This window comes from Lithobates pipiens, unplaced genomic scaffold (genome assembly GCF_037356315.1).
Source record: "Lithobates pipiens isolate NorthernLeopardFrog02 unplaced genomic scaffold, aLitPip1_a1.2 Scaffold_22, whole genome shotgun sequence".
NCBI lineage: Eukaryota > Metazoa > Chordata > Amphibia > Anura > Ranidae > Lithobates > Lithobates pipiens.
Window position 1 is genome coordinate 10747875 of NW_027507784.1, and position 72089 is coordinate 10819963.

General features: G+C 46.9%; 3 protein-coding genes across 3 annotated transcripts in view; 1 reads left to right on the top strand and 2 right to left on the bottom strand.

Moving 5' to 3' along the window:
- The first annotated feature begins 26444 nt into the window (after window positions 1-26444).
- On the top strand, window positions 26445-27158 carry LOC143925588 (taste receptor type 2 member 40-like). The gene has a single exon (XM_077450062.1). The coding sequence runs from the start codon at window positions 26445-26447 to the stop codon at window positions 27156-27158; it is 714 nt and encodes a 237-aa protein (XP_077306188.1).
- A 21162-nt stretch (window positions 27159-48320) lies between these two features.
- On the bottom strand, window positions 48321-49229 carry LOC143925590 (taste receptor type 2 member 40-like). Its single transcript, XM_077450063.1, has one exon. It carries the CDS (start codon window positions 49227-49229, stop codon window positions 48321-48323), a length of 909 nt encoding a protein of 302 aa, XP_077306189.1.
- Window positions 49230-71306: 22077 nt separating this feature from the next.
- The window catches only part of LOC143925591 (taste receptor type 2 member 9-like), a 909-nt gene continuing 126 nt past the window's right edge, over window positions 71307-72089 (bottom strand). The window contains exon 1 of the mRNA XM_077450064.1: window positions 71307-72089. This exon is cut by the window's right edge and continues 126 nt beyond it. Within this exon, the coding sequence (XP_077306190.1) occupies window positions 71307-72089 (783 nt within the window).

Genomic DNA, 72089 nt, shown 5'->3' on the forward strand with positions numbered 1-72089 from the left:
GAGGGGTTTTGTGTTATCATCACTGTATTTAGTTAGTGTCATATGCCTTTACTACACTTGGCACGCTCGGTGTTTAGTGTCCACTAGGGGCAAGTTCCTGCCCATGCATGAGGTGGCGGGTGATATCGTTCGGGAATTGGGTAAGGTGAGGTTTCTTGAGGGGGAAAGAATGGGTAGGGAAAGGTGTGCTAGGTTGTGGAGAGGGTTCTCTTTCCGGCCACCTTGATGATCTCCCCCTTCTTTTCCTTAGGTGGAGGTCTGTCTATCCTTTCACCCCCTTTTTTTAGCTTTTGGGCAACTTAATTTTAAAAACATGGTATGCACCGTCAGTTTCGTTACGTTCCTGCCTATAGGGGGTATGTAATATAAATGTACATAGTTAGAATAATGATTGGAAATTGTTTGGATAGGTTTTTTTTTTTTTTTTTTTTTTTTTTTTTATTAGTCCAGATGATCATGGGACTAAGGGTCATCCGATATGGGCGATATGGGCAGTTTGAATAGATCCTGTCTATCTAAAAGCATTTGTACAAGTTGTTCTTTTGTTCTTTTTTGCTCAAGTATGAGTCTTTCTTAAGTTCTTGATTATGTAAATCAGTAGCAGTTTTATTTTAATAAAAATTTCCACCTATATAGCTAACTATCTTGCTTGTTTTGAATAGAGCTTGCAGTCAGTGGTAGGAGATTGTGCGTGCTGTCTACGTGCTCTGAACCCAGTATACTCAGCTATATCCATCTATATAGCTAGCTATCTTGCTCGTTTTAAATAGAGCTTGCAGTCAGTTGTAGGAGTTAGTGCATGCTGTCTGCGTGCTCTGAACCCAGTATACACCGTTATATCCACCTACATAGCTCTTCTCTAATTGAGACATCTGCCATCTGCAGGAGTTAGTGATTGTTGTGTGTGCCTCCAGCACAATATACACTACCCAATTGCTGGTTTTCCCAACTCCCTTCAGGCCATTACCATGTCTGGAAGGCCAGCAAGGAGAGGCAGACAGGCGCGAGCCGATAAAAGAGGGCAAGCAGACTCTGTGTCTAGAGACAACAGTGCTGGTCGTGGACGCGGTGCATCTTCATCATCATCAGCATGTGGCCATGGGACACGCTTGTCCTTATTTTCGGCAGCTAGACATGTTGAGCCGCAACATGCCAACGACTTGGTAGAGTGGATGACCAAGCCCTCTTCATCCTCCTCATCCTCTCTCACCCAGGCTCAGGGTACTAGCAAAGCAGCTGCCAACGCATCGTCTTCCCTCCTCTCAATGTCATCATCAGTGACTCCTTCCCTAGACCCACCATGTCCTCCTGAGGAGTCTCCTGAACTCTTTGAGCACAGTGTTGGGTACATGCTCCAGGAGGATGCCCAGTGTTTTGTAGGCTCTGATGATGATACTCAGCTAGAGGAAGGCAGTAGCGTGAATGCAGAGAGAGGGGATGCTCAAGAAGGACAGCAATCTGGCAGTCATGTTCCACAAGCTGCTGCATACTGCCAGGTTTGCTCCAGTGATGAAGAGGGAGTGGATGATGAGGGCACTGACTCCACCTGGGTGCCTGGTAGGAGAGAAGAGGAGGAGGAGGAGGCACATGTCCAATGAGGCAGGATGCCCTCCAGGGGCCAGCTTAGGGGCAGCACACCGACTGAATCACACCGCAGAGCTCTGCCTGTGCAGGGCGCTGCCTCTGTGCGTTATTCTAAAAGTTCTTTGGTGTGGGCCTTTTTTGAGATGAGTGCATCAGATCGCACAGCTGCTATTTGCAACATATGTCTCAAGCGTATCTCGCGTGGCCAAAACATCAGCAGCTTGGGCACCACATGCTTGACCAGACATATGTTGACCTGCCATGCAGCTCGTTGGCAAGCGTACCTCAAAGACCCACACCAAAGAACAAAGCGGACCTCTCCTTGCTCCTCATCAGCTGGGATCCCCAACCCCACTAGACCTTCAGTCCTCTCTGAAACCTTCTCTGAGAGGAATGAAGGTGTAGAATTAGGTGTGTCACAGCCACGTGCTTCCGGGCACTCTGCTAGCAGTACACCCCCGTCCAAATATAGCAGGCAAATGTCCCTGCCCCAGCTGCTGGACCGGTGAAAGAAGTTCACTCCCAGCCATCCAAATGCCCAGCGGTTGAATGCTAGCTTGGCTAAATTGCTAGAATTTCAACTGCTGCCTTTTCAGTTGGTAGACTCGGCCCCCTTCCATGAGTTGGAAAATGTGCGGTTCCTCAGTGGCAGGTCCCCAAACGCCACTTTTTCTCACGGAAGGCGATTTCGGCTCTCTACCGGCATGTGGAAGGCAATGTCCTTGCCTCGCTGGACAGGGCTGTCAGCGGAAAGGTGCATATTACCGCTGACTCATGGTCCAGCAGGCATGGACAGGGATGTTACCTGTCTTTCACGGCCCATTGGGTCACTCTTCTGGCAGCTGGGAAGGATGCAGGACAAGGTGCAGTAGTGTTGGAGGTTGTTCCGCCACCACGCCTCCAAAATGTGTGACATGCCCACCAGGTGGAACTCAACGTTGGCCATGCTGCAGCGGCTGCACACGCAGCAGAGGGCCATCAATGAGTACCTGTGTGACTACGGCATCAGGACAGGGTCAGGGGAGCTCGGTTTTTTCTCACCACGCCAGTGGGACATGATCAGGGATGCATGCACTGTCCTGTCACCGTTTGAGGAGGCCACAAGGATGGTGAGCAGTGACAGTGCATGCATCAGTGACACTGTACCTCTTGTCCACCTCTTGGAGCATACGCTGCGTGGAATAATGGACAGGTCACTTGAGGCAGAACAGAGGCAGGAAGAGGAGGACTTCCTTGCCTCTCAAGGCCCCCTTTATCCAAACAGTGTTCCTGCTGTGCCACCCATCACACAGGAAGAGGATGGGGAGGAGGAGGAGGAGGATGATTGTGTCAGCATGGAGGTGGAGGCTGGCAGCAGCAGTCTTGTAGTGATGATTTACAGTCCCAAAAAATCCGTGGACTTGTATGTGGCTGGGAGGAGGTATCTGCGGATCATGTTGTCCTTAGTGACCCAGAGGACCCCGGACCGAATGCCTCAGCTAACCTATGCTACATGGCCTCCCTGATCCTGCAAAGCCTGCGGAAAGATCCTCGTATTCTTCGGATCAAGGAGAGGGACCATTACTGGCTGGCCACTCTCCTTGAAGGTTGCCGACCTTATCTTGCCGTCACAGAGGGAGCAGAGGATGAGACATCTCCGGGAGGCCTTGCAGAAAGGTCTGTGAAACGCATTCCCAGAGACTGGGAGGTGACAAACTCCTGGTCCTGGACAACGTGTTGCTGAGGCATTGGTCAGAAGGAGCGGTGGAGAGGGTGACCGTCTGACCGATGCTTTCAGACAATTTTTTAGTCCTCAGCCCCAAGGTTTGATCAGTTCCAACAACCATCGCCAGTGTCTGATTTACATGTTGCAGGAACACCTAGGGGCAAGGTCAGACTTGGACACCTTTCCCACCAAAAATCCTCTGGCTTACTGGGTCTTGAGGATGGATCACTGGCCAGAGCTTGCACAGAATGCAATTGGGCTACTGGCCTGTCCTGCATCCAGCGTTCTTTCGGAACGCACCTTCAGTGCTGCTGGTGGCTTTTTTACCGATCACAGGGTGCGCCTGTCCACCGAATCAGTTGATCGACTGACCTACATCAAGATGAATCAGTCTTGGATCACCCACAGCTACCAAGCACCTGAAGCTGATGTAACAGAATAATTTTTTTTGAAATATCACATCCCTTCAAGACTGCCTATGCTGATGTTGAGTGACTGTCCTGTTATGTTGATTGTCTATCCTCTTCCTCCTCCGCTGATATGTTGGAAGAACATTTTTGGTTCGGGGTGATGCCATCAGCCCAATTTTTCTGCCCCTGTTTAACAGGGGCGTTTAATTACAATTTTTGATGCAATGCTTTGCGGCAGGGCTAATTCCTGCACTAAAACTAGAGTATATGGGAGAGGTTGCAGTGTCGTGGCACCAGCACCAGTGCCTAAGGCCCAATTTTTCTGCCCCTGTTTAACAGTGGCGTTTAATTACAATTTTTGATGCAATGCTTTGCGGCAGGGCTAATTCCTGCACTAAAACTGGAGTATATGGGAGAGGTTGCAGTGTCGTGGCACCAGCACCAGTGCCAGCAGCCCAATTTTTCAGCCCCTGTTTAACAGGGACATGTAATTACATTTCTTGATATATTATTTCACAGGAGGGCCCGTTCCTGTGCCCACCCAGAGTAATTGTGAGGACTTATAGTGTTGTGGCACCAGCACCACAACCACTAAAGTTCAATTTTTCTACCACTGTTCAACAATGGCATGTAATTACAATTCTTGATATAATTGTTCACAGCAGGGCGTTCCAGCGCCCACCAAGAGTCACTTTGAGGGCTTACAATGTTGTGGCAAAACCAACACCTTGTTCCGCCATTTCTGCAGAGCATATAGAGCAGGCCCCTACTTTCAAACATCCAACTTACAAACATCTCCTACTTGCAAACGGAAGGAGACAACAGCAAGTGAGATGAAAAAAGATGGATGACAAAACTAATTATACAGGGGTGATAACCCTTCCCTATGTTTTCCAAAAAGCTTAAAAATAGTTTTTTTGACTGGAGCTACACTTTAAAAATGTACCAGTTGAAAATGACAAACAGATTCAACCTAACACAACAAATCTACACAGTCCCTGTCTTGTTTGCACTGCCTGTATACTGCTGTTCTGAGTATATAGGGCCTGGGGGCCACACGTATTTCTTTTTTTTAATATGGGTACGGGGTTCCCCTTAATATCCGTACAAGACCCAAAGGGGCTGGTAATGGGCAGGGAGGGCTACCCATGCCATTTTTCTCAATGATTTTCAACCATATTGCAGGAACCAGATATAACATTAAAACCGCAAGCAGTTTTAAATGACGTTATTTCCGTTAAATGTAATTTTGTGCAGGGACTGTTCTAAACACGGGAAACACGTGGCACTTCACAGGCATACTACAGACACCCCCCAGGCATGATATTTAAAGGAATTTTCACTTTTTTTCACTTTAATCGTCATTAAAATCAGTACTCCCGCCAAAACGGCAGTTTTTAAAACTTTTTTTTGCATTGACCCATGTCCCCTGGGGCAAGGAGCCAGGTCCCCAAACCCTTTTTAGGACAGTATCCTGCATATTAGCAGTTCAAATTAGCACTTTTAATTTCGAACGTTCGAGTCCCATAGACTTGAATGGGGTTCTAAGGTTCGTATGAATTTGGGGTCTGTTCGAAAGTTCTGGTGCGAACCAAACCGGGGGGGTGTTCAGCTCATCCCTATGGGTGGTAATGTTATGTCTAGGGATGGGCTTTATGTTAGCCACGGAACACCCTTTAAAAGTCTATAGGAGGAATCAAAAGTGATAATTTTAAAGACTTATATGCAATTTATTGTCCTAAAAAGTGTTTGGGGACTCGGGTCCTGCCCCAGGGGACATGTATCAATGCAAAAAAAGTCAGTTTTTTCGGGAGCAGTGAATTTAATAATGCTTAAAGTGAAACAAAAAAAGTGAAATATTCCTTTAAATTTGCACATGTTTCCCAAGTTTAGAACAGTCTGACAGCAAAATGACATTTCTGAAGGAAAAAAAATCATTTAAAACTAATCGCGGCTATAATGAATTGTCGGTCCCGGCAATACACATAAAAGTAATTTATAAAAACGGCGTGGGATTCCCCCACAGGGGAACCCCAAACGAAAATGTTAAAAAAGCATGTGTGGGGTTCCCCCTAAATTCCCAGATATTAAGGGGAACCCTGCGCCAAAATAAAAAAAAATGCTGTGGGCCCCCCAAAAATCCATACCAGGCCCTTATCTGAGCACGCAATCTGGCAGGCCACAGGAAAAGAGGGGGGATGAGAGAGCACCCCCCTGATTCATACCAGGCCACATTGGGAGGGTACTTTGGGGTAGCAGCCCCCCAAAGCATCTTTTCCCCATGTTCATGGGGAGAAGGTCCTCATCTCCACAACACTTGCCCGGTGGTTGTGGGGGTCTGCAGGCAGGGGGCTTATCGGAATCTGAAAGCCCCCTTTAACAAGGGGACTCCCAGATCCCATATATATTATAAAAATAATAATGATAAAACAAAAATCGCACAAAACTAAATGCCTAGAAATAAAAGTCCAACATTAGGCACTCATTCCACTATGTTGATGGCATAGGAGTGACCAAACCGTCACAGAGAAGGAAAATGGTGTACTGGACGAATGTATTCATGCGGGTAAACTTGATTGTAAACATCAGTGAAAAGTAGATAAATACTTCTTACTTCTTACCGGAACAGTTGGACTCACACAGTCATATGACGGTTGAGTCTAGAAGGCTTGAGGTCACAATCTGGGACCAAGGAGTGTAAGGAGAGAGGCCAGTTGAGCTGGTGGAGGAGCTCCGGGCGGTTGTAGGCTCAATGGTGGATCCTTTCAGATGGAACATCAAAGGTCAAAGTAATCAAGCTCAGACGCAGCCCGTTGTACCAATACTCCAACCTCCCCCGAATACTCCAACCTCGCCCGACCTGTTGGTACCCCACATTGCTTTTAAGTTCATTTTGTTTTTTATGTGATCACCAAGTCATTCATTACCTTTTGACTTCAATAAACCAACGTTTTTATATCGTTTGACCCGCACCATGTGGAGCCTTTTTTTCTTTTTCTCCATTGCTTTGGTTTAAAACTTCACAAACACCCCCCTCCCCATTCGGGGGAGGTTGGAGTATTGGTACAACGGGCTGCGTCTGAGCTTGATTACTTTGACCTTTGATGTTCCATCTGAAAGGATCCACCATTGAGCCTACAACCGCCCGGAGCTCCTCCACCAGCTCAACTGGCCTCTCTCCTTACACTCCTTGGTCCCAGATTGTGACCTCAAGCCTTCTAGACTCAACCGTCATATGACTGTGTGAGTCCAACTGTTCCGGTAAGAAGTATTTATCTACTTTTCACTGATGTTTACAATCAAGTTTACCCGCATGAATACATTCGTCCAGTACACCATTTTCCTTCTCTGTGACGGTTTGGTCACTCCTATGCCATCAACATAGTGGAATGAGTGCCTAATGTTGGACTTTTATTTCTAGGCATTTAGTTTTGTGCGATTTTTGTTTTATCATTATTATTTTTATAATATATGTTGATTACATTTATTATTATTGAAGCGCTACACTGTTTTTATTATTTTATCTGTTGAACTTTGTTTGTTTTTGGTGTTGGCTGCTGTTGTGGCCGTTGTGGCCATCTTTTCACAAACTATAGCGCAGTGTTTTCTCTCTTTATATGACTCCCAGATCCCGCCCCCCTGTGTGAATTGGTAATGGCTACCATTTCACAAAAAAAGTGTCAAAAAAGTGTCAAAAAGGTTAAAAAACACAAGAGACGTGTTTTGATAAGTCCTTTATTAATTTCTTCTTCTTTCTGCTTCTTCTTCCATCTTTTTCTTCCTCCGCTCTTCTCGTCCCGCATCTTCCTTCGGCTTCTTCTCCGCTCCGTCCGCACAATCTGCCTCAGTGGGAGTCTTCCGCTGTGTGATGCTTCATTCTTCTGACACTTCTTGTATAACGGATAGCAGGGCCACTCGGTGACCCTCTTCCCCTCTGACAACCTGCCGACAGTTAGTGAAACAGCTCTGACTTGACAAGATTTGTGGATGGTTCCAAGTAGAGATGGCCTTGCGGTTCGCCTCGGTTTGTGGCAAATTTTGATCGTCTACGATTCCCCAAACCGGCAGACTTCTGGCGCTGTTTGCACGGCGGACATATGTGTTTACATTGTGAAAGAACTTTGATGCATGATGACACATCCATCATGGGGTACAGGACTAGAGATGGACGAACTTCCGACGGGACGTTTCGCGAATGCGAACCGCGAACGCGTCCAAAAGTTTGCGAACCACAAAGTTTGCGGCGGGCCCCATTGACTTGGCACATGCGTAATTTTGCCCTGTTTCAATGCGCTAAGCAGATTGGCACCGTTGTCACACACCACTTTACCAACTGTCAAATTGAGCGGTGTTAGCCACTGATCTGCCTGTGAACGCAAAGCTGAAAGGAGTGCAGGGCCAGCTGGGCTCTTGGCTTCCAGGCACAACAGACGCAGAACAGCATGGCAATGTCTCACCTGGCATGTTGAATAGGTTCTGGGGAGCTTGGGCGGTGCAGCGGAAGAGATGCTAGCAGCAGAAAAGGAGGAGTCAGCCGAGGAGGAGAGGGAGGAGGATGAAGTAGGAGGAGTAGACGAAGAGCCAGGCCTGCATGCAATCCGTGGCGGTAAAACCAAATCTACTTGGGAACCAGGGGTTACATGCTTGACGGCCATCAGAAGGTTTACCCAGTGGGCAGTAAAAGTGATATACCTTCCCTGCCCGTGTTTTCTAGACCACGTGTCTGTGCTCAGTTGTATCTTGGCACCAACACTGTATGCCAGAGATACATTCACTTGCCGCTGAACATGGCCATATAGCTCTGGGATGCAAATCTGTGAGAAATACTTCCTTCCTGGGACCTTCCATTGTGGTGTTCCAATGGCCACAAATTTTCGAAAGGCCTCCGTGTCCACCAGTTTATATGGCAGTAGTTGGTGGGCTATCAGTTCTGACAAGCCAGCCGTCAACCGTTGGGCAAGAGGGTTATCCGACATCATCTTTTTTTTACGCTCGAACATTAGGCCCACGGAAGCCTGCCTTTTTGCAGAAAAACGTGAGGATGGCATGATGGAAGGTGGAGTGGAGGACAATTGTGTGGAGAGAGGAGAAGGAGAAGTAGAAGACGAGGCTGGACGGTGAGAGCCTGGAGTGTGGCTTTGTGGGTTCCATTGCTCCCACTGGGCTTAGTGATGACAGCTCATGTGCCTTCTTAAGGCGGTCGTCCCTAGGTGAGTGTTGGGTTTATCGCAACTTATGTGTTGACTGCAAAGATTGCAGATGGCAACACTATTGTCAGCAGCGGACACGTTTAAAAAAGCCCACACTGTGGAGTCATGTGCCGGTGTCCTGGGAGTGCCAGATGTGGCCATACATGGTTGATGCCTGGCTCCTGATACATTCGCAGTCTGCTTTGTCCCTCCTGTGCAATGTAAGTTATTCCTGCTTCTCCTCCCTATCTGCTAGTTCATATCTCCCTCTGAACTCCCCTCCTCTTCCTCTCTTGTGGGCACCCATGTGACATCACTAGACACGTCATCATCGACGTCACCTTCCTGACCACTATAATTAGACATCTCGGAGTAGACAGCAACAGCGGGGACCAACCTCATCCTTGGGCTGATCTGGGTACTGTCGTCAGACTGCTGAGTGGCGGTTGTTGCTACCTCCTCTTCCTGATCCAATACCAAAAGTGGCTGCGCATCGTAAATGTCTTGATATGGATCGGAAAATAATTCCTGTGACTCAAGCGGAAGGTATATGGTGGTGGTGGTGGTGTTGGTGGTAGTGTCTTTGGGGGTGCACATAGCAGAGAGTGAAGAAGAGGGTGCAGATCGAGAGGATGATGAGGGTGCAGAAGAGTAAGGCTGAGTGAGCCACTCAACCAAGTCTGGTGCATCCTTTGACGTATTCGCACGCACCTTCTGAAATTTGCCACTTTGGCACAAGCCTGTTGCTTCTGCCCTACCCCTACCACCCCTGCGGAAGGGCCTGCCTCTTCCTCTGCCTGTCATTTTTTAAATGACCCTGTGACAAAAGTCTCTAGAAAAGTGCAGTATGTATGTGGAAGAAGGTATATAACACCCCGCTTCAATCTGTTGTTTTTGGGGGCCACTGGTCTATCACACCAGTTATAATACTTTTTTTTGATTGTGTCTGTCACTCTTTGTAGTATCGCTGCAGAACCACTCAGCAGTCACAATGCTGCACAGTGGAAATGTACTATACTATGTTTTCTATATGTGCAAGTATTTTATATGTGTATTACACACCTATATACTGCACACCAAATAGTACACCTATACCAGTCCTTACAAGGACCTTTGTGGACCTAGTAGCTAGTGATTTACAGACTGTCCCTCAGTCCCTACACTGATAAAAGACTGCTGCAGAAACTAACAGTAATCTGCAGCACAGCCCTGCACCAGCACCTTATATATTGTAAACCTATACCAGTCCTTAAAAGGACCTTTGTGGACCTAGTAGCTAATGAGTTGCAGACTGTACCTCAATTCCTACACTGATAAAAGACTGCTGCAGAAATGAGCAGTAATCTGCAGCACAGCAGTGCACCACAACCCTATATATTGTACACCTATACCAGTCCTTAAAAGGACCTTTGTGGACCTAGTAGTTAGTGATTTGCAGACTGTCCCTCAGTCCCTACAATGATAAAAGACAGCTGCAGAATCAGGCAGCAGTCAGCAGCAGTGCACCAGCACCCTATATATTGTACACCTATACCAGTCCTTAAAAGGACCTTTGTGGACCTAGTAGTAATAGCTAGCTAGTGATTAAACTGACTGTCCCTGTTCCACACAGCGTCCTGTCCCTACACTGACAAAAGACAGCTGCTATCACCAGCACAGCAGTGCACTGAACCCTATATACTGTACTACATCTGTACCAGTCCTTAAAAGACCTCATCTGGTAGCCATTTTACATTCTGTCTTATGTCAGTGTAGGGACAGAACGCTGTGTGCAGCAGGGAGAGACTATAGTGACACAAATCACTAGCTATTAGGTCCACAAAAGTCATTTTAAGGACTGGTATAGGTGTAGTACAGTATATAGGGTTCAGTGCACTGCTGTGCTGGTGATAGCAGCTGTCTTTTGTCAGTGTAGGGACAGGACGCTGTGTGGAGCAGGGACAGTCAGTTGAATCACTAGCTATTACTATTAGGTCCACAAAAGTCCTTTTAAGGACTGGTATAGGTGTACAGTATATAGGGTTATAATACACTTAGAACATGCTTTCTTTAAATTATACAAAGCATATTCTGGTGCACTGCTGCTGACTGCTGTGCTGCTGAGTGCACTGCTGACTGATTCTGCAGCTGTCTTTTGTCAGTGTAGGGACAGGACGCTGTGTGGAGCAGGGACAGTCAGTTTAATCACTAGCTAGTACTATTTGGTCCACAACTGTCCTTTTAAGGACTGGTATAGGTGTACATTATATAGGGTTGTACACGTATAATATACTTTCTTTCAAATATAGAAAGTATATTATGGTACACTGCTTACTGCTGTGCTGATGAGTGCTGCCCAATTCTGCAGCTGTCTTTTATCAATGTAGGGACTGAGAGACAGTTTGGTGTTTTGGAGCAGGGACAGTCTGCAAATCACTAGCTACTAGGTCCACAAAGGTCCTTTTAAAGACTGGTATAGGTGTACATTATATAGGGTTGTACACATATAATATATTTTCTTTCAACTATAGAAAGCATATTATAGTGCACTGCACTGCTGTGCTGCTGTCCGATTCTGCAGCTGTCATTTCTCAGTGTAGGGAGGTACAGTCTGGTGTTTGGAGCAGGGACAGTCTGCAATTCACTAGATACTAGCTAGCTACTATTAGGTTCACAAAGGTCCTTTTAAGGACTGGTATAGGTGTACTATTTGTACTATTTTTCAGTGCTCTCTATCACAGTGCTGATGTCGGTGCTCTCTATCTCGGTGCTGGTGTCAGTGCTCTATATCACGGTCCTGGTGTCAGTGGTCTCTATCTCGGTGCTGGTGTCAGTGCTCTCTATCACAGTGCTGGTGTCAGTACTCTCTATCTCGGTGCTGGGGTCAGTACTCTCTAACACGGTGCTGGTGTCAGTGCTCAGTCTCTATCGTGGTGCTGGTGTCAGACAGTGAGGGAGATAGCAGCGGAAAAGCCACTCAGCAGGCAGTGCCAGCACCATGGCTGAAGATCAGCACTGGACTGGCACCTCCGGATCACCACAGTGGAGCCCTGCATAGTTGGGGGTAAGGGCCGGGCAGAGGGAGGGGCTCAAGCACAGGTTGGCACACTGTAACACTGGCACAGGACTGCGCTGCCCTGACTGTGGCACTGATCATCTCCTGCACCCCCTTCATAGCCTGGCCTGACCTTGCCTCTTCTCCATGCCTTCATGCGCTCCTGAATTGTCAAAATTTCACAGATAAAAAAAGAATGCTTGTCGTTGTCGATCCCAGATTCACTTCATACTTTTGTTGTCAGTGTCCATGTTGTGGGACTATGTGTGCACAGCTAGTAAGTATTTTGTGGCTGAAAATATGACCTGGAGGTTTTTAAGGTTCGCCTGCCATTAAATTCAATGGGGTCTGCCGCGAACCTTGTGGTTCACGAATTCTGGCCGCGTTCACGGTTTGCGCTTGCGAAATGTCCCGTTGGAAGTTCATCCATCACTAGTTCCAGGTATACAGACAGCACTGGACGGACCACACAGGATACGTAGTCACCACCGAAGATACAGTTCTTCAGGCTTTGACATTACCCTCCTCCATGTCATCCCAGGAAGCAGAACTCTGGGCCCTAAACATGGCATGCAAATTGCAAAACCAGAGGGTTCCTGACAGCAGCAGAAACACCTGTGAAACACAGTGCAGCTATCAGAACTTAATGGATGCCTTACTCCTCCCTTCACAAGTGGCTATACATAAGATGAAGGCACACAGCAAATTGGTATCTCAAGAAGCACGGAGCAATCACCTGGCAAATACCGCTGCAAAACACGCTGCAAATGGAACGCAAGACGTGGTCAGCAGAGTGAATGCGCCCATCCTGGATGACCTGATAGATAACCCTGAAAAGACTGTGCAAACGACCGTGATTCTACAAAACCCTGCTGTGGACAGGACTCATCTCAAGGAGCCACAGAAGTTCAAGGAATCATGGAATTAAACAAGAGACCATGGCTGCCACAATCAATGTTTCCTGCAGTGGTACAGTGGGCCCATGGTGCCCGCCCATCTGTCGAGGCCAATCCCGTCACCAACATGACAGCAAAGACCACAGCCAAAAGACTTCTAACAGAAATTGTGTGCAAATATGGTGTCCTAGAGGTTATAGAGAGCTTTCACGGCCTCAGTGACCAAGGTAATATGGGCAGCTTTAGGGGTCACACTAGCTTTCCACACCCCATACCATCCTCAGAGCAGTGGAAAGGTGGAAAGATTGAATGGTACAATAAAGTGCAGAATGATAAAAATGTCTCAGGATAGGAGAATGAGTTGGCCAGACAGCCTACCCATTGCCTTATTCGGTGTTAGGTACACTTCAAGGGGAAACCATGGCTCGTCACCCTATGAGATATTGTTTGGTTCAGCCCCCAGACTAGGTTGTTATTTCCCACAGCAATTGCAGCCCCAATCTGATGTATTAATTGATTATGTGACTGTTTTATCCTGAGAATTAACCGTATCCGTTCGCAAGTGTTTTCTTACATTCCAGATCCTGAGCTAGATACAGGAACACACAAGCTGGTTCCTGGCGATTGGGTCCTGGTAAAGAAGTTTGTGAGAAAGCACACCCCCCTTGAACCCAGATGGTCCTTTCCAGATTCTCCTAACAACTGACAACTTCCCACTGCAAGAAAGTCCCCGAACCTGAGGAAGAGGCCGAAGGGACCAAATCATGATCTTGTATATCCTTCTCATTGTAATCATTGCTCAGGCACAGGAGGTAGCCATATAACAAAAAAGATGGTATAACACAATTCTGGTATAACTCATCCAATACACATGTTGCCACTTTTTATGCTCTTATGAACAGATAATTCCAGGTACTATGTACAAGATCCAGTCCTGGGATGAAGCAGTAAGACCCATGACTGTGTATGTATGCGTCACTGACACCTATTGGGGTAACAGCTGTGATTCCTGGGGAGCAGTGGGATGAATAGAATAGATAGAATGACAATCAACAAACACACGGATCAGTATTTCACCAAGGAGTTCAGGCTGACCATTGAGAATCCTGGCAGCCCAGGAGACAACGGGACCTATGTTCTGGGCCTATGGTGGGGGAGTGGGTATTCCAGTTTTAGAAAACCTTTCCATCTGAAAGATATGTTCAACAACCCAGAGCGGGGAGTTCCCCAATCTACATCTGACTCCAACACCCTGAGGTCCCATATACAGACATTAAAGGACATGGTGGCCATAGCAGACCCTACCATTGAGGATACTATGGCTGCAGAAACCGGGTTTTCAGATATCAACCTTTGGCTCGAGTGGATGAGGTACAGTGCAGTAAAACATAATAAGACCAATAGCTATGTGTGTGTGTGGGGGGGCTAGACCATAATAGGAATGGTACCCCTAAACATACCCCCCCAAACATGAGACATGTTTCCTCAGCCTATTTACCAACACAACCACTAGCCACTCCCTGTGTGAACATTGGAAGAAGGAATATCCCATGGTCACCAACACCCCCAAGCCAGGAGAGGGTATCACCATATATCCTGGCAATTACACATGCTATGGATGTTATCAGGGAGTGGGGAAATCTCTTGGAAATTTCACCAAGGGTTACTGTGGGTCTTATAGTAAGGCCTCTTCAGATCTGGTGCAAAATCAAGTCCAGTCTTTGGAAGACGTGTACTGGATCTGCGGAGACATGAAAATTAGAAGCAGATTGACAGGACAGTGGACAGGAGAATGTGCACTGGCCAAGGCTATAATGCCTCTACATATTCTCTCAGAGAACCCAAAACCAGATGCAAACAACACACCCCGACCTAACAGGAGACGTAGGAGTGCCCCACCAGGAAGCTTTGACCCTCATGTATAGACATCATAGGAGTATCTAGAGAGGTCCCAGATGAGTTCAAAGCAAGAGACCAAGTAGCAGCAGAAGTTGAATCTCTGATCCCCATCATCACTGGAAATAAGAATGTAGACTGGATAAATTACATCTACTACAACCAACAAAGGTTTCATAATTACACCAGAGATGCACTCTGATGTTTAGCTGAACAACTAGAAGCCACTTCACATATGACCTTCCAAAACTGTATGGCCTTGGATATGGTGCTAGCTGAAAAGGGGGGTGTGTGTAAGATGTTACCTGAAGCGAGTACATGCTGTACTTATATCCCAGATAACACAGGCCCAAATGGTAAAGTGACTTTAGTCATCCAGAAACTTGAGGATTTGTCCAAAGAATTAAAGAAGAATTCAGAGCTCTCCAAACTCTGGGATCAGTACTTCGCCTGGATCAAGGGGGGATGGCAGGGAATTTTAACACAGATTGGAATAGCCATTCTGATAATTCTAGTGACCCTAGCTGTCATGGTCTGCTGTGTTCTTTCCTGCTTTAAGAAGTGTGTAGAAGAAACTGTTGACTAATCTACTCTCATGTTCATGAACCAAGAAATACCAGATGGTGATGATGAAAATTACATAAGACTTGATGATGACTATGTGTTACAATCCGTTGCAGTCACTTCCCCCGTGAGATGCAACACCATAAGATTACAGGCAGCACCTGATTGCCCCTCTTCAAGCTGTATCGAGGGGGGTAGTGAATTCGTCACTGCTCTTCTCCAAATATAGCCCAAAAGAGTGGCAGAGGAGAATGGGCCAAGGGAGTAGGACTTTTAGTATGATGGACAGTTTTAAATAGACAGTTTCAAGGGGGGAACTGTAATGGATGTGATTAAGGTAATCATGAAACATCTATTCCAATGTCTATTCCAATACATGCTTTATATACCTAATATATTTAATCTTCTATGCTTAATAAACCTTAAAAACCATATTCAGATATTTGCAAAGCTTAGCTTATCCCTCCCTTGCTGCTGTGGAACCGAAGAGTTAACAGAAGGACAGTTAACAGAAGAATCGCACCTCTTCTAAGAATACACTCAAAGTTAACACCATTTCAAAAGAAGCAAGACTACAGCTGCAAGAACAAAGCTACTTCCTCAAATGAGCACCCAACTAAAACCAATGTTTTAGCACTATATGTATTTTTATATCCGTTGTTTGTATGCACCAGTCTTGTTGACGTGTCTTAATCTTTAATGGAGTTGTATAAAAGTCTTGAGAAGCGGAAATATTAAACAGAAAGTATTTTACTCTGAACTGGTGTCAGCGTATTGCTTCAGAGCATGCATGCTTTATATTAAATCTGATCAGAAGTAGATATACCGTATTTATCGGCATATAACACATACTTTTTTCCCCTTAAAATCAGGGGGAAATCGTGGGTGCGTGTTATACGCCGATCCCCCCCGCCAATCTGCCGATCTGCGCTGTCTGTGGAGCGCCGCCGACATTTATCGAGCCGAGTGTACTGTGTACTCGGCTCCACTCTCGGTCATGCCCAGTCCCGCCTCCTAGCCTTTATGTCCCGCCATTGGCCCGGTGATGTGTCCATCACAGGAGCCAGGACAAGGGGCGGGATGGGGGCGTTACTGCGAGTAGAGCCGAGTAGCCGAGTACCCTCGTCTCGGTCTATGTCGACGCCAGGAGGGGCTGAAGATCTCAGCGGCGGCGGGAGGAGCCGAAGATCTTGGCAGCGGAAGGGAACCGCAGATCTCGGAGGCGGTGGGAGGAGCCGAATGTCCCAGAGGCGGCGGCAGCGGGAGGAGCCGAAGATCTTGGTGGTGGCGGCGGGAGGAGCCGAAGATCTCGGCGGCGGCGGTAAATTTAAAACTAAACCATGCTGCAATTTGGGGGAAAGCTGCAGGGGGACAGTGCAAGGCTGCAGGGGGACAGTGGAAGGCTACATTGATGGGCATTTAAAATGTAAGGTTTTTTTCCTTAAACTTGCCTCCTAAACTTGGAGTGCGTGTTATACGCTGGCGTGTGTTATAGCTGATAAATACGGTAATAATATCTGACTTTTGTTCTGATCCAAAACAACATCACAACCGGAAGTGAGCAAAAGCTGCATGACCAGTGTAGTCTAAAGGTCCCCTTTGATTACCCATTATCATTCTCTCCAACCCCACCCCTTTTGCACATAACCCGGAAAGATAAGACCACACTTTGCTTTTGGAGTAAAATGGCCATAACAGCCTTTATTAACATTACTCAAACACTCCAATGAAAATATATATCTATATAATAAATAACCATAAATATATATATATAACCATAACAAAAACATCCAGTCCAACGAATTGCCCGATCTGGTGATCTCTGACGGTGACCCATAACTTTAACCAACACCAACTCACTGCGGTACCCACTTTCACTTAACCAGGCCTCCAGCTGTGACCGCTCGGAGACAAACATCTGACAGTGATAACTATAACGGTATTCCATCCAACGTTCAGGAACACACCGGAGGGACCCATACTAGCAATGGGCCCCCCACCCCTTTCAGATGACCTCTGAATTTACCGCCAACCGTCAAAGACCACCAGACCAACACCGCCACAGCCCAAAAGGATGCCTTGAGGGCCACCCTACACCCTCAAAGCCTTCTGGATGGACCCTCCTGTAATCCCAAAGACCACAGATCAATCCCGACATCGGAAAGATGCACCCCATCCCGCCAAAGGTACAAGCCTACATTGCATTCCAGCTCCCGGTGTTGAATCACGATCCCCCATGTTGAACCACGAACTGCCCAACCACTTTGTTTACCCGAATCCTTGTTTTGTTAATGCTCTCGATGGACCGAGCCCAGCGCCACACCGTTCTGGCCACAATGTCCGACCAAACCATCACTGTACCCGGGAACAGGAATTGCAACCGCATAAAATTGGACTTGATGTCCGCCATCAGATCCCTTACCTTATGAACTGCAAGGTCATTCCCCCCAGCATGGATCACTAACACCGCCGGGGGCCCCTCCCGTGCCGCGTGACTCCACACCTCCCACAGCACATGGTCCCACTTCATCCCCAGGATCCTCAACCATCTCAGGCAAGCCTCCCTCCGGGAAATACCAAGTTGCCTGCCATCTGGTCGTTGGTCTCCCCTCCTGGCCCCCCAACACACGTAGGAGTGCCCCACGATCCAGACGAGGCGAGCCGGACCTCCATCTGAAAAGAAAAACGTACATCAGATCACATTAACCCGACCCACAGAACCCTGCATAACAAAAGCAAACCTATCAACACTGCCCTGCAACCCCACTGGTTGCTTGCACACGTAACTTGTCCGTGTGTTCCTCATGTTTTTTTTTTTTTTTTTTACAATCCACAACTCAATCCAACGCCAACTGTGGCCTGACATATGATCTAAACCGCCTACATTCCCACCGCCAGATCCGGCGTACCAATGCTTCGTCCAACCCATACCGGGCAGCCTCCGTGGCCACCCCGATACAGAAGGAGTGCGAAGCAAATTCCTTACCATCCAAACCCACATCCAGCAAACATTTCCGGAACACCGAAACAAATTGATATCTGGATAGGAAGGACCCGTCCTCATGCCGCAGGAAAGGACCCCCACCCCTCCCCCCCAATGCCCGGAAATCCCGAATCGCTGCAACTGGGCACACCGTTGATCCAGGAAGGGCAAACAGTGATACCAACACACCTTTGCCCCGCTGATCCGTCTTGGACCTGCGCAGCCAAAGCCCCACCCGGTCCCCCTGCAAGCGAACCTCCTCCTCCAACAAACCCCCGGCCACTCGCTTGCTCGGGCACACTAACTCCCCAATCCGAAATGCCCCATAAAAGGCCAGGGAAAAAGCCGCTGTAAACAGCCGCGCTTTGTAACCCGAAGCACAGATGAACTGCAGCCGGGTGCAAATCGCCTGCAAAATCACAAACGTGACCGGCAGCCGACCATCCCTTGTTCTGTTACGTTTCCGATAGCCCTTTAACGCTTGCCGTACCCAAAAATCTTTGGTCCAGGCCTCCACCCTCAACAATTTAAACAAAAATGTCAAACCCGCCAGCTTCCGGGGCAACCAAGGACACCGATACCCCCTGTTCCATATTCCGGGCAACAAAGTAGAGTACCAGCAACTGTCCCTCAGGACCCCGCTCACTTACCCCAGCTTTGCGTACCAGTCCGAACCATTCCGTCCACACCTTGGAGTAGGCCGACCACGTGGACGCACTTACCGACTGCTCGATCCATCCCGCGGCGATTCCAAAGGCAGCTTCCAAATCCACTCCGGGCAAGTGACCCCTTCCACGTCCGCGCCCGGAGCCAGTTCCCTGAACCTGTCCCACTGGAAACGAGACAAGGAGTCAGCCAACTCATTATCCACGCCCCGGATGTGTACAGAGTAAATAAACACGTTCAACTGTAAGCACCGAAAAACCAGTTGTCGCATCAGCCGAACAACCGGGGGAGAAGTGGCCGACATGCGGTTAACCACCTGTACCACCCCCATGTTGTCGCAATTAATGCGTAACTTAAGATTTCTACACTCTTCCCCCCAGAGCTCCAAAGCCAACACCACCGGGAACAGCTCCAACAAGACCAGATTGCCCAGGAAACCTGCCGATTCCCAAGACCGCGGCCACAGCCCCGCACTCCACCTGCCCTTGAAAAACGCACCGTACCCGGTGGAGCCTGCCGCATCCGTAACCAGATCCACATCAAAGATACTGACTGGGCCCGACATCCACATCGCCCTCCCATTATAGGAATCCAAGAATTCGTGCCAAACCCGCAAGTCCTCCCTATGTTCCCTACACAGACGAATGAAATGAGTTGGAACACGGACCCCCGCAGTAGCCTCCGACAGCCGCCGGCAGAAAATCCTTCCCATTGGAATGATCCTACAAGCGAAGTTCAGCTTCCCCAGGAGGGAATGCAACATCCTCAGCTTGTTCCTAGGCAGCCGGCACTCCATCACCTGGGAATCAATTACAATCCCCAGGAAACTGAGCTCCGAAGTCGGGCCTTCCGTTTTATCCTCCACCAAAGGAACCCCGATCCTGCCTGCGATGTGCTGCAATGTGGACAGCAGAATCACACACACAGCGGAGGCAGGCGGGCCCACACAGAGAAAGTCATCCAAGTAATGGATAACCGACTCAAGGCCCGACACATCCCTCACCACCCATTCCAAAAAGGAGCTAAAAGTCTCTAAGTAAGCACACGAAATCGAACAACCCATCGGCAGGCACATATCCACGTAAAACTTGTCACACCAGTGGCACCCCAACAGCCGAAAGCTGTCAGGATGGACCGGGAGCAACTGGAACACCGATTCCACATCAGCCTTAGCCATCAGCGCCCCCCGTCCGTACTTCCGCACCCACCGGACTGCCACGTCGAATGATGTGTAAGACACCGTACACGCATCCGGGTCAATGAAATCATTGACCGAGCCCCCCTTAGGGAATGACAGGTGATGAATGAGTCGAAATTTTCCCGCTTCCTTTTTGGGGACCACCCCCAATGGGGAAACCACCAAGTCGGGCCAAGGCTTCCCCTCAAACGCCCCCCCCCCATACACCCCAGCGCCACCTCCTTGCCCAGCTTCTCATCCACCACCCCAGGATGTTGCAACGCCGACTTCAAATTCTTCGCCACCAGCGGCACCGCCGGCAGTGAACAGGGTATCCTAAAACCATCCCGAAACCCCGCCACCAGCACCCGCGCCGCCTCCCTCTCCAGATACCCACTTAGAAAAGGAAGCATCCTTGCCAGCATCACCGGCATCCGCCCTTTTCTGAGTAGCACCCTATGGGCCTCCCCAATCGCATCCATATAACAGAAGAGCGCTGAGCAATGCTCCGGGCTCTTCTCCCTAATGATGCTTGCCAGAATGGCAAACGCCTGCAACCAGTTAGAAAAAGTGCGCGGTATCAACCGATACCGCCTCTTCTCCTCGTCCTCCTTCTTTGGAATCATCAGGCTTAACCCTATCCAAATTAAACTTCTCCAATGGGAGAAGCGAGAACATCTCCAAATACTCCCCCTTCGCGATCTTCTCCCGCACCTCCTGTTTCAAGTGGGCCCCCAATGGCCCCTCGAAACACACATACACCTCACAGTGCACCGTATCAGCCAACCGAACTATGTCCGATCTAACCACCGCCTCCTTCTTACCCGCATCAACCACTGGCTCCTGGACCACCCCTTCCCCCGTCGAGGCCGGCACAGATGGGGCCAGAGGCACCGATCCCCCAGCGGCCCCAGGGCTCCCCTGAGCCTCCCAGCCGGGGGAGCAGCCCACGGGGCCACCGGCGCTGGCTGTGTCAACCCACCATCAAACCGCCCCACCAGCGCTCCCGCAAACCCTCCAGCAAATCCCGCATCTGAGTGGCAGGCTCCGCCACCCCAGGGGCATGTCCCACCGCAGCCCCCGTGCCCGCCACCCCCTTGTCCTGCCCAACAAGCGGCACTGGCCTCACCCTACCCGCCTGCACCACCCCCAACAGACCCCGCAATGAAGTTGACAACAAGGCAGCATCTTGTGACTCACCTGGCTGTCCGGGGGCTCTCCCCACCATCACCAGCAGACTGTCGGCATGACCCAGCCCTGCTAGCCTCAGGAGAAGCGGACACCCGGGCGCCGCTGCTGGTCTTGTGACTGGAGCAGCCCGCAGGCAGTACCCGCACCTGCCCAGGCCTGGACGCAGCTCCTCTGCCTCTGGTCAGCGTCCCCTGAGCCGATCCATCCCGCTCAGCCATCCCTCCGGGAGCATGAGACATCGCAGCAGCAGCCCCCCTCCGCCATAGTCCACCACCAGAGGGGAGCCCCTGCCTCGCGGTGCATCCGCCCCGCCCCCCACCCCCGGCCCGCGGCGTGTATGCTGCTCAAGGCCCCCTGTATCCCGCTGCGAGCGTTTTGCCGGGGGGATCGAACGATCCTCCTCAGGGCTCCTTACTACATGAGGTGGGCGAGTAGAAGGCCCCGGTGAAAAACATGCCGGAGGCCGCGACCTCCACGTGCACTGCGCCCGCTCACCGCTCCTCGATGAAGGTCCTGCCATCTCTGCCATGTCGCCCAGCCTGTCCCACAGCCACTCCAGTCCATGTTCCACCGCACGCCTCTGCAAGTCATCCAGCATCGCCTCAATGTCGGCCATTGTTAGAGGAGCAGTCGAGCAAAACTGCCTCCTCTCACTGTTCCTTCCTTCTGCACTGCCTGTAACTCCTCCCCTTCCTCCTTTTATACCGCTCCTCCCATTCAGCTTCAGTTCTTTCTCTACTCCTCCCTCTATTACCTCATACCATAACTTAACCCTTCCAGCTCTTATCCTCACTGTCTTGCCCGGCCCTTCGGTCCATACACTGCGGGCCTCTCTGGAATGTAAACAATCATGGCTCTCACAGAACATTGTACTGTTGTACATTGTACATCCCCCAACAAAAATTTCAGACTGTTTTTATCTCCTGTGTTGGAGAACTTGTAAGAAGTTATCAGGCTGATAACAGAGGTACAGAGCAAGATAAAGCCACTGGACTCAGTGCTTTGGAGAGAGATAGGAAAACACTACAGATATACGAGCCCAGCTCACATTTCATGAATCAGTTTACATCCACTTTACAAAATGACAGGCCTTTAATGAGGGATCTGTCCCCTCTGCCCAGTCAATATCTGGATAGTTGAAGTCCCCCATTATAATGACATTTCTCTGCCTCACTGCCATTTCTACCTGTGCCAGGAGATCCAACTCCTCCTCTTCCTTCAGATTAGGGGACCTGTAACATACCCCCACTATTCATTTCCCACTTGCTTCTTCCCTTTGAAGTTCCACCCACATGAATTCCACCTCCCTCTTGCCCCATTTTATCAGATTTTTGCTGCACCCTCATTGCAGACTGGGTGGAATATGAATCCAACAATTCAGCTCACAAGGACAATCCCGACCTCTATTGGGAGGTTGACAAATCCTTACAAATCTTACACGGCATCCTTTATAAAACACTCAATGGCGAGTTCCCGGGAAGCTCAGAGTGTTCTCCAGTCACACAATACCCCTGAGAACTAGAACTAGATGGCATAAAGAAAAACAACAGTTTGATCAGTGGGCAGAACAGTTGGAGCTGGTTAAATGTTCCTATACATATATATTATTATGTAAATTTGGTAATAAAGCAGAAAAATTGCCATGAAGAGGAATGCGCCAGAAAACTCATAGCAGTTCTCCAACACCAACAAAGGTCAGCGTGATCCTCTCCCATGGAAGTAAAAAAAAAATGATGGAAGATTTCTATGCTCACCCTGCGCCCAAGCTTTCTTAAACAGGCTCCAGCTCTTGAAGTATCACGGCCTCCCAACTTGAGATGCCAAATGCTCATATAACTGCAGGGGGAATCCTAGCAAACACCTAGCCAGCAACAAGGCTTCAGCCCGATGGCTTCTCTGTGAATTCTTTAAGTTGTTCAAAGATACCCTGTAGCCCACCCTGCTAGAGGTCTACAATGGGATCTGGTCAGGTGGTCCATATTTGTCTATGGGTAACCAGGTTTATATTTTATTTATTGGCAAAAAAGGGAAGCGATCCCCTGGAACCTGTGTCCTATCGACCTACAACATTGCTCAAATTGGATGTAAAAATCCTCTCCAAGATCATAGCTTCCCGATTGGCAGATATACTGCCAGCACTATTACCATCCAGCTTAATTGGGCTTCATTAAATGAAGGACCACCTCAATAAACATATGCAACATTCTTATGGTCCTAGAATGTGCTAAATTAAACCCGACGGCAATGTGATCATCACCCTGAATGCCAAGAAAAACTTTGATAATGTCAGTTTTGACTAGCTCTCCTTGGTTCTTGGCAAGAAGGCCTTTTTGGGTCCTTTTCTTCATCTTGCTCATAATAGGTATGCTTCTTTGATGGCCAGTGTGGTGTTTGCTGGTCTACTATCAGATAGATAACATTAGGCTCTTCAAGGTAACAAATCAAGAGTGTCCCCTAGCCCCTCTTTTGTTCAACCTGGCTTTGGGAACTTTATCGCGTTACTTATCCAAGGCAGCCCCCTTGTATGGTGTCCATATAGGGAGGCTTGAGGTGCCTTTTTTGCTGATGATATCCTCATCCTCACCGCTGATCCTGATGTAGCCAGGAGTTGACTAATGCTGCCTGCAAGGTCAGGAGACACTGTGCAGCATGACTTCTGTGGAGCTGTTTTCTCCTAGTGTTCAGTCCAGGACTCTGTGTTGTCATATCCTGAACGTAGAGTGACTGAGTGCTAAGATTAAAGCAAAACATCTTGGGATGTGTAGCCCAGGGAGTCAAAATCTGCATTCAGCTGGACTGTTTTGAACTACAAATACAAGCCAGCTGGGAAAGAAGAACAGGGTGCTGGGAGAGGTGATAAAAGGTGAGTGTGTGGGTGAGATCTCTCTCTCGGGACCCCTGCCTGGAACTGCTAGCAAGTGACTGTGTGTCAGTGTGTGCTGTGGCCGAATCTTGGCTTGTGCTACAAAGAACGAGAGAAAGAGTCATGGTGTGCGGGTGTAGGAACATCTACTGCTCCCCTCCCCCAAAAGAAGAACCCAAAAGCCGTCACTGGCTAAGTTTTTGTGATTGGAATCTACTGCTTATAGTCTTGCAGTAAATAAGATCCAACAATTTCACTTAAACTTATGTATGTGTCTCTAATCATTTTGATCATCAGCAAAAAGACCTCTCACCATTTATTTCTAGACACCTACCCATCCAGACTAACCCAATGTTCCCATCAGGACTGCAATGTGAGGCCGTTTCAACATGGAAAAACTAAATGGCTGATGTCAGTCTCTCAGCTCTTCAACTTCGACCCTGGCAACCCTCAGACCCTCAATGACATCACAAACAAGTTCACCTTTCCTCACGTCATCTCTTTCACTTTTAACAATGCATTAGCAATGAAGGGTGAAATCTTTCTGTCATGATAAAACAAAGAGGTTCCAGCTCTCCCTGATCAACCGCCTCTTCCACACTCAAAATGACTCCATCTCAGGCATTTACTGACCTCCTAATCTGCAATGTATGAAACTGTTCAGCTCATTCTCAGAAACAAACCGAGTCAAGGACTTTTTATCTGAATCTCTCACGGATAAACTGCTAAGCTGGTATAATGAAATCTCCACCTGATCATCAATGAAATATGGTGAGGATGTCAAACTAAAACTATTACACAGAGACTATATTCTCTTTCTTGCCTCCAAATCCAGGCCACAGGCTGCTCCCTGCTCTTGATGTGGCCCTCATATAACAACACTTGCTGTTTGCTTTGGGCTTTGTCAGCCCATAGCAGTCTTTTGGGACCAGGAGGTCAATCTGGAATAACACACCGTCATGTCCCCAAGGACCCTCTCGTATTACTTTTTGGGTATGAAAGGCCAACGCCTCAACCACCAATGTCTAGGACTGTCACAACTTCCTACCCACATTGGACATGCCTGCTGGCGGCTCGTAGGGCCATTCTGAAGAAATGGACAACCTCTACTTCTCCAATTGTAACAGATGTCAAAAGAGAATTAAAAAGCCTGCTACATCGGGAAAAGCTGCACTCCCAATTGTTTCACCTCTAAAAAATGTTTTACCTCCAGATGGAAAGCTTTCATTGACTCAACTTTTTCTCTTTTGACCTCTTTTTACCTTCTTCTTTTTGCCTTACAAGTAAAATCGCTCCCCACTTATTTCTGCTACAATAAAGATCTACCATACAGCCACAAACTCCTCACTAATGATTGACTTGGGAAAGGAACTATTCCCAGTTCCTCTATAATCTTATTGTATATCGGTGCTTCACTAATCTGCTAGACATCTTATTGTACGACGTGCTGGACCAGTTCTGGTCTTCTTCATTCCCTCTTATAGCTTCTTAATAGTTAGCTCTTTCTCTGAGTGATCACTACCTAACGCTTTCCTGCTAAGCCTCATTTTTGGCCGACTTCTCTGATCCCTTCTGGATAGATGGTGACACCTCTGAGAGAATCCATCCATGTCTCCTTTTGTGTAGACAGTTTGCATTTTTCTCTTCATTAGCATGGGCGGTTACTTGGCTTGATTATATGCTAATATTTACACATCTCTCATGTATCTCAATTATCTTCTTGTTTTGTTTAGGGCCTGCAACCCCATTTCTGGGTGTCTGTATTGAGTAAAACCAAATAAAATGTATTATAAAAAAATGTAATTGATATATAAGTCACCATGCTTTATTCCCAGAATATAGTTTTAGTGTAGAGATACGAGGGACTATGTTCACTGTAAATTGGAAGATCAATAGTCATAGTACCGAGCTTATATAATAGTCATAGTACTGATTGTATATAATAGTCAATAAGAGACATAAAGCTACCAGTTCTGAAGTGGTTAGCTATTTCAGTAAAATGAGTCAGAGATGATATTACACGGGTTGTTCTGTACTTTAGATGTCAGCATTGAAATGAAATCCATCACATTTATGCAAAGTCAATCATGAGACGGATCTCTGAAGACTATTTCCATATCTCCAACTCTAATTATATCATTCTGTCTGCTATCACTGGACGTGTCCCGTCATCTCTGTCTGGAGATCACACCAAACCTCAGCATGATGCATCCGCTCTTCTTATCCATTTTAGTCTCTTCAGTCTTGGGACTCGGCTTGGCAATCTCTTCTTACACTTGTATTGTGATGGGTAACCTGGACATCATCAGAAAGAAAGGGAAGTTGAGTCCCACCGATGTGATCTTTCTGGCTAAGGGGATTGTGAATCTTCTCCTCCAGTGTGTGATGAGCCTAGAGGGAATGACCTTTGCCTTGTCTCTGAAAATCTTTAATATTAGACAAGTATCTGTATTTATGAACACATCAGGTTACTTCCTAATCTATTACAACTTCTGGTTGACCTTCTGGCTCTCGGCTCATTACTGTACCACCATCACCAATCTCAGCTATGGGTTCTTCATCTGGCTAAAGAGAATTGTGTCCAATTTCCTGAGTCACCTTCTATTCCTGACAGCACTTGGGGTGTTCATTGTGAGTGTCCTGGGCTTTTGGGCTCTCAATGCAGAAAGTCTTATCCAGTCTTCTGTGAACAGTACAAACATCTCTGTTATCAGTTTAGATAAAGTATTTTACTATCATGTGTCTGCAAACACCCTAGGTGTCACTCTACCATTCTGCCTTAGTCTTCTGTGCCTGGTCCTCACTTCCTCCTTTCTGCTCAGACACGTCTGGAGGGTGAAGAATAACGACTCTGGATCAACACGTCCAAATCTTCAGGCTCATGTCACTGCACTGAGGACAATCTTCTTCTTACTTCTCATCTTCACATTCTTCTGCGTGTCTCGAGCGCTTATGATTCATCAAAATTCATCTTCACATTCTTCTGTGTGTATCAAGTGATCAGTTTTCTTCCAAGAGCCTCACTGTCAATAGTTTTTTGGAATTTACAATTATTATCTCCATCGGTGGAGGCCGCCGTCATCTTCCAGGCCAGCAACAAGCTGAGAAGGATCATTCTGAGAAGATTCTGGACCAGAAGCTGGAGGAACACAGAGACTTAACATGTGGAGAACGCTTAGCTTGAGGTTCTAAATATATACTATAGACATTTAGTGTGATAGAGATCAATGTAAAATGTTTCCTAAGTCATAGCATTTTGTTTTGTATGGAGTGTGGAAGGGTTATATCTCCTCTCATATTTTAATAGTTGTCTGTGTTCCTTACTTGGGTCTTTCACCTTCTCGGTTTGTCCCGGTTAGAGATGGGCTGCACACTCCCCTGTTCGGTTCACAGCAGAACTCCCGAACAGGGGAAAAGTTTAACCCCCAACCGCAAACTCCATTGAACTCTATGGGAGCAAAACATGAGAAATCAAAAGTCCCCATTTTGAAGGCTTATATGCAAGTAATTGGCTATAAAAAGGGGTATGGGGGGGTCTGGGTACTGCCCTGGGGTACATATATCAATGCAATAAAAAAAAAAACAATTGTTTTTAAATGATGCTTAAAGTGAAACAATAAAAATTCACTTAAATATCGTGCCGGAGGGGTCTCCTTAGTGTGCCTGCAAAGTGGCACATGTGTACCATGTATAGATAGAACCTGCTGCAGCAAAACTGGCATGTATAAAGAAAGAAATGAGTCAAATAACATTTAAATTAACTGGCAGTTGCAATTGTAGGTCAGCAATATAAAAAAAAAAAAGGTGTAACCCCCAGTCCATACTAGCTCTTATGGGTCTGGTATGGATTTTAAGGGGAACCCCACACCAAAAAAGAATAAAGAAAGGGGCGTGGGGTCCCCCCAAAATCCATACCATACTCTTATCCGAGCACGCAGCCTGGCAGGTTAGGAAAGGGGGGGTGGGCGAGCTCTTCTCCCTCCCTGGACCATACCAGGCCACATGCCCTCAATGTGGGGGAGTGGGTGCTTTGGGGCACCCCCACCCCAGAGCACCTTGTCCTCATTTTGATGGGGACAAGGCCCCTTCCCCACAACCCTGTGTTGTGGTAGTGGGGGTCTGCAGGCAGAGGGCTTATCGCAATCTGGAAGCCTTGTTTGACAAGGTGACCTCCCGTGAAAGAGTAGGAGTACGTTGTACCCCTACCTATTCACTAAATAAGAAAAATAAAAAGATGCAACATACGTTTTTGACAAGTCCTTTATTTAAAAAAAAAGTAATAAAAAATAAATAAATAAAAAGTCCCCTGATGCAGATCCATAAAAAAAGCTCTGCCCAACAGCTGACCACTAAATAGCGGCTCTGTCGGGTGATATTTCCTAAATAAGGAAAGGGATGGGGCTACCTGGGGATGTCACATGGTGGCCCTTCTCCCTTGTGACATCACCCACCGGTGCATCATCAGCTTACAGCTGAATGTAAAAAAAAAAAAGAATTGCCGGCAATGAAAAATTAAGACAAAAATGGCTTGGAGTCCCCTCAATCCATACCAGGCTCTTTGGGATTTTGAGGAGAACCCCATGCCAAATAAAAAATGACATAGCCCCCCCCCCCCTAAAATCCATAACAAACCCTTATCTGAGCATGCATATTGACAGGTCAAGAAGGGAGCAGGGGACAAACAAGTGTGCCCCCCCCCCGAACTATACCAGACCACATACCAGACCACATGCCCTCAACATGGTGGGGGGTGTTTTGGGGCACGGGGGGCTCTGTCACACCACAAAGCAGCTTGTCCCCATGTTAATGAGGACAAGGGCCTCTTTCCCATAACCCAGGCTGGTGGTTGGGGGGGGGGAGGTTTGAGGGCAGGGGGCTTATCAGAATTGGAAAGCCTCCTTTCAAAAGGGATCCCAGATCCTGCCCCCCATGTACATGAGTATGGGGTACTCATTTACCAAAGAAAAAGTGTAGTGTAAAAAAAGACAGTAGGCAGTTTTTGACAAGTTCTTTATATGAAAAACTAAAATTTTAAAAAGCACCCCCTGGTGTAGATCGATTGTTAATCACGGAACAAAATGACAGAAAAAAAATGCCTCAGACTGTCTACTATCCAAAAAGGGGTAATTTGGGGGGTATTTATACCGTCCTGGCATTTTAGGGTCTCAAGAAATGAGATAGGCCGTCAGTACATCTATATACCATAGTTTTAAACTTTCACACAGGCTAAACAATAGACACTGATCTGGGTGATTTTTACCAAGGAAATGTAGCAGAATACAGTTTGCCCTAAATTTATCAAGAAAGATTTTATATCTGAAGAAAAAAACTCGCTCCTCCATGTCTTTATGGACCTTGCTTTGTGCACTGGTGAGCAGTCATGTTGGAACAGGTAGGGGCCCCAAAACTCCTCCCACAAAGTTGGGAGCATGAAATTGTCCAAAATGTCTTGGTATCCCTTCACTGGAACTAAGGGGCCAAGCCTAACCCCTGTGTTGGAGGTACTCTGATGCTTTGGGGGAATCTGCTGTGATGGGGCCTCTGATGTGATGAAGGGGATCAAATGCAATGGGGGACATCTGGTGCAATGGGGGAACTCTGATGTAATGGGGGACTCAGATGGATTAGGGGACCTTTAGTGTAATGGGAGACCTCTGATGTAATTGGGGCTATGATGAAATAGGGTCAGGACCATCTTTAATATCGTTTGAACCCTGGGCAAAAAATTTCTTGCCCCCCCCCCCCCCCATGCAATTTCACTCTCCACCTGCTCTGAGACATACAATAAATAGCAGCTAGACTTAAAATCAATTACTGTATCAGATCAGGCAGCAATTGAGATTGGTTCCCCGCGGTTACAGCATATCATTACTGCTTAATGACTGGTTGCTAGTGGTTACAGCACATCATCTCCTCACTGCAGGGGAGCATGATATACATACGAATGCCACCTTTATTTACATATCAATGCCACCAGCCACAGCTATATACCACTGTTTACATATGAATGCTGGTTATTTGAATATAAACACAGGGTCTGCTGGTGAGTAATCTGTACATAACAATAGGGCAGAGCTGGGCATCATTAATACCAGCAATTTACACTGAGATATCGGGACACAGCACAGGACTAAAACTTCAAGGGACAAGGGAATTTAAACTGGGATAGTTGGCAAGTGTGAGGCAGCTGCTTTGGGCCCCACAACAATGACAGGGCCCAGGGCAGCTGCCCCTTTTGTCCTGCCTTAAAGACGGCCCTGAATAGGGTACCTCTGATGTAATGAGGGGGCTCAGATGGAAGAGTTGACCTTTGGTGTAATGGGGGGACCTCTGTTGTGATGGGAGGCTCTGGTGGAATGGGGGACCTTTGGTGTAATGGGGGACCTCTGTTGTGATGGGAGGCTCTGGTGGAATGGGGGACCTTTGGTGTAATGGGGGACCTCTGATGTGATGGGAGGCTCTGGTGGAATGGGGGACTTTTGGTGTAATGGGGGACCTCTGTTGTGATGGGAGGCTCTGGTGGAATGGGGGACCTTTGTTATAATGGGGGACCTCTGATGTGATGGGGTCTATGTAATGTGTTGGATTTTATGTATCAAATAAAAAAAATGTCAACAGTTTAAACTGCTTTGGTGCTCTGATTTCTCTTACATCGTAGTGTTATATCTGGGCATCCATGGTATTACCTAGGGATGAGCTTGGTGGTCGAGTTGAACGCACGTTCGACTCGAACACCGGCTGTTCGCCCCGTTCGGCGAAGCCAGAACTCTGTGGGCCATTTGTGCCAAATTCATGTAGCGCTCGCGGCCCACAATGCACTGCCATCGCAGTGCATTTCTGGCTCATGATTGGCCAAGCATGCACTGTGACCCGCATGCTTGGCCAATCACAGCGCCGGCAGCAAGGAGAGCCATGATTGGCCACAGGCAGGATGCCTGTGGCCAATTATATCTCAGGCTGTGTAGTACACGCCCCACACTATATAAGGCTGCCAGCGTGGCGGCCTTGTGTAGTATTCCGGCATCTGCAGGAGTTAGTGGATGTTGTGTGTGTGCCTTCACTGCACAATACATCTACCCTTCATTGCTGTTCTGAGTGTTCTCTAATTGAGCCATCTGCCGTCTGCAGGAGTTAGTGGGCGATTGGGTTTTGTCTGTGTGCCTGCACCGCAGAATACACCTGTATCTACCCATTGTTGCTGTTCTCTAATTGAGCCATCTGCCATCTGCAGGAGTTAGTATGTGTTGTGTGCCTCCAGCACAGTATAGACCTGTAGCTACCTATATTGCTCTTCTCTAATTGAGCCATATGCAGGAGTTAGTGGGTGGTGTGTTCCTCCAGCACAGCACAATATACACCTATATCTACCCTTTATTGCTGGTGTTCTATAATAAAGGCATCTGCAGGAGTTAGTGGGTGTTGTTTGCCTCCAGCACAGCACAGTATACACCTATATCTACCCTTTATTGCTGGTGTTCTCTAATACAGGCATCTGCAGGAGTTAGTGGGTGTTATGTGTCTCCAGCACAGCAAAGTATACACCTATATCTACTCTTTATTGCTGGTGTTCTATGATAAAGGCATCTGCAGGAGTTAGTGGGTGTTTTGTGCCTCCAGCACAATATAGACTACCCAATTGCTGGTTTTCTCATCTCCCTGCAGGCCATTACCATGTCTGGAAGGCCAACAAGGAGAGGCAGACAGGCACAAGCCAATAAAATAGGGCAAGCAGGCTCTGTGTCTAGAGACAACAGTGCTGGTCATGGATGTGGTGCATCGTCATCAGCACATGGCCATGGGACACACTTGTCCTTATTTTCGGCAGCTGGACGTGTTGAGCCGCATCATGCCGAAGACTTGGTAGAGTGGATGACCAAGCCCTCTTCATCCTCCTCATCCTCTCTCACCCAGGCTCAGGGTACTAGCAAAGCAGCTGCCAACGCATCCTCTTCCCTCGTCTCAATGTCATCATCAGTGACTCCTTCCCTAGACCCACCACATCCTCCTGAGGAGTCCCCCGAACTGTTTGAGCACAGTGTTGGGTACATGGTCCAGGAGGATGCCCAGTGTTTTGTGGGCTCTGATGATGACACTCAGCTAGAGGAAGGCAGTAGCGTGAGCGCAGAGAGAAGGGATGCTCAAGAAGGACAGAAATCTAGCAGTCATTTTCCACAAGCTGCAGCATACTGCCAGGTTAGCTCCAGCGATGAAGAGGGAGGGGATGATGAGGGCACTGACTCCACGTGGTGCCTGGTAGGAGAGAGGAGGAGGAGGAGGAGGAGACACATCTCCAACGAGGCAGGATGCCCTCCGGGGGCCAGCTTGGGGGCAGCACAGCGACTGAATCACACCACAGAGCTCCGCCTGTGCAGGGCGCTGCCTCTGTGCATATTCTAAAAGTTCTTTGATGTGGGCTTTTTTGAGACGAGTGCATCAGATTGCACCGCTGCTATTTGCAAAATATGTCTCAAGCGTATCTCGTGTGGCCAAAACATCAGCCGCTTGGGCACCACATGCTTGACCAGACATATGTTGATCTGCGATGCAGCTCGTTGGCAAGCGTACCTCAAAGACCCACACCAAAGAACAAAGCGGACCTCTCCTTGCTCCTCATCAGCTGGGATCTCCAACCCCACTAGACCTTCTGTCCTCTCTGAAACCTGCACTGAGAGGAATGAAAGTGTAGAATTAGGTGTGTCACAGCCAAGTGCTTGCGGGCGCTATGCTAGCAGTACACCCACGTCCAGTTGTAGCAGGCAAATTTCCCTGCCCCAGCTGCTGGACCATAGAAAGAAGTTCACTCCCAGCCATCCACATGCCCAGTAGTTGAATGCTAGCTTGGCTAAATTTCTAGCATCAACTGCTGCCTTTTCAGTTTGTAGACTCAGCCCCCTTCCGTGAGTTTGTGGAATGTGCGGTTCCTCAGTGGCAGGTCCCCAAACACCAATTTTTCTCATGGAAGGCAATTCTGGCTCTCTACCGGCATGTGGAAGGCAATGTCTTTGCCTCGCTGGACAGGGCGGTCAGCGGTAAGGTGCATATTACCACTGACTCATGGTCCAGCAGGCATGGACAGGGACGTTACCTGTCTTTCACGGCCCATTGGGTCACTCTTCTGGCAGCTGGAAAGGATGCAGGACAAGGTGCAGTAGTGTTGGAGGTTGTTCCGCCACCACAACTCCAAAATTCTACTACTGGTTGTGACACACCGCTCTCCTCCACCCCCTCCTCTTCTTCTTCCTCCATGGCCTCTTCCAGTGCTCTGTCCTCAGAACCAGCGGATCTCCGTAGGCGTTCCAGGGGCTACGCAAGTATGCAGGCAAAACGATGCCATGCCGTGCTTGCGCTGGTTTGTTTGGGGGACAGGAGCCACACTGATGCAGATATTTTGTCAGCTCTGCAGGGGCAGGCCGAGAGGTGGTTGACGCCACGCCAGCTTAAAGAGGAAGTAAACCCTGATGGGTTTACTTCCTCTTTCATTCCCTGCAAAGGCAAAGCATAATGGACTACTATGCATCGCATAGTAGCCCATTATGTGTCACTTACCTGACACAGGAGCCAGCGAAGTCGCCGCTGTCCCCTGTAGTCCGCCGTATCCATCTTGCAGGTGGCGTCTCGCAGCTCCGCCGCTGTCATTCGGCGAAGCCGCGATGACGTCATTCCCGCGCATGCGCACGGGAGTTGACGCGCGCGGCAGCTCCATTTTTGGAAATGCCGCGCTCAGTGCGCCTGCACGCCGCTGTCTACGGCGTATGCGCCGTAGACAGCGGTGCCCGTTTTCGGGCAAATATCTCCTAAACCATATAGGTTTAGAAGATATTGCTTGGACCTACAGGTAAGCCTTAATCTAGGCTTACCTGTAGGTCAAAGTGGTTTGTAAGGGTTTACATCCACTTTAAGCCAGGATTGGTGGTTTGCAAAAATGGCACCAACCTCAGTTTCGCCCTCCGACAGGGACAACTGACCCATGTGCCCTGTGTGGCTCACGTCCTTAATCTGGTGGTGCAGCGGTTCTTGGGCAGGTATCGGGCTTACAGCATGTCCTGAAGCAGGCCAGGAAAGTCTGTGTGCATTTCCACCGTTCGTTTAATGCCTGTGCTCGGCTGGCTGAGCTCCAAATGGAGTTGAACCTGCCCAAGAACCGCCTTATATGTGACATGCCCACCAGGTGGAACTCAACATTGGCCATGCTGCAGCGGCTGCACATGCAGCAGAGGGCCATCAATGAGTACGTGTGCGACTATGGCACCAGGACAGGGCCAGGGGAGCTCGGTTTTTTCTCACCACGCCAGTGGGGCATGATCAGGGATGCATGCACTGTCCTATCACCGTTTGAGGAGGCCACAAAGATGGTGAGCAGTGACAGTGCATGCATCAATGACACTGTACCTCTTGTCCACCTGCTGGAGCATACGCTGCGTGGAATAATGGACAGGGCACTTGAGGCAGAACAGAGGCAGGAAGAGGAGGACTTCCTTGCCTTTCAATGCCCCCTTTATCCAGACAGTTTTTTTCCACTGTCCCACCCATCACACAGGAAGAGGAGGAGAAGGAGGAGGATGAATGTGTCAGCATGGAGGTGGAGGCTGGCACTCAGCATCAGCATTAGCAGTCTTGTAGGGATGATTTACAGTCCCAAGAAACCCGTGGACTTGTACGTGGCTGGGAGGAGGTAGCTGCGGATCATGTTGTACTTAGTGACCCAGAGGACTCCGGACCGAATGCCTCAGCTAACCTACGCTGCATGGCCTCCCTGATCCTGCAAAGCCTGCGGAAGGATCCTCGTATTCTTCGGATCAAGGAGAGGGACCATTACTGGCTGGCCACTCTCCTTGATCCACGGTACAAGGGTAAGGTTGCCGACCTTATCTTGCCGTCACAGAGGGAGCAGAGGATGAGACATCTCTGGGAGGCCTTGCAGTAAGGTCTGTGCAACGCGTTCCCAGAGACTGGGAGGTTACAAACTCCTGATCCTGGACAACGTGTTGCTGAGGCATCGGTCAGAAGGAGCGGTGGAGAAGGTGGCCGTCTGACCGATGCTTTCAGACAATTTTTTAGTCCACAGCCCCAAGGTATGATCGGTTCCTGCAACCATTGCCAGTGTCTGATTTACATGGTGCAGGAATACCTAGGGGCAAGGTCAGACTTGGACACCTTTCCCACCGAAAATCCTCTGGCTTACTGGGTCTTGAGGATGGATCACTGGCCAGAGCTTGCACAGTATGCAATTGAGCTACTGGCCTGTCCTGCATCCAGCTTACTTTCGGAATGCACCTTTAGTGCTGCTGTTGGTTTTGTAACCGATCACAGGGTGGGCCTGTCCACCGACTTGGTTGATCGACTGACCTTCATAAAGATGAATCAGTCTTGGATCACCCACAGCTACCAAGCACCTGAAGCTGATGTAACTGAATAATTTTTTTTGAAATATCACATCCCTTCAAGACTGCCTATGCTGATGCTGAGTGACTGTCCTGTTATGTTGATTGTCTATCCTCTTCCTCCTCCGCTGATATCTTTTAAGAACATTTTTGGTTCTGGGTGATGCCACCAGCCCAATTCTTCAGTTTAACAGGGGAGTGTAATTACAATTTGTGATGCAATGCTTTGTAGTTGGGCTCATTCCTGCACTCCAACTAGAGTATATGGGAGAGGTTGCAGTGTACAGGCCCAATTTTTAAGCCCCTGTTTAACAGGGGCATGTAATACAATTTTTGATGCAATGCTTTGCAGCAGGGCTCATTCCTGCACTCCAACTAGAGTATCTGGGAGAGGTTGCAGTGTTGTGGCACCAGCACCAGTGCCTGAGGCCCAATTTTTCAGCCCCTGTTTAACAGGGGCATGTAAATACAATTCTTGATATAATATTTTACAGCAGGGCCCGTTCCTGTGCCCACCCAGAGTATCTGTGAGAACTTACAGTGTTGTGGCACCAGCACCGCTACCACCAAAGGCCCTATTTTTCTACCACTGTTCAACAATGGCATGTAATTACAATTCTTGATATCATTGTTCACAGCAGGGCGCTCCAGCACCCACCAAGAGTCACTTTGAGGGCTTACAATGTTGTGGCAAAACCCACACCTTGTTCCGCCATTTCTGCAGAGCATATAGGGCAGGCCCCTACTTTCAAACATCCAACTTACAAACGTCTCCTACTTGCAAACGGAAGGAGACAACAGGAAGTGAGATGAAAAAAGACGGACGGCCAAAAAAATTATACAGGGGTGATAACCCTTCCCTATGTTTTCCAAAAGGCTTAAAAATAAATTTTTTGACTGGAGCTACACTTTAAAAATGTACCAGTTCAAAATTACAAACAGATTCTACTTAACACAACAAATCGACACAGTCCCTGTCTTGTTTGTACCGCCTGTATACTGCTGTTCTGAGTATATAGGGCCTGGGGGCCACACGTCTTTCCTTTATTTAATATGGGTACGGGGTTCCCCTTAATATCCGCACAAGACCCAAAGGGGCTGGTAATGGGCAGGGGGGGCTACCCATGCCATTTTTCTCAATGATTTTTTAGCATGGACGGTTACTTGGCTTGATTATATGCTAATGTTTACACTTCTCCCATGTATCTCAACTTCTTGTTTTAAATTATAGTGTTGTCAGGGGCTGCTGCTACTACCGGAATGGATCACACCGTATCCACTTAATATGAAACTAAAGATATGTTGGTATTTCGCTGACCCTATATTAACCACTTCAATACCGGGCACTTAAACACCTTCCTGCCCAGACCAATTTTGAGCTTTCAGCGCTGTCGCACTTTGAATGACAATTGCGCGGTCGTGCTACACTGTACCCAAATGAAATTTTTTGCATTTTTCCCCACAAATAGAGCTTTCTTTTGGTGGTATTTGATCACCTCTATGTTTTTTTTTTTTTGCGCTACAAATAAAAAAAAATACCGAAAATTAAAAAAAATATATGTTTTTTTTTGTTTCAGTTTCAAAACTTTGTAAATAAGTATGTTTTCTCCTTCACTGATGGGCACTGATGGGGCTACACTGATGGGCACTGATAAGGCGGCACTGATGGGCACCAATGATGTGGCACCAATGAAGTGTCACTGATGAGGTGGCATTGATGGACACTGATATGTGGCACTGATAGGTGGCACTGATGGGCACTGATAAGCGGCACTGATGGGCGACACGGATGGGCACTGATAGGTGGCACAAATTGGCACTGATAGCTGGCACAGATTGGCATGGATGGGCGGCACAGATGGACATGGATAGGCGGCACAGATGGGCATGGATAGGCGGCACAGATGGGCATGGGTGGGCATTGATAGGTTTGCACGGGTGGGCACTGATAGGTGGCACAGGTGGGCACGGATAGGCGGCACAGGTGGGCACTGATAGGCGGCACAGGTGGGCACTCATAGGCAGCATTGTATTGTTATACTGTACTAATGGATACTAATCAGTGCCAAACAATAATGCATGCCAATCAGTGATGCCCATTGTGGGCACTGATTGGCATCCATTATGGGCACTGACTGGCATCACTGGTGGTCTAGGGAGGATTACCTTTTGCTGGGCATCCCTGGTGGTCTGGTGGCGTCCCTGGTGGTCCAGTGTGGGCATCCTCGGGGGGCTGTGCTGATAATCGATCAGCACAGACCCCCCCCTTGTCAGAGGAGCAGCCGATTGGCTCTCCTCTACTCGCGTCTGACAGACACGAGTGAGGAAAAGCCGATCACCGGCTCTTCCTATTTACACTGTGATCAGCCGTGATTGGACACGGCTGATCACATGGTAAAGAGTCTCCGTCGGAGACTCTTTACCGAGATCGTAGTTGCCGGGTGCCAGACTGACACCCCGCAACAACGATCGCCACGATGCGCGCCCCCGGGGGCGCGCAGCGGCTCATAATCCTAATCACGTCATATGACGTCCGATCAGGATTATGCAACCACTTTGCCACCGTCAATTGCCTATAGGGCGGGCGGCAAGTGGTTAAATAACCCTAAGAGGTTGATAAGTATAATGCCTAGTTACACAAATCAATAGTGTAATATAAAAAAATATATATATATAAATGTCTACTAATTAATATCAAAAAGTGCAAAGTGCTACATTAAATAAAATAATATAAACACACCACAGAGGTGATAGAATCCAAATAAATGAAAATCAAGTGAGCAAAGGTAAGTAACTAAAAACAGTCTCTTAAAACTATTTTGATAAAGTGCAGAGAAAGTGCAGAAAAAAAAAAAAAGTAAATGCACTACAGAGTCAATTAAAAACCTCCACGGAAACACAACTGCTTCAATTGAGTGCAAAGCCAAAAGAACAGTGAATTGATCATAAAGTGCCAAGTGCGTCTTATAAATGTGCAAATAAGTAAACACTCTCCAGAGGTGATATAAGTGAACCACCCTAATAATAAACAAATGATATACAAGAAAATAAGAAAGACCTAGACCAAAAAGAGGGTACCCTCTCCTGATCACATGGGAATAAACTTTAGAATAAACAAAAAATATATATAGTAGTAAACGCACTACAGAGCCGGCTGTAACATACGTTATATCAGAATGAATCCGGCCTCTATAGATTAAATATACATATTGAAATCCATCAAAAATAAAAAAAATAAAAAGATATAAATATTCAAGTCCATAAACAACGGTCTCCTTTAAGTGCAAGTGCTTTGTGCAAATTCTCCCAGTGCTTAATCCCGCTGTGATCACACTTTAGTGGGCAGTGGCCCCTTACCTATAGCAAGGAGGGATTGGCATAGAGGTATATAGATTTCTTTATATGTCTTCTCTCCTGGTAAATTCGCTCACCTTCTCCTTTAAAGTTTATTCTTATTGCTCCAGAGGACCCAGTAGATTAATAGAGAGGGAATACCATAGTGTAGTATTTCACAAATAGCATTTATTAAAATTTTCATACACAGGGTATTCACACATTAATAGATAGAAAAAAAGCCTTTTTCTAGTAATCAGCAGAAAGTGCATCCACAGTCAGCATCCTTCCCGTCCCTACGCGTGACATCACACCACGTGACTTCATCAGGGGATTGGATAGGAACCTACATTTTGGTCTAGGTATACTCTTTCTTATTTTCTTGTATATCATTTGTTTATTATTAGGGTGGTTCACGTATATCACCTCTGGAGAGTGTTTACTTATTTGCACATTTATAAGACGCACTTGGCACTTTATGATCAATTCACAGTTTTTTTGGCTTTGCACTCAATTGAAGCAGTTGTCTTTCCGTGGAGGTTTTTAATTGACTCTGTAGTGCGTTTACTTTACTTTATTTAATATAGCAGTTTGCACTTTTTGATATTATTTAGTAGACATTTATATATATATATATATATATCTTCTTGTTTTGTTTAGGGGCTGCAACCCCGTTTCCGGGCTGTTGTCACCCGTGGTGTCTATACTGAGTAAAACCAAATAAAATGTATTATAAAAAAATGTAATTTATATATATAACGTCACCATGCTTTATTTCCAAATTATAGTTTTAGTGTATAGATACGAGGGACTATGTTCACTGTAAACTGGAGGATCAATAGTCATAGTACTGAGTGTATATAATAGTCATAGTACTGAGTGTATATAATAGTCATAGTGCTGAGTGTATATAATAGTCATAGTGCTGAGTGTATATAATAGTCATAGTGCTGAGTGTATATAATAGTCATAGTGCTGAGTGTATATAATAGTCATAGTACTGAGTGTATATAATAGTCATAGTACTGAGTGTATATAATAGTCATAGTGCTGAGTGTATATAATAGTCATAGTGCTGAGTGTATATAATAGTCATAGTGCTGAGTGTATATAATAGTCATAGTGCTGAGTGTATATAACAGTCATAGTGCTGAGTGTATATAATAGTCATAGTGCTGAGTGTATATAATAGTCATAGTGCTGAGTGTATATAACAGTCATAGTACTGAGTGTATATAACAGTCATAGTACTGAGCGTATATAATAGTCATAGTGCTGAGTGTATATAATAGTCATAGTGCTGAGTGTATATAACAGTCATAGTACTGAGTGTATATAATAGTCATAGTACTGAGCGTATATAATAGTCATAGTGCTGAGTGTATATAATAGTCATAGTACTGAGTGTATATAATAGTCATAGTACTGAGTGTATATAATAGTCATAGTGCTGAGTGTATTGTGAGGGGTTAGCTCGGCAGCGGGTGTGTGTGACCCCCTGGATGGGTTCACAACACAAAGTCAGGCACAGCAGACAGCGGTGTAGGTTCAAAAAACAAAAGATCCGGTTTATTTAGGCTACATGCAGTGATACATATAACAGCCAAACAAAATAAAACAAGAAAATAAATCCTGGTCAGCTTGACCTCTAACTACACACGTAGACTCCCTGTCTAACAACTGGGTGCAGCCTTGTGCTGCCCCAGTCCCTGTCTCTATTGTAGGGGTTTTCCACACAGGCATTAACTCACCGCACAGAACAGATCTCAGACTCCCCAGTCTATACACACAAAACTGGTTCCAGGATGGAGCATCTCCCTAAGCATGCTGGGGTTTTTTGTAGAGGTCTTAATGAGCCCACTTACTTCAGCTGGGCTCATTAACTCTTCCCCTCTAATTGTAAAAGTCTGCATAAAGCCTGAATCTAGGACACACATATTTACCATCCTGGATACAACCAGGTGACTTTACCTGCCTGCTGCCACATACCCCCCCCCCCTCTTGTTTCAACCTTGGGGTTGTAACACCAGCAGTCAGACACGCATGTATCCGAGACAAAGCATCCACATTCCCCATTTTAACACCAGGGCGATGCTTAACTGTAAAGTTAAATTCCTGTAGGGCCAGGAACCACCTATTTACCCTTCTATTGGTCTCCTTGTTCTGAGCCATCCACTTTAAAGGAGCGTGATCAGTCACCAGGTCAAAGTGCCTACCTAGCAGATAGTACCGAAGGGAATCTAGAGCCCACTTCACTGCTAAACATTCCTTCTCAATCGTGGAGTAATTTACCTCATGGGACTTTAACTTCCTGCTGAGGTAAATGACTGGGTGCTCTTCCCCGTTCCAGACCTGGGATAACAATGCTCCTAACCCAACGTCTGATGCATCAGTTTGTACCACAAAGTCCTTAGAGAAGTCTGGTGAGTACAACACTGGCTGGCTACATAAGGCTGTTTTTAAGGACTGAAATGCTTCCTCAGCCTCTGGGGACCATTTAACCATGACTGACTCTTTCCCTTTTGTCAGGTTGGTGAGGGACACAGCCTGAGAAGCAAAATGGGGAATGAATCGTCGATAATAGCCAGCGATTCCCAGAAAGGCTCGTACCTGTTTCTTGCTGTTGGGACGTGGCCAACTCTGTATGGCCTTGACTTTATTGACTTGGGGTTTTATCACCCCCCTCCCAATAGTGTACCCAAGATATTTGGCCTCCTCCTGTCCAATGGTACACTTCTTTGGATTGGCCGTAAACCCAGCTTCCCGGATAGAGTCTAGGACTGCTTGTACTTTTGGCAAATGTGAGACCCAGTCTGTGCTATGGATAATCACATCATCCAAGTAAGCTGCAGCATATTTATGATGGGGCCTCAGAATCTTATCCATTTTCCGTTGGAATGTTGCCGGTGCATTCTGTAACCCAAACGGCATTCTCTTATATTGGAATGCCCCATCTGGGGTTACAAACGCAGTTTTCTCCTTGGCCGACTCGGCCAGGGGAATTTGCCAATACCCTTTGGTGAGATCAAGAGTTGTCATATATCGGGCTGTTCCCAGCCGGTCAATCAACTCATCTATACGCGGCATGGGGTAGGTGTCAAATTTTGTAACTTTATTCAATTGTCGAAAATCGTTACAAAACCGCCAGCTCCCATCAGGTTTGGGCACTAGTACAATAGGACCGGACCAGTCACTCTGGGACTCCTCTATCACACCCAATTCCAGCATCCTTTGAACCTCCCCACGTATTGCCTCCCGTCGGGCCTCTGGTATTCTATAAGGTTTTAGTTTTACCCTTTCTCCTGGCGGGGTGATAATGTCATGCTCTACGCCAGATGTTTGTCCCGGCAGCTCAGAGAAAATCTCTTTGTTGCGAAGTACAAACTCTTTAACCTCCTGTTGTTGGGCTTTCGATAAGGTGTCTGCTATTCCAACCTCAGGAACTAAGCAATCAGGCTGTACTTGTGACAATGTCTCTGCGACTAGGGATTCCCTATCCCTCCAGGCTTTCAGCAGATTGACGTGATAGATCTGCTCCAGCTTTCGCCTTCCTGGCTGTCTAACCCTGTAGTTCACCTCACTAATTTTTTCAATTACTTCGTATGGACCTTGCCATTTGGCCAGAAATTTGCTTTCAACCGTAGGGACTAGCACCAAGACCCTATCCCCCGGGGATAAAAGAACGGGTCTTGGCCCCACGGTTGTACACTCTCTGCTGTGCTAACTGCGCTTGGGTCAAATGTTCCTTTACGATTGGCATTACCTGTGCAATTCTATCTTGCATCAGGGCGACATGCTCAATCACGCTCCTGTGAGGAGAACTCTCATTTTCCCAAGTTTCCTTGGCGATATCCAGCAGCCCTCTGGGGTGTCTCCCATAGAGCAACTCGAAGGGTGAGAAACCTGTAGAGGATTGGGGTACCTCCCTAATGGCAAACATTAGATAGGGTATTAGACAGTCCCAATTCTTTCCATCTCTATCCACCACCTTCTTTAACATTTGTTTAAGGGTTTTGTTGAATCTTTCAACCAACCCATCTGTTTGGGGGTGATACACAGATGTACGCAATTGCTTCACTTTGTACAACTTGGATAGTTCTTTCATAACCCGGGACATAAAGGGTGTACCTTGGTCCGTAAGCAGTTCCTTACAAATACCCACGCGGCTAAAAACAAGGGATAGCTCTTTGGCTATGGTTTTGGCCGAGGTATTTCGAAGAGGAATTGCTTCCGGATAACGGGTGGCATAGTCCAATATAACCAAAATGTACTGATGCCCCCTAGCAGACTTCATTATCGGACCTACCAAATCCATTGCGATCCTCTCAAAGGGGACCTCAATGATAGGAAGAGGTACCAGCGGGTTACGGAAATGTGGCATAGGTGCCGACTTCTGACACACAGGGCAGGAGGAACAATAATTTTCAGTTTCCTTCATGACCCCAGGCCAATAGAATCTCTGCAGTACCCTCTCTCTGGTTTTCTCGGCCCCCAGATGACCTCCCAGAATGTGCCCATGGGCCAATTCTAACACCAACTTCCTGTAAGGTTTGGGCACTACAAGTTGCTCAATGGTTTCTTCTGCCCTTTGAGCCACTCGATATAGCAGGTCCCTTTCCATAGTGAAGTAAGGATAAGGGCAAGTCTTATCTGGGTTCACTAACTCGCCATCTATTTTCACCACATTTTCCCGTGCCTTTATTAGGGTGGGATCTTTTAACTGTTCTGTGGCAAAATTTTCCCTGTGAACCTCAAGATCTGAAAACTCCACAGACGGCATGTTTTCATCTGAAGATGTTGGCTCCTCCCCAGTTTCTCGAGTTTCCCCTGCCAATACCGACAAGGGAAATTCAGGAGAGTCCTCACCACTCCCAGAGGAATTCTGGTCATCTTCCTGGTCTATAGGGGCACCAGTGGGGGGCTCAGGACAATCCCAGAGTTCCCAGAATTTTGGAAAATCCCTTCCCACAATAGCATCATGTGGTAAGTGAGACACTAACCCCACTTGATGAGAGAGGTTACCTTTGGGGGTCTCAAAAAACACTGAAGTTACAGGATACTCTCGGGTGTCCCCATGCACACAAATAACAGCCACCCTGTTCTTCCCAGAGACCTCTGTAGTAACTAATTCAGCTTTTATCAATGTTACCAGGCTACCTGAATCCAGCAACACATCAACATTTCTACCATTAATACACATTTTACATAAATGTTTCTCAGGTCCCCGAATGGCAGTGCATGCAACTGTCGCAAACAGCGACTGACGTCTCTCCCTTATAAAGTCACATTGCATAGGCTCATCCACAACGGGGCAATTGGCTGCAATATGTCCCTCTTGCCGGCAGCGGTAGCAAATAATCTTTTTCGCTGTCTCTTGCAGCATGGGCTTCCTGGGCTGCTCCCGTCAGACCTTAGGTAGAACTCCCACCCTCTCACTCTCTCCACCCTCACCCCTTGGAGTCATCTTACCCGCCACTGGGGATGATCTGGTCTTAGGATGGAAAGTCCGTGAGTCCCTGGAAGAGGTGGTCAAGTTCTCTGTAGCCAAGTACCTCTCAACCAGATCCACAAGTTTATCTGCATTTTCTGGGTCTCCATGGCTTACCCATTTTTGGATGGCAGTAGGAAGAGCTCTCAGGAAACGATCCATAACCACACGTTCCACAATGTTTGGTGCGGTCAAAATCTCTGGCTGCAGCCACTTCCTGCTCAGGTGAATGAGATCATACATTTGAGATCTGGGGGGTTTTCCAACCTGAAAAGTCAAATTATGCACACGTTGAGCCCGGACGGCCAGGGTGACACCCAGCCTTGCCAATATTTCTGTTTTTAGCACCACATAGTCTTTTGCTTGGTCAGGCTCTAGGTCATAATAAGCTTTCTGCGATTCCCCAGTTAACAGAGGGGCCACCAGTCCAGCCCATTGCTCCTTAGGCCACTTTTCCCTTTCAGCAGTCCTTTCAAATGTGGTCAAAAACACCTCCGGATCATCCTCTCCAGTCATTTTTGTCAGTAAACGGCTCACACCAAAGGATGCGGTATTATTGTAACCACTTGCTTCATTGGTCTGCGGACGTTGCTGTATCAATGTCTCTATTTGCTGTTGAAAACTCTGCTCTTGCTTCTGCAACAGGTCTATGAAGCGGGCTTCAGATCGCTGCTGGGCTTGTTGCTGAGCTTCCAAACTCTGCTGCAAAGTTGCATTTGTCTGCTTCTGATTTGCATTTGTCTGCTGCTGGGCTTGTTGCTGAGCTTCCAGACTCTGCTGGTGAGCTTTCTGCTGAGCTTCCAGACTCTGCTGGTGAGCCTTCTGCTGAGCTTCCAGACTCTGCTGTTGAGCTGCAAGGCTCCTTTGTAAACCCGCATTTGTTTGCTGCTGATTTGCATTTGCTAGAGCCAGCTGTCTCAGTATCTCCTCCATGCTGGCCTTAAAAAATAAAAATAAAAAAAAACTGCCAAAGTTCTCCACCAACTGTGAGGGGTTAGCTCGGCAGCGGGTGTGTGTGACCCCCTGGATGGGTTCACAACACAAAATCAGGCACAGCAGACAGCGTTGTAGGTGCAAAAAACAAAAGATCCAGTTTATTTATGCTACATGCAGTGATACATATAACAGCCAAACAAAAATAAAACATGAAAATAAATCCTGGTCAGCTTGACCTCTAACTACACACTTAGATTCCCTGTCTAACAACTGGGTGCAGCCTTGTGCTGTACCAGTCCCTGCCTCTGGTGTAAAGGTTTGCCACACAGGCGTTAACTCACCGCACAGAACAGATATCACACTCCCCAGTCTATACAACACAAAACTGGTTCCAGGATGGAGCATCTCCCTAAGCATGCTGGGGTTTTTTGTAGAGGTCTTAATGAGCCCATTTACTTCAGCTGGGCTCATTAACTCTTCCCCTCTAGTTGTACAAGTCTGCATAAAGCCTGAATCTAGGGCACACATATTTCCCATCCTGGATACAACCAGGTGACTTTACCTGCCTGCTGCCACATACCCTTAAATGTTTAAGCAACTTTATCCATGCTCATCAATGCAGCCTGACCCGTATCCATCAATGCAGCCTCGCCCATATCCACCAATGCAGCCTTCTCGTGTCCAGCAATGTAGCCTTCCCATGTTCACCAATGCAGCCTCACCCATGTCCACCAATGCAGCATCACCTGTGTCCACCAATGCAGCCTCACCCATTTCCACCAATGCAGCCTCACCCATGTGCATCAATGCAGCCTCACCTGTGTCCACCAATGCAGCCTCACCCATTTCCACAAATGCAGCCTGCCCGTGTTCATCGTGCTGCTTACCTGTGTCCATCATGCAGGGAAGCAGAGGAGAAGGGCATTGCTGGCCGGATGATAAGAGCGCCTAGGGACATTATTGGAACAGCTTTGATTTCAATCGCTGTGTGTTTCCGCCACTTGGCGCCCCATAGAGCCCCGCCCCCTGGCCTGGGAACTTTGATACACATCACTCATCCCAGGTTGGATGGGTGATCTGTCTATCAAATTCCCTGAGGCCAGGGGGCGGGGCTGTGTGTGACAGCGAGTGCAGGGATCACTCTGCTATTGAAATGAAAGCCGCTATTGATGTCCCTTGTGCTCTGAATCATCCAGCCGGACTAAGACTGGGATGCCATTAAAGTTCATGTGTGTGTAAAGGCAGGTGGCCCAATACTTTCAGTAATATAGTGTATATGTGCCTTGCATATCGTCAGTAGCCAGGACTGCTGAAGTGAATGTGTTATATGATCTGTGGACATAGGTCAGGTCATTAGAGGCTGTACTTCATCAGTTGGGGTACCCCCAGGGATCTCTAGACTTAGCACTAAGGAGGAGGAACATTGAGAACCACAACAGTTTGAACAGTGCAATAAAATTGTTTATTCAACATAGAAAACCCAATGTGTTTCTGGGGCTCAACAATCCCCCCTTGTCGGGGCTTGTGTTATGGTAATAAGTGTATCAGAGTTCTGGACTAGGGTTGTAAGAAGGAGAACAAATTTCCCAGTCAATGACCGGATACCCAACTAAGAGACAGTTCATCTGGAAGTTTTATCTCCTTCTTACAACCCTAGTCCAGAATCCTGATACACTTACTACTAATAATATGTTCCAGAAACACGTTGGTATTTCCGGGTCACATAAACATATTTACTAGAATATTCAAACTCTTGTGGCACTCTCGTTCCTCTCACACCTTACTGATTCATTTAATAGAATAGCAAAAAAAAAAAAAACATAATGAAAAAGATGGCAATCACTGATCCTTCAGAAGTCATAGCCCAGATTTTTAATGTGTTCAACTCAATCCCCTCAATAGATCCTCCGGTTAGAAAATGTTTGGAGGCCTCTGAAAAAAAAAAATGGATAAAACAGTGTGTATGTGTGATGTATGGTAGATGATTGAACTATGAAAACCATAAAACTAGAAGGACATTTCAGGGGAACATTGAACAATGAAGGCACTAGATGAAGACTCGATCTCCAGATACTATAACATTGTAGATGTTGAACAGCAGAAATATCGGTAACACCGTGGGGTTGATTTACTAAAACTGGAGAGTGCAAAATCTGGTGCAGCTGTTTGTGTCAGCCAATCAGCTTCTAACTTCAACTTCTTTAATTAAGCTTTGAAAAAAAAATAGTTTCTGTGCAGAGCTTCACCACATTTTGCACTCTCCAGTTTTCGTAAATCCACCTCATTGTCTGGTAACTTTCCAAAGAGATGGAAGTAAACCAACAAGGCAAGACCAGTCACAAACACACACTCACACAAATATTTTAGACATGTTGGGGGATATAACCCTTCTACACTCCATCTGACACTCTAAGATGATCCCTACCACACACATTTCTATTCAAAGAGCTTATTGTTAATATTTAGACATTAAAATGGAAGTAAACCCTTCCAAACAACTTTGACCTACAGGTAAGCCTAGATTAAGGCTTACCTGTAGGTCCAAGTAATATCTCCTAAACCTATATGGTTTAGGAGATATTTGCCCGAAAATGGGCACCGCTGTCTACGGCGCATGCGCCGTAGACAGCGGCGCGCATGCGCACTAAATGCGGCAAGTCCAAGAATGGATTTGCCAAATTTGTCGACTCCTGTGCGCATGCGCGGGAGTGACGTCATCGCGGCCTCGCCGTATGACAGCGGCGGAGCTGCGAGGCGCGACTCCCGTGCGCATGCGCGGGAGTGACGTCATCGCGGCTTCGCCGCTGTCATTGGTCGGAGCTGCGAGACGCCACCAGCAAGATGGACGCGGCGGACTACAGGGATCAGCGGCGACTTCGCTGGCTCCTGTGTCAGGTAAGTGACACATAATGAGCTACTATGCGATGCATAGTAGTCCATTATGCTTTACCTTTGCAGGGAAAAAAAGAGGAAGTAAACCCATCAGGGTTTACTTCCTCTTTAAGGTTAAGAGACCTCTACATTTTAAGTCTCTGTGTTCCTCCTGCTTTTTCTCCAGAATCTTCTCAGAATGATCCATCTCAGCTTGTTGCTGGCCTGGAAGATGACGGCAGCCTCCACCGATGGAGATAATAATTGTAAGCTCAAACTGACTCCTAACAGTAATGAATTTTGATGAATCATAAGCGCTCGAGACACGCAGAAGAATGTGAAGATGAGAAGTAAGAAGAAGATTGTCCTCAGTGCAGTGACATGAGCCTGAAGATTTGGACGTGATGATCCAGAGTCGTTATTCTTCACCCTCCAGACGTGTCTGAGCAGAAAGGAGGAAGTGAGGACCAGGCACAGAAGACTAAGGCAGAATGGAAGGATGATGCCTAGGGTGTATGCAGGCACAAAATAGGAAAACAATTTACTGAACCCAATAACAGAGACTTCTGTACTGTTCTTAGAAGACTGGAAAGTACTTTTTTCATACACAATCCAGAAGCCCGGGGCACTCACGATGAACACCCCAAGTGCTGTCAGGAATAGAAGGTGACTCAGGAAATTGGACACAATTCTCTTTATCCAGATGAAGAACCCATAGCTGAGATTGGTGATGGTGGTACAGTAATGAGCCGAGAGCCAGAAGGTCAACCAGAAGTTGTAGTAGGTTAGGAAGCAAACTGATGTGTTAATAAACACAAATACTTGTCTAATATAAAATATTTCCTGAGAAAAGACAATGAACATTCCCTGTAGATTCAGCACACACTGGAGGAGAAGATTCACAATCCCCTTAGCCAGAAAGATCACATCGGTGGGACTCAACTTCCCTTTCTTTCTGATGATGTCCAGGTTACCCATCACAATACAAGTGTTAGAAGGGATTGCCAAGCCGAGTCCCAAGACTGAACAGACTAAAATGGATAAGAAGTGCGGAGACATCATGCTGAGGTTTGGTGTGATCTCCGGACAGAGATGACGGGACACGTCCAGTGATAGCAGACAGAATGATACATTCGAGGTTGGAATTATGGAAATAGTCTTCAGAGATCCATCGCATCATTGACTTTGCATAAATGTGGTGAGTTTTATTTTAATGCTGACATCTAAAGCACGGAGCAACCCATGCAAAGGATTTCTTAAAATTTCCATTATACCATCGTACTTCACCCCTTCAGGACTGGAGGCTGCTTGTCTCTTCTTTTTTTTTTTCCATTAAATGTTTATTCATTTTTCAAACAGTATGATTACAAGCTGAACTTAATGTACGAAGAAAGCACAGTACATATCGTTATCACAGACAGTTACAGTGAGAACATTTAGACAAGTGAACAGTTGAACAGAGCCTTGAATCAAAGTTCGGACATAAGGTGAACTTGTGTCTACATCTCTGGCTTGAACTTAAAACAATTCAATTCCCCCTATGTCTAAAAAAAGGGGGTGGGTGTAGCTGTTCTTTTGCAAGATTATCATTGTAGTAGGTGTCAAGGGATGCCTTCCCAGGGGCAAGCCTTGTGTCTCGGGAGTATTCAGTCGCCTATAAATGTCAGTCTACCTCCCAGAGACCCATTGTAAGGTCGGGGGGGACGGGGTAATACATCAGCTGGAAGCGGGATGTAGGGGATAAGGAAAGGGCTCGCCTTGCCAATAAGTATCCGTCAACCGTTCGTGGGGTATGGGCGTCTGTGTCAAAGGTAGCCCCCCTAGGAGGGGAAATTGTGGGGGTGTGAGGAAAAGAGGAGGGGGGTGAAAGAGAGGACAGCGGAGAAGGGGGGGTGATATGGGGTAAAGAATCGGAAGGGGATCTTCTCCCCCATCCGCCTATGTGCAAGCTAAAGAGGGGAGGCGACAAACCGGTCTGACCTATAAAATCTGGAACCTATTGGGCGATTTATGTCAAGGCATGACCTCTCTCCAGATCAAATGGGGGTTTGCCCGGAAGGTATAGGGCTAATTGCATTGACCCCGGGGTTTAGGGAGTCGTAGTTTCAGAAACGTGTCCATTTATCCCATATCTGTGCGAATTTGTGCAGGGAGTCTCTAGCAATATGAATGAGCTCCTCCATTTCTGCTATCTTCGCTACCCTATTTAGCCAGTCATTTGTGGAGGGGATGATGGGAGATCCCCAATGGATGGGAACACAGAGCTTGGCGGCATTGAGTAGGTGCATGCCCAGAGAGTTCATGTATGTGCGTGTTGGGACTGGAGAGTGGTGAAGGATCATGCGGGCTGGTGTGAAATCGATAGGGCTGTCGGTAATGATGCTGGATATTCTGTTTACCTGGATCCAGAAGGTCTGGATTCTGGGGCATGACCACCAAATGTGTAGGAGAGATCCATCATTGTCTAGGCACCTCCAGCACTTGTTAGGTATCTCCGGGTTAAACTTACTAACTAGGTCGGGTGATCGATACCATCTGGAAATAAGTTTGAAGTTATTCTCCTGGGTATTCACGTTTAAGGAGCCTTTATGCGTGATGAGAAAGATTCTTTCCCACTCTTCCTCCGAGATCTCCATTTGCAAATCTCTCTCCCAAGCTTGACACACTTTCCAGTTTTTCGGGGATTTGGACTGGGAGAAGAGTGAGTGGATTGTCGAGATTAGATGACGCTGAGGTGTGGCTTGTGAACAGAGAGTCTCAAAAGATGTCAACTGTCTAGAAAGTACTGTATCCCTATGCTCCCCTTTGAGGAAATGGCGGATTTGAAAATATGACCATTTGGGAAAGGGGGGGCTATCTTTGTCTATCGAAAGCACAGTATAATCCAGGATTTCCCCGTTCTTGTAAAATTGATGTGCATGCATTTCCTTATGCGGCCACGTGTCTTTGAGAAAATTGATAGACATGCCAGGGGAAATTCTGGATTAAGCCGGATGGGCGTGAGGGGTCCCCGATTAGAGGTGAGGTTGAATTTCCTGCAGGCTTCTTTAAAGTTATTTAAAGTGGCACTCACAAGGGGATGGTCTTTCAGAGCCTTAGGTATAGAAGGGGCAGGGACCCAGGGCGTGTGCTTGATGGGTACGGCCGAGAATGCGTTTTCTATTTTGACCCAATCCTTATCCCGCCCATGGGCTGACCAGTCTATAATTCTGACCATTTGGCAGGCTAAGGAATATATTTTGAGATCCGGGAGACCTATTCCCCCTATGGTTTTGGGGCTCGTAAGTTGGTTATAGCTAATCCTTGGGCGCTTGTGTTTCCATAGAAATTGTGTGGACACACGTTTAAGGTACAAGAAAAAAGAGGTTGGGAGCTGAATGAGGATCGTTTGTAATAGGTATAGAACTCTTGGGAGCACATTTATCTTAAGAATGGCTGCCTAGCCAAACCACGAGAAGTGGGGTTTGTCCCATCTACGTAAATCTTCGGCAATGGAACGCGACAGTGGGAGGAAGTTCTTTGAGAATAGGTTGTTTAGATGCTTGGGGAGTTTAATTCCTAAGTATAGCTTTTTGCTTCCAGGAGAAGGAAAATGTTTTGGCATTGGGTGACTAATTCACTTGGCAGAGTAATGTTTAGAGTGCTAGATTTTGAGAAATTTATTTTCAAATTGGATATTCTGCCAAAGGTTTCAAAGTCCTTAAGTAGGTTCGGGATCGATGTTAGCGGTTCGGTGAGAAACAGCAGGATGTCATCCGCAAATGCCGCTAACTTGTGGGTATGTCCTGCTACCTGAACTCCCCTAATATCCTCATTAGTTTGGAGGCACCTAAGAAGGGGTTCAAGTGTCAAAATAAATAGAATGAAGGACAGAGGGCATCCCTGTCTCGTTCCGTTTCGGATGGTGAAGGCATTTGACAGGCGGCTGTTGACCCTTATGCACGCAGTAGGGATTGTGTAGAGGGACATGATCAGATTCAACAATCTGCTGGGTAACCCCAGATGTCGGAGTACCTCTCCCAGGTAATCCCAGGCCAACCTGTCAAATGCCTTCTCCGCATCCAGAGACAGGAAAAATCCTTTTTCATTATGGGATGTAAGCCAATGGTGTAAATTAATGGCCTTGGTAGTATTATCCCTGGCTTCCCTGCCAGGGACGAAGCCCACCTGATATTTACCAATAAGAGAGGGGAGGAGCGGAAGCAGGCGATTAGCTAATATTTTGGCGAAGAGCTTGATGTCGGAATTGAGTAGGGAGATGGGCCTATAACTAGTGACCGAGGATGCATCCTTTCCCGGTTTGGGGATGACCGTGATGTGAGCTTCTACAAGCCTATGAAACAGTGTGTCTGAGTTGCAGGGTGAGGGCTTGTAGTAGGGTTATGATCTGCCACAAAGATCTATAGGGAAGGGAAGATGTACCCGACGAGGAATCTAGAATGGGTTGGAGTGCCGTGTTAAAGTCGCCACCAAGAATGGTCATTCCCGTTTGGAAGTTTGTTAGATCTGTGATAGTGCGAAAAAAACTCACCTGGGCTGTGTTAGGGCTGTAAATGTTTGCCAAAGTGACTGGCCGGTTATAGATAAGTCCCTTCAAGATGACGTATCTTCCACCTGGGTCAATCAGGGAGTCTTCTAGCTGCTAGGGGACATTTCGAGCGATGAGGATTGAAACTCCCTTAGTTTTAGCTGAAGGGTTTGTAGAGTGATAGACTGTGAGGTATTTTCGGCTTAGAAGGTTAGGGACATGTCTAGTACAGAAGTGCGTTTCTTGTAAGAAGGCAACATCCACCTTCTGTTTGGACAGTAGGTTCAGGATCTGGCTACGCTTTACGGGAATGTTAAGGCCTTTCACATTTTGAGATAAAATTTTTAGAGTGGTAGGGTCCAAAGTAGTAGTTGAGTTAGGCATACTTGTGTCAGCTAAGGCAGTTATCGTAATGTGGGGTAGTTCGGCCCAGATCAGTAGCGTGTGTTCTCCGCAAGCAGGCAAACTGGTTCTTAAGCCATGGGACAGGGGTCGGGTGTTTGTGAAGGAATTCTCCCTTATGGGGTTGTGTGAGTCATGGGGGAGGCCGGAGAGAGCAAGGTTGGGGGGGGGACAAAGGGTAGGTGGGGAAAGGTACAGGGAGAGTGGACAGGGGACAGATTTAGAGATAGGGAAGGGGGGAGAGAGAAAAAAGAGAGTGGGGATAAGTGGATACTGGAGGGCAGTACTCATACGTCTGTAGCGCTGACATCCTTGTTTATTTGTGATTATGCATGCTTTAATGTGAGGTATATGGACATTACTGTGGTTTTGCACTAGAGCCATCTAGTGACCAAATATGGGTAACGCACCTGTTTATCATTACCTGAGAACAACCTACAGACTTGTACAGGAAGTGACTGTTGTTTGGATTCTGAAGGTTGACCTTGTTAACCAGGAGTCCGTGTGAACTACCCATGAACACTCTCTTACAGAGTGCATGCTGGGTAGGGGATATAAGGGACAACAGTGGCCATTTTAGGCTGTTTGGGACCATGTTGCCTGCCTGTGCAGATCTGTGGAGAGGTTTCCCAAGAGACAGCGGCCGACAGCCATCGCAGAGCGCCATCCTGTTTGTTTTTGTGAGGTGACCTAATGGAGCTTGAAAGACGGTAGTCAGATTGAGAAGGTCCAAAGACACTCAGCGGAGAATCAGAGAACCGGATCGATTCAGTGGAGCGATACAGAGCATCTGGCCCAGCTGACGGAAAGACAAGTTACAGTCACCAGAACAAAGTGATCACGCAAAACTCTGATCCGGTTGATGAGCGGGTTACAGCCCACCGTTTGTTAACTTTTGCACGCAGTTAGACTCATATACAGGCCTCACTGGAATCCGCAGTTCCACAGAGGCGTAGCAGAGCCACTGACACTGAGCAGGCTTGAGGCCTATTTACTTTGGCGCCTCAGCACTTGTAAATAAGTTACTGGAGTTACACCAGGAGCATTTCAGCTTAATCATCCATGAAATTTGGATTACAAATACAAAGGAGTGACTCTAGCTAGTGAAGAAAAGAAGACCCCGGATTAAAGTACTTTAAGTGAGGCCTCATGTATAGCCTTTAAAGCAGGGGGAGCTCCCAGGTTCATGTAAATGTATTTACATGCATATGTTACTGTATATTGTTTTATATTGAAATATAGTGTGCTGTCATCCCATGTTGGGATCACAGCACAATTACTGTAACCACCTGTCTAAATATTTTACAGTAAACAATATTCCAGTTGTGTGGTGTATTGTTTTTCCCCACCAGGTGGAGCCAGTGGATCCTGAGGGTACAATACAGGTACTTTGCATTGTTTTATATTGTACTGTATTACATTGCACCACAGCTGTGTCAAGGGGATTGAGTTAGTGGGGTTTCTAGGTAGAGTGCAGGCCCAATCAAAACCAGCAGCTCCTTCGGGGGTCAGTGCTACACATCTAATTCCCAAAGACAACCTCTGGAGATGACGCTGAGCACGTGCCCTCAACTTCTACGGTGGACCATGGTGCGGCCTTTTCTGAGTGGAACCTGTCTTGTTATACAGCTGTATGGTCCTCGCCACCATGCTGCAGCTCAGTTTCAGGGTCTTGGCAATCTTCTTATAGCCTAGGCCATGAGGTGCCATGTTGAACTTCCAGTGACCAGTATGAGAGAGTGAGAGCGATAACAATAAATTTAACACACCTGTTCCCCATTCACACCTGAGACCTTGTAACATTAACGAGTCACATGACACCGGGGAGAGAAAATGGCTAATTGGGCCCAATGTGGACATTTTCACTTAGGGGTGTACTGACTTTTGTTGCCAGCGGTTTAGACATTAATGGCTGTGTGTTGAGTTATTTTGAGGGGACAGGAAATTTACACTGTTATACAAGCTGTACACTCACTACTTTACATTGTAGACAAGTGTCATTTCTTCAGTGTTGTCACATGAAAAGATAGAAGAAAAGGTTTACACCAATGTCACTGAGGGGTGTACTTACTTTTGTCAGATTCTGTCATTATTTAGTATAATATAGATAAATATATATTTTAATGGAAATAAATATATAAGGAAAATTATAGGAGTTATTCCTGATGGCTGTGCAAATGTTTAATACATGCACAATAGATAAACCAGGAAAAATAACTGCGATATACAGCCTATAACCTAAAAGGACAGCAACTATGCTGTAAGATATATACCATCTCAATATGTAATAGCAAATAAAGTTGTGCTAATCCACAAAGGAAACATTTGTGAACAATGAAATAAAGTGAAAATATGACCAACCAATCAGTGAAAAAAACTATTTGTAAAAATAGAAGTCCCAGTAAGGAATATTATATTATCAAAGTTGAGTGTTATTCCTGGACGACGACATCTGTGACTAAACGCGTTGCGTGGAGCAACGTGCTGATTTCACTGCGCTTTGTAGATCCCAGAAAGGATGAGCGTTTTTACAGGGGCCAGCCGGCTTGCTCTTTTCCCATGCGTATCAATGCAAACTTGATCAAGGTTGAGTGCTATTCCAATTTAAACTCATCTTCATAGCCCAGACAGCATGGCCCCAGTACATTTATTGTAATATAAAAAGTTTAAAATAGCATTATATACAATACATCCGCATCCGTTTAGGTAGCAAAGGACACGTTTTGATGTTGTAATGCTGTAATCCACGCTTGTATGCTACATGTTTCACTGTTAGGCTTCTTCAGGAAAGGCGTGGAATCTTATCTACTAAATAGAACATACATATCAGGTACATTTTCTTACATTGTTCCAAACACGCGCAAAAAAAAAAAAAAAAAGAAAGAAAAATATAATTTGATGTGTACTAATGGGTGCGCCCACCCACCTAGAAATGCTCCCAAATACAAGTTTCCTACCTAATGGTGCTAAGGATCTGGACCAGGTTATGGCCTGAACAAGAAGAAGACATGAGAACCACTGGCCCTAAGCATCTAACCAGTTGATGATCGCCCATGAGAACCGCTGGCCCTAAGCATCCAACCAGTTGGTAATCGCCCATGAGAACCGCTGGCCCTAAGCATCCAAATAGTTGATGATTGCCCATGAGAATAGCTGGCCCTAAGCATCTAACCAGTTGGTGATTGCCCATGAGAACTGCTGGCCCTAAGCATCAAAATAGTTGATGATTGCCCATGAAAATCTCTGGCCCTAAGCATCCAACCAGTTGGTGATCACCCATGAGAACTGCTGGCCCTAAGCATCCAACCAGTTGATGATTGTCCATGAGAACCGCTGGCCTTAAGCGTCTAACCAGTTGATGTTCGCCCATGAGAACCGCTGGCCCTAAGCATCCAACCAGTTGGTGATCGCCCATGAGAACTGCAGGCCCTAAGCATCCAAATAGTTGATGATTGCCCATGAGAATCACTGGCCCTAAGCATCCAACCAGTTGATGATCGTCCATGAGAACTGCTGGCCCTAAGCATCCAACCAGTTGATGATCACCCATGAGAACCGCTGGCCCTAAGCATCCAAATAGTTGATGATTGCCCATAAGAATCGCTGGCCCTAAGCATCCAACCAGTTGATGATCGTCCATGAGAACCGCTGGCCCTAAGCATCCAACCAGTTGGTCATCGCCCATGAGAACCGCTGGCCTTAAGCATCCAACCAGTTGGTCATCGCCCATGAGAACCACTGGCCCTAAGCATCCAAATAGTTGATGATCGCCCATGAGAACCGCTGGCCCTAAGCATCCAACCAGTTGATCGCCCATGAGAACCGCTGGCCCTAAGCATCCAACCAGTTGGTCATCGCCCATGAGAACCACTGGCCCTAAGCATCCAAATAGTTGATGATCGCCCATGAGAACCGCTGGCCCTAAGCATCCAACCAGTTGATCGCCCATGAGAACCGCTGGCCCTAAGCATCCAACCAGTGGATGATTGTGATCATCCACTGGTTGGATGCTTAGGGCCAGCAGCTCACATGACTTCCTCTTGTTCAAGCCATAACCTGGTCCCAGATCCTTAGTTCCATGAGGTAGGGACCATGTATTTGGGAGCATACCCAGGTGGGTGGGAGTACCCATTTGTATACATCTAATTATATTTTTCTTTCTTATATAATTTTTTTGATTTTTTTCTGTTGTGTTTTGAACAATATTTACCTGATATGTATGGTCTATTTAGTAAATAAGATTTCACGCTTTTCCTGTAGAAGCCTCGTGGTGAAACATGTAGAATACAAGTGTGAATTACAGCATTACAACATTATAAAAGTAAACCCATAATAGAATATCTAAAAATCCACCTGTAAAACGTCAATGATGTTTTCTTTCATGTCTCTCTACATAAAAACCTCAAGCTGTTTAAGCATTTCAAAAATCTGTGGTCCCGGCCAAATGGCATTTTGTTGACGGGACACGTTCAGTGATAGCAGACAGAATGATATATTTAGAGTTTGAATTCTGGAAAAAAAAATTCACAGATCCGTCTCATGATTGATTTTGCATAAATGTGGTGAATTTCATTTCAATGCCGACAACTAAAGTACAGAGCAACCCGTGTAATACAATCTCTGACTCCTTTCCATTATACTGAAATAGTTAACCACTTCAGAACTGGTAGCTTTAGGTCTCTTATTGACTATTATATACACTCAGTACTATGACTATTATATACACTCAGCACTATGACTATTATATACACTCAGCACTATGACTATTATATACACTCAACACTATGACTATTATATACACTCAATACTATGACTATTATATACACTCAGTAGGGATGAGCTTCGTGTTGCTGTGGCTGTTCGTCCGTTCGGCGAAATCCGAACATTTTGGTCCGTTCGTGTCAAATTCGCGTGGCGCTCACGGCCCACAATGCACTGCGATGGCGCAGTGCATTGCTGGCTCATGATTGGCCAAGCATGCACTGTGACCTTGCATGCTTGGCCAATCGCAGCGCCAGCAGCGAGGAGAGCCATGATTGGCCACAGGCAGGATGCCTGTGGCCAATCATAGCTCAGGCTGTGTAGTGCACGCCCCACACTATATAAGGCCGCCATTGAGGCGGCCTCGTGTAGTGTGTTGGCGTCTGAAGCAGTGGGTGTTCTGTGTACCTTCAACACAGTACACACCGATCGTTTTTGGCTGATTTCCTATCTTGCTGTTGTGTAGTGGTTATTGTCTGTGCCCTGACCGCAGTATACACCGCGATATTCACCACCTATATAGCTAGTGATCTATCTTTAATAATAGAGCTTGCAGTCAGTAGTGTTAGGAGATAGTGCGTGCTGTCTGCGTGCTCTGTACCCAGTACATACCACTATATCCACCTACATAGCTGTTCTCTATTTGAGCCCAATTGCCATCTGCAGGAGTTATTGGAAGTTGTGTGTGCCTCCAGCACAGCACAGTATACATCTGTATATACCCCTTTATCTCTGGTGTTCTATAAAAAAGGCATCTGCAGGAGTTAGTGGGTGTTGTGTGCCTCCAGCACAATATAAACTACCCAACTGCTGTTTTACCCAACTCCCTTCAGGCCATTACCATGTCTGGAAGGCCAGCAAGGAGAGGCAGACAGGCGCGAGCCGATAAAAGAGGGCAAGCAGGCTCTGTGTCTAGAGACAACAGTGCTGGTTGTGGACGCGGTGCATTGTCATCAGCACGTGGCCATGGGACATGCTTGTCCTTCTTTTCGGCAGCTGGACATGTTGAACCGCAACATGCCAACGACTTGGTAGAGTGGATGACCAAGCCCTCTTCATCCTCCTCATCCTCTCTCACCCAGTCTCAGGGTAGTAGCAAAGCAGCTGCCAACGCATCGTCTTCCCTCCTCTCAATGTCATCATCAGTGACTCCTTCCCTAGACCCACCACGTCCTCCTGAGGAGTCTCCTGAACTCTTTGAGCACAGTGTTGGGTACATGCTCCAGAAGGATGCCCAGTGTTTGGTGGGCTCTGATGATGACACTCAGCTAGAGGAAGGCAGTAGCGTGAGCGCAGAGAGAGGGGATGCTCAAGAAGGACAGCAATCTGGCAATCATGTTCCACAAGCTGCAGCATACTGCCAGGTTTGCTACAGCGATGAAGAGGGAGGGGATGAGGAGGGCACTGACTCCACGTGGGTGCCTGGAAGGAGGGAGGAGGAGGAGGAGGAGGCACATGTCCAACGAGGCAGGATGCCCTCCGGGGGCCAGCTTAGGGGCAGCACACCGACTGAATCACACCGCAGAGCTCCGCCTGTGCAGAGCGCTGCCTCTGTGCGTTATTCTAAAAGTTCTTTGGTGTGGGCCTTTTTTGAGACGAGTGCATCAGATCGCACTGCTGCTATTTGCAACATATGTCTCAAGCGTATCTCACGTGGCCAAAACATCAGCCGCTTGGGCACCACATGCTTGACCAGACATATGTTGACCTGCCATGCAGCTCGTTGGCAAGCGTACCTCAAAGACCCACACCAAAGAACAAAGCGGACCTCTCCTTGCTCCTCATCAGCTGGCATCTCCAACCCCACTAGACCTTCAGTCCTCTCTGAAACCTGCTCTGAGAGGAATGAAGGTGTAGAATTAGGTGTGTCACAGCCAAGTGCTTCCCGGGAACTCTGCTAGTGGTACACCCACGTCCGATTATAGCAGGCAAATGTCCCTGCCCCAGCTGCTGGACCGGCGGAAGAAGTTTACTCCCAGCCATCCACATGACCAGCGGTTGAATGCTAGCTTGGCTAAATTGCTAGCACTTCAACTGCTGCCTTTTCAGTTGGTAGACTCGGCCCCCTTCCGTGAGTTTGTACAATGTGCGGTTCCTCAGTGGCAGGTCCCCAAACGCCATTTTTTCTCACGGAAGGCGATTCCAGCTCTCTACCGGCATGTGGAAGGCAATGTCCTTGCCTCGCTGGACAGGGCGGTCAGCGGTAAGGTGCATATTACCGCTGACTCATGGTCCAGCAGGCATGGACAGGGACGTTACCTGTCTTTCACGGCCCATTGGGTCACTCTTCTGGCTGCTGGGAAGGATGCAGGACAAGGTGCAGTAGTGTTGGAGGTTGTTCCGCCACCACGCCTCCAAAATGCTACTATTGGTTGTGACACACCTCTCTCCTCCACCCCCTCCTCTTCTTCTTCCTCCATGACCTCTTCCAGTGCTCTGTCCTCAGAACCAGCGGTGCTTCGTAGGCGTTCCAAGGGCTACGCAAGTTCGCAGGCAAAACGATGCCATGCCGTGCTTGCGCTGGTTTGTTTGGGGGACAGGAGCCACACTGGGGCGGATGTTTTGTCAGCTCTGCAGGGGCAGGCCGAGAGGTGGTTGACGCCACGCCAGCTTAAGCCAGGAATGGTGGTTTGCGACAATGGCACCAACCTCCTCTCCGCCCTCCGACAGGGACAACTGACCCATGTGCCCTGTGTAGCTCACGTCCTTAACCTGGTGGTGCAGCGGTTCTTGGGCAGGTACCCCGGCTTACAGGATGTCCTGAAGCAGGCCAGGAAAGTCTGTGTGCATTTCCGCCGATCATTTAATGCCTGTGCTCGGCTGGCTGAGCTCCAAAAGGAGTTGAACCTGCCCAAGAACCGCCTTATATGTGACATGCCCACCAGATGGAACTCAACATTGGCCATGCTGCAGCGGCTGCACACGCAGCAGAGGGCCATCAATGAGTACCTGTGCGACTACGGCACCAGGACAGGGTCAGGGGAGCTCGGTTTTTTCTCACCACGCCAGTGGGGCATGATCAGGGATGCATGCACTGTCCTGTCACCGTTTGAGGAGGCCACAAGGATGGTGAGCAGTGACAGTGCATGCATCGGTAACACTGTACCTCTTGCCACCTCTTGGAGCATACGCTGCGTGGAATAATGGACAGGGCACTTGAGGCAGAACAGAGGCAGGAAGAGGAGGACTTCCTTGCCCCCTTTATCCAGACAGTGTTCCTGCTGTGCCACTCATCACACAGGAAGAGGAATGAGGAGGAGGAAGAGGAGGAGGAGGATGATTGTGTCAGCATGGAGGTGGAGGCTGGCACTCAGCATCAGCATCAGCAGCAGCAGCAGCAGTCTTGTAGGGATGATTTACAGTCCCAAGAAACACGTGGACTTGTACGTGGCTGGGAGGAGGTAGCTGCGGATCATGTTGTCCTTAGTGACCCAGAGGACTCCGGACCGAATGCCTCAGCTAACCTACGCTGCATGGCCTCCCTGATCCTGCAAAGCCTGCGGAAGGATCCTCGTATTCTTCGGATCAAGGAGAGGGACCATTACTGGCTGGCCACTCTCCTTGATCCACGGTACAAGGGTAAGGTTGCCGACCTTATCTTGCCATCACAGAGGGAGCAGAGGATGAGACATCTCCGGGAGGCCTTGCAGAAAGGTCTGTGCAATGCGTTCCCAGAGACTGGGAGGTTACAAACTCCTGGTCCTGGACAACGTGTTGCTGAGGCATCGGTCAGAAGGAGCGGTGGAGAAGGTGGCCGCCTGACTGATGCTTTCAGACAATTTTTTAGTCCGCAGCCCCAAGGTATGATCGGTTCCAGCACCCATCGCCAGCGTCTGATTTACATGGTGCAGGAATACCTAGGGGCAAGGTCAGACTTGGACACCTTTCCCACTGAAAATCCTCTGGCTTACTGGGTCTTGAGGATGGATCACTGGCCAGAGCTTGCACAGTATGCAATTGAGCTACTGGCCTGTCCTGCATCCAGCGTTCTTTCGGAACGCACCTTCAGTGCTGCTGGTGGCTTTGTTACCGATCACAGGGTGCGCCTGTCCACCGAATCAGTTGATCGACTGACCTTCATCAAGATGAATCAGTCTTGGATCACCCACAGCTACCAAGCACCTGAAGCTGATGTAACCGAATAATTTTTTTTGAAATACCACATCCCTTTAAGACTGCCTATGCTGATGCTGAGTGACTGTCCTGTTATGTTGATTGTCTATCCTCTTCCTCCTCCGCTGATATGTTGGAAGAAAATTTCTGGTTCTGGTTGATGCCATCAGCCCAATTTTTCTGCCCCTGTTTAACAGGGGCGTTTAAGTACAATTTTTGATGCAATGCTTTGCAGCAGGGCTAATTCCTGCATTAAAACTAGAGTATATGGCAGAGGTTGCAGTGTGGTGGCACCAGTGCCTAAGGCCCAATTTTTTTGCCCCTGTTTAACAGGGGCGTTTAAGTACAATTTTTGATGCAATGCTTTGCAGCAGGGCTAATTCCTGCATTAAAACTAGAGTATATGGCAGCGGTTGCAGTGTGGTGGCACCAGCACCAGTGCCTAAGGCCCAATTTTTCTGCCCCTGTTCAACAGGGGCGTTTAAGTAAAATTTTTGATGCAATGCTTTGCAGCAGGGCTAATTCCTGCAATAAAACTAGAGTATATGGCAGAGGTTGCAGTGTGGTGGCACAAGCATCAGTGCCTAAGGCCCAATTTTTCTGCCCCTGTTTAACAGGGGCGTTTAATTACAATTTTTGATGCAATGCTTTGCAGCAGGGCTAATTCCTGCAATAAAAATAGAGTATATGGCAGAGGTTGCAGTGTGGTGGCACCAGCACCAGTGCCTAAGGCCCAATTTTTCTGCCCCTGTTTAACAGGGGAGTTTAAGTACAATTTTTGATGCAATGCTTTGCAGCAGGGCTAATTCCTGCAATAAAACTAGAGTATATGGCAGAGGTTGCAGTGTGGTGGCACCAGCAGCAGTGCCTAAGGCCAAATTTTTCTGCCCCTGTTTAACAGGGGCGTTTAATTACAATTTTTGATGCAATGCTTTGCAGCAGGGCTAATTCCTGCAATAAAACTAGAGTATATGGCAGAGGTTGCAGTGTGGTGGCACCAGCACCAGTGCCTAAGGCCCAATTTTTCTGCCCCTGTTTAACAGGGACATGTAATTACAATTCTTGATATAATATTTCACAGGAGGGCCCCTTCCTGTGCCCACCCAGAGTAACGGTGAGGACTTATAGTGTTGTGGCACCAGCACCACAACCACCAAAGGTCAATTTTTCTACCACTGTTCAACAATGGCATGTAATTACAATTCTTGATATAATCGTTCACAGCAGGGCGCTCCAGCGCCCACCAAGAGTCATTTTGAGGGCTTACAATGTTGTGGCAAAACCAACACCTTGTTCCGCCATTTCTGCAGAGCATATAGGACAGGCCCCTACTTTCAAACATCCAATTTACAAACATCTCCTACTTGCAAACGGAAGGAGACAACAGCAAGTGAGATGAAAAAAGATGGACGACAAAACAAATTATACAGGGGTGATAACCCTTCCCTATGTTTTCCAAAAAGCTTAAAAATCGTTTTTTTGACTGGAGCTACACTTTAAAAATGTACCAGTTGAAAATTACAAACAGATTCAACTTAACACAACAAACCTACACAGTCCCTGTCTTGTTTGCACCGCCTGTATACTGCTGTTCTGAGTATATAGGGCCTGGGGGCCAAACGCATTTCCTTTTTTTAATATGGGTACGGGGTTCCCCTTAATATGCGTACAAGACCCAAAGGGGCTGGTAATGGGCAGGGAGGGCTACCCATGCCATTTTTCTCAATGATTTTCAACCATATTGCAGGAACCAGATATAACATTAAAACCGCAAGCAGTTTTAAATGGTGTTATTTCCGTTTAATGTCATTTTGTGCAGGGACTGTTCTAAACACGGGAAACACGTGGCACTTCACAGGCATACTATAGACACCCCCCAGGCACCATATTTAAAGGAATATTTCACTTTTTTTTCACTTTAATCGTCATTAAAATCAGTGCTCCCGCCAAAACGGCCGTTTTTAAAACTTTTTTTTGCATTGACCCATGTCCCCTGAGGCAGGAGTCAGGTCCCCAAACCCTTTTCAGGACAGTATCTTGCATATTAGCCGTTAAAATTAGCACTTTTAATTTCGAACATTCGAGTCCCATAGACTTCAATGGGGTTCTAACGTTCGTTCGAATTTGCGGTCCGTTCGAAAGTTCTGGTGCGAACCGAACCGGGGGGTGTTCGGCTCATCCCTAACACTCAGTACTATGACTATTATATACACTCAACACTATGACTATTATATACACTCAGCACTATGACTATTATATACACTCAGTACTATGACTATTATATACACTCAGCACTATGACTATTATATACACTCAGCACTATGACTATTATATACACTCAACACTATGACTATTATATACACTCAGTACTATGACTATTATATACACTCAGTACTATGACTATTATATACACTCAGCACTATGACTATTATATACACTCAGCACTATGACTATTATATACACTCAACACTATGACTATTATATACACTCAGTACTATGACTATTATATACACTCAGTACTATGACTATTATATACACTCAGCACTATGACTATTATATACACTCAGCACTATGACTATTATATACACTCAACACTATGACTATTATATACACTCAGTACTATGACTATTATATACACTCAGTACTATGACTATTATATACACTCAGCACTATGACTATTATATACACTCAGTACTATGACTATTATATACACTCAGCACTATGACTATTATATACACTCAGGACTAGAGATGAGCTTCGAGCTTCATGTTCGACTCGAACATTGCCTGTTCGCCCGTTCGCCAAACAGCAAACAATTTGGGGTGTTCGTGGCAAATTCTAAAAGCCGTGGAACACCCTGTACAAGTCTGTGGGAGAAATCTAAAGTGATAATTTGAAAGGCTTATATGCAAGTTATTGTCATAAAAAGTATTTCAGGGACCCGGGTCCTTCCCCAGGGGACATGGATCAATGCAAAAAAAAGTTTTTAAAAACTAACGTTTTTTCGGGAGCAGTGATTTTAATAATGATTAAAGTGAAATAATAAAAGTGTAATATTCCTTTAAATGTCATACCTGGGGGGGTGTCTATAGTATGCCTGTGAAGGGGCGCTTGTTTCTGGTGCTTAGAACTGTCCCTGCACAAAGTGTCATTTCTGCAGGAAAAAAAGTCATTTAAAATCACTCGCGGCTATAATTAATTGTCGGCTCCGTAATACAGAGAACACTCATTGAAAGTCATTGATAAAAAATAAAATTAAAAAAAGCATGGGGTTCCCCCCAAATTCAATTACCAGGCCCTTCAGGTCTGATATGGATATTAAGGGGAACCCCACGTCAAATTAAAAAAAATGACGTGGGGTTCCCCCCAAATATCCATACCAGACCCTTCAGGTCTGGTATGGATTTTAAGAGGAACTCCATACCAATTTTATTTTTAAAAATGGCGTGGAGTTCCCCCCAAAAATCCATACCAGGCCCTTTATCTGAGCACGCAACCTGGCAGGCCGCAGGAAAAGAGGGGGTGGACGAGAGAGCACCCTCCCTCCTGAACCGTACCAGGCCACATGCCCTCAAAATTGGGAGGGTGCTTTAGGGGTAGTCCCCCAAAGCACCTTGTCCTCATGTAGATGGGGACAAGGGCCTCATCCCCACAACCCTTGCACGGTGGTTGTGGAGGTCTGCGGGTGGGAGGCTAATCGGAATTTGGAAGCCGACTTCCACTGTTGGGATAAGTCCTTTCACAGACACTGTTGGGATAAGTCTTTTATTTAAAAAAAAAATTTAAAAAATTTCCAGCGGTGGTAATCCACTCTCAGTATCCTGCGATGGGTGATCATCTCTCTGGGGTCCAGCGATGGATGATCTCTCCTCTCCAGGTCCAGGGTCCAACAATGATGTCCAGCTAAACGTATCCTGTCTCCACCGGAGACACCGCGGGAATCCCGCCAGCCAGACAGGTCTCTTGGCTGAGGACACTCTGAGGAAACCTGCGTTACATCAGAGGGAGGGCGGGGTCACCCGCACGTCACTAGGGAAGCCCTGGTTTCCCCTTGCAACAGAGGGGGGCGGGGTCACATGATGGGTGGCCTCGTCCTCAGCTAAGGGTCCTGTCTGGCTGGCGGGATTCCCACAGTGTCTCTGGTGGAGACAGGATGCGCTGAGCTGGACATCGTTGTTGGACCCTGGAGAGGAGAGATCATCCATCGCTGGACCTTGGAGAGGATATCACCCATCGCAGGATACTGAGAGTGGATTACCACCACTGGAATCTTTTTTTAATTTTTTTTATTTTTAATAAAGGACTTATCCCAATAGTGTCTGTGTGTTTTTTTTACAATTTTTTTTACACTTTCTTTGTGAAATGGTAGGGGTTCAATGTACTCCTTACCAATTCACATGGGGGGTGGGATCTGGGGGTCCCCTTTGTTAAAGGGGTCTTCCAGATTTCGATAAGCCCCCCCACCCGCAGACCCCCACAAACACCGGGCAAGGGTTGTGGGGATGAGGCACTTGTCCCCATCTACATGGAGACATGGTGCTTTGAGAGGTCACAGACCCCCAAAGCATCCTCCCCATGTTGAGGGCATGTGGCCTGTTACGGTTTGGGGGGGGCGCTCTCTCATCCCACCCTTTTCCTGCAGCCTGCCAGGTTGCGTTCTTGGATAAAGGGTCTGGTATGGATTTTTGGGGAGAACTCTACACCATTTTTTTTATTTGGTGCGGAGTTCCCCCTACAATACATACCAGACCCTTCTTATGGATATTTGGGGGGAACCCCATGTCATTTTTTTTTTTATTTGACACAGTGTTCCCCTTAATATCCATACCAGATCTAAAGGACCTGGTAATTGAATTTGGGGGGACCCCAACACATTTATTTATTTTTTTAATCAATGACTTTCAATGACTGTTCTCTGTACTGCCGGGAGCCGACAATTTATAGCCGCAAGAGCCGAAATGACTTTTTTTTCCTTAGAAATTTTATTTTGCTCTCGGACTGTCCTAAACACGGGAAACATGCGCTACTTTACAGGCATACTATAGACACCCCCCAGGTACGAAATTTAAAGGAATATTTCACTTTTATTGTTTCACTTTAAGCATTATTAAAATCACTGCTCCCGAAAAAAACGTCCGTTTTTAAAAACATTTTTTTTTGCATTGATACATGTCCCTTGGGGCAGGACCCGGGTCCCCAAACATTTTCTAGGACATAACTTGCATATTAGCCTTTAAAATTAGCACTTTAGATTTCTCCCATAAACTTGTACAGGGTGTTCCGCGGCTTTTCAAATTTGCCGCGAACACTGCAAATTATTCACTGTTCGGCGAACGGGCGAACAGGCAATGTTCGAGTCGAACATGAGTTAGACTCGAACTCGAAGCTCATCCCTAGTCCTGAGCTACTAGCCAGGCCTCAAGGGTTACTCGCCACCGGTTGCCCCACTCAACCCCTAGCCTGGCCCGCAACTAATTCAACTCCTAAACACGCCCTCATAAATGATCTCATGAAATTACCCTTAAATGTTTAAGCAACTTTATCCATGCTCATCAATGCAGCCTGACCCGTATCCATCAATGCAGCCTCGCCCATGTCCACCAATGCAGCCTTCTCGTGTCCAGCAATGTAGCCTTCCCATGTTCACCAATGCAGCCTCACCCATGTCCACCAATGCAGCATCACCTGTGTCCACCAATGCAGCCTCACCCATTTCCACCAATGCAGCCTCACCCATGTGCATCAATGCAGCCTCACCCGTGTCCACCAATGCAGCCTCACCCATTTCCACAAATGCAGCCTGCCCGTGTTCATCGTGCTGCTTACCTGTGTCCATCATGCAGGGAAGCAGAGGAGAAGGGCATTGCTGGCCGGATGATAAGAGCGCCTAGGGACATTATTGGAACAGCTTTGATTTCAATCGCTGTGTTTCCGCCACTTGGCGCCCCATAGAGCCCTGCCCCCTGGCCTGGGAACTTTGATAACATCACTCATCCCAGGTTGGATGGGTGATCTGTCTATCAAATTCCCTGAGGCCAGGGGGCGGGGCTGTGTGTGACAGTGAGTGCAGGGAACACTCTGCTATTGAAATGAAAGCCGCTATTGATGTCCCTTGTGCTTTTAATCATCCAGTCGGCTCTCTCCTCTCTCTTCCCCTCCGCAAGTGCTGGGAAAAGGGCTCCCATACAACCCGCCGGCCGGCAGTGCTCACCCCCCCTCGCTTCCAGGCAGCCCTTCCTCGCCAGCCCACATTTTGCGAGTGAATTTTGAGGGCTGATGAGGAAGGGCTGCCTGGAAGTGAGGGGAGTGAGCACTGTATCATTTTTGAGGGCTGTATTATGTATATACTGTATTTACACTATCTTACCGAAAGTATTGGAACGCCTGCCTTTACACGCACATGAACTTTAAGGCATCCCAGTCTTAGTCCATAGAGTTCATTATTGAGTTAGCCCGCCCTTTGCAGCTTCAACTCTTCTGGGAAGGCTGTTTACAAGGTTTAGGAGGGTGTTTATGAGAATGTTTGACCATTCTTCCAGAAGAGCATTTGTGAGGTCAGGCACTGGACACTAGAGAAGGGGAGGCCTGTTCTGGCAATCCAATGGATGTGTCTGGGTTTGGTGGTTGCCAGGAGAATGGCACCTGCCTAATTGCATTGTGCCAAGTGTAAAGTTTGATAGAGGGGGGATTATGGTGTGGGGTTGTTTTTTCATGGGCTTGGCTTGGCCCCTAATTTCCAGTGAAGGGAACTCTTTAGGTGTCAGCATACCAAGACATTTTGGACAATTTTATGCTCCCAACCTTGGACAGAGGGGTGGCTGTGGATGTGGTATACTTGGACAGAGGGGTGGCTGTGGACGTGGTATACTTGGACAGAGGGGTGGCTGTGGACGTGGCATACCTGTATTTTGCAAAATCATTTGACACAGTTCCCCACACACGGCTCATGTGTAAGGTCTACAGGTTTGGAAATATCAGTTTGTAAATGGATAGAAAACTGGCTAAAAGACAAAATTCAGAGAGTCCTTTTTAATGATTCTTACTCTGAATGGTCTAAGATTATCAGTGATGTACCCCAAGGTTCACTGTTATCAGTGATGTACCCCAAGGTTCAGTGTTATCAGTGATGTACCCCAAGGTTCAGTGTTATCAGTGGGGTACCCCAAGATATATTATTGGGACCCTATGTGGCAGATGAGGTTTAATGTTGATAAATGTGAAGTTATGCACTTGGGGGCTAAAAATATGCACTTTACATACTAGGGGGAGTACATCTGGGACAGTCAGTGGTGGAGAAGGATCTGGATGTTCTGGTAGGTCATAAGCTTCCTAATAGCATGCAATGCCAAGCTGCAAGAGATATCATTTTGCCCATGTGCAAATCATTAGTAAGCCCTCAACTGGAATATGCAGTTCAGTTTTGGGCTCCAGTTCTCAAAAAGGATATCGGGGAACTGAAGAAAGTGCAGAGAAGGCCTAACATTGCAAATGAAATATGTGAATTCACCATATGCTGGTGTAGCACCCTTCTAATTTAGGTGCTAGGATGTAAATAGTTAGACAAGTGTAATTTGCTGTTCCGCATAACGGTGGGGCTAGAGGCAAATCTATCTTCAGCAGGTCTGCTTAACAGAATCCTGCTGCTGTCTTCTAGTGCTGTTAAAGTTCCGCTTGGACTTCTCCTTCTAGAAACTAGTAGAGCTTTGTGGAACACGGGCAAATAGGCAGCTTGAGTATGTAGCAGTCCCATAAAGACATGGATGAGATAGTTTGGTTAGTTTAGTTTAGTTTAGATAGTTTAGTTTTCAAGAACTTGACTGGCCTGCATCTCAACCCGATAGAACACCTTTGGGATGAATTAGAGCACAGATTGGGAGCCAGGTCTTCTCATCCAACATCAGTGCCTGACCCTTCAAATGTGCTTCTGGAAGAATGGTCAAACATTCCCATAGACGCCCTCCTAAACCTTGTGGACGGCCTTCCCAGAAGAGTTGAAGCTGTTATAGTTGCAAAGGGTGGGCCAACTCAATATTGAACCCCACGGACTAAGACTGGGATGCCATTAAAGTTCAAGTGTGTGTAAAGGCAGGTGGCCCAATACTTTCAGTAATATAGTGTATATGTGCCTTGCATATCGTCAGTAGCCAGGACTGCTGAAGTGAATGTGTTATATGATCTGTGGACATAGGTCAGGTCATTAGAGGCTGTTCTTCATCAGTTGGGGTACCCCCAGGGATCTCTAGACTTAGCACTAAGGAGGAGGAACATTGAGAACCACAACAGTTTGAACAGTGCAATAAAATTGTTTATTCAACATAGAAAACCCAATGTGTTTCTGGGGCTCAACAATCCCCCCTTTGTCGGGGCTTGTGTTATGGTAATAAGGGTATCAGAGTTCTGGACTAGGGTTGTAAGAAGGAGAACAAATTTCCCAGTCAATGACCGGATACCCAACTAAGAGACAGTTCATCTGGAAGTTTTATCTCCTTCTTACAACCCTAGTCCAGAATCCTGATACACTTACTACTAATAATATGTTCCCGAAACACGTTGGTATTTCCGGGTCACATAAACATATTTACTAGAATATTCAAACTCTTGTGGCACTCTCGTTCCTCTCACACCTTACTGATTCATTTAATAGAATAGCAAAAAAAAAAAGCATAATGGAAAAGATGGCAATCACTGATCCTTCAGAAGTCATAGCCCAGATTTTTAATGTGTTCAACTCAATCCCCTCAATAGATCCTCCGGTTAGAAAATGTTTGGAGGCCTCTGAAAAAAAAGATATACAAAACAGTGTGTATGTGTGATGTTTGGTAGATGATTGAACTATGAAAACCATATAACTAGAAGGACATTTCAGGGGAACATTGAACAATGAAGGCATTAGATGAAGACTCGATCTCCAGATACTGAAACATTGTAGATGTTGAACAGCAGAAATATCGGTAACACCGTGGGGTTGATTTACTAAAACTGGAGAGTGCAAAATCTGGTGCAGCTGTTTGTGTCAGCCAATCAGCTTCTAACTTCAACTTCTTCAATTAAGCTTTGAAAAAAAAATAGTTTCTGTGCAGAGCTTCACCACATTTTGCACTCTCCAGTTTTCGTAAATCCACCTCATTGTCTGGTAACTTTCCAAAGAGATGGAAGTAAACCAACAAGGCAAGACCAGTCACAAACACACACTCACACAAATATTTTAGACATGTTGGGGGATATAACCCTTCTACACTCCATCTCACACTCTAAGATGATCCCTACCACACACATTTCTATTCAAAGAGGTTATAGTTAATATTTAGACATTAAGGTTAAGGGGCCTCTACATTTTAAGTCTCTGTGTTCCTCCTGATTTTTCTCCAGAATCTTCTCAGAATGATCCATCTCAGCTTGTTGCTGGCCTGGAAGATGATGGCGGCCTCAACCGATGGAGATAATATTTGTAAGATCAAACTGACTCTTAACAGTAATGAATTTTGAAGAAACAGAAGCAATCGAGACACGCAGAAGAATGTGAAGATGAGAAGTAAGAAGAAGATTGTCCTCAGTGCAGTGACATGAGCCTGAAGATTTGGACGTGATGATCCAGAGTCGTTATTCTTCACCCTCCAGACGTGTCTGAGCAGAAAGGAGGAAGTGAGGACCAGGCACAGAAGACTAAGGCAGAATGGAAGGATGGCACCTAGGGTGTTTGCAGGCACAAAATAGGAAAACAATTTACGGAACCCAATAACAGAGACTTCTGTACTGTTCTTAGAAGACTGGAAAGTACTTTTTTCATACACAATCCAGAAGCCCGGGGCACTCACGATGAACACCCCAAGTGCTGTCAGGAATAGAAGGTGACTCAGGAAATTGGACACAATTCTCTTTATCCAGATGAAGAACCCATAGCTGAGATTGGTGATGGTGGTACAGTAATGAGCCGAGAGCCAAAAGGTCAACCAGAAGTTGTAGTAGGTTAGGAAGTAACCTGATGTGCTGATAAACACAAATACTAGTCTAATATAAAATATTTCCTGAGAAAAGACAATGAACATTCCCTGTAGACTCAGCACACACTGGAGGAGAAGATTCACAATTCCCTTAGCCAGGAAGATCACATCGGTGGG

Bases quoted from the DNA above. Each gene is read 5' to 3' on its own strand.
- LOC143925588 (XM_077450062.1), top strand. From the start codon at position 26,445: ATGGGTAACCTGGACATCATCAGAAAGAAAGGGAAGTTGAGTCCCACC.
- LOC143925590 (XM_077450063.1), bottom strand. From the start codon at position 49,229: ATGATGTCTCCGCACTTCTTATCCATTTTAGTCTGTTCAGTCTTGGGA.